The following is a 72,089-nucleotide window of genomic DNA, read 5'->3' on the forward strand; positions in this document are numbered from 1 at the left end:
CCGGGTTTACGCCATTCTCCTGCCTCAGCCTCCGGAGTAGCTGGGACCACAGGCGCCCGCCACCTCGCCCGGCTAGTTTTTTGTATTTTTTAGTAGAGACGGGGTTTCACCGTGTTAGCCAGGATGGTCTCGATCTCCTGACCTCGTGATCCGCCCGTCTCGGCCTCCCAAAGTGCTGGGATTACAGGCTTGAGCCACCGCGCCCAGCTATATATGGTTTTTAAAGTATTAAATAAAAGAAAAATGGTTTTCCTTTTTATAACACTCTCTCCTCAGAATTAACCAAAGTTAATAGTGGTTTGGTATATATACACATAAAAATACTTTGCGTACATCCCAGGTTATACACCTTTCCTTTGTCTCATTAACACAAGTGCACTCATACTAAGAGGTGACACTGTGCTAGCAGCCCTCGCTCACTCTGGGAGCAATCTCGGCTCACTGCAAGCTCCACCTCCCGGGTTCACGCCAGTCTCCTGCCTCAGCCTCCTGAGTAGCTGGGACTACAGGTGCCCGCCACCATGCCAGGCTAATTTTTTGTATTTTTAGTAGAGATGGGGTTTCACCGTGTTAGCCAGGATGGTCTCGATTTCCTGACCTCGTGATCTGCCCACCTCGGCCTCCCAAAGTGCTGGAATTACAGGTGGTTTGCAGTTTTGATAGGTATTGTTAAATTGGGTTCTTAAAGAGTTGCCAAGTTTCACTCCCACTAACGGTGAATAAAAGAGCACATCTTTTATTTACTGGTTCTTTTCTTAATCATTGCTTCCAGCTACAGTAAGAGAAGGGGCGTATTCCAAATACTGGCAAGAACCCATCTACTGCCTGTAGAATTCTCCACTTGTCAGTGCACCAAAGGACTTGCTGAATTCTGGTGATAACTCTCAAAGGCATCTCTCTAATTTCACTAGTCAGTTTATCATATAAATACATATTTAGCATATTTATCAAAGGATAACCACCATATGCTAGTTTCCCTAGAGCTTACTGATAATCTGGAATTTTTGCATCTGTCCTATATTTTATTTTGTCCTTGGCAAATATATAGTCCCAGTATCTGGATGCTGATAATAAATAATAATAGCTGCCTCATATTGGATGATTGCTGTAGGAACTCAGAACATATTATACACATTATCTCATTAATCATAAAGCATCCATTTAAGGATGGCATTTTCATCTGTATTTCAAAATAACATAAAGCTTGAGCCACAGACTGTTAAGAATTTCCCTTAAGGGTCTTCATGAATTAATCGGTTTTATATGTTCTGGTCTTCTGATTTGAGTTCAGCAAAGTTCATGACAGAGGCTCTCTGAGTTCTCTTCATTAAGGAAAGTCTCAATGCTTTTATAAAACCATAACAAGCCAAGTGGAGCAGAGGTCTCCAGAGGCAACAGGGAAGGTTGTGAACTACTTTTCTCAAAGGATTTTGCCTTCTTCCATTAAACAATTACAAAGGAACTAAAAATCAGGCCACAGGTAGGGAAGAAATCACATTGTAGATTAAAGTTTACATTAATCTTAAGATCCAGGAGATTTTCATGGTGGTGATTTAAATGAGACAACAAAACCTATAAAATTTCATGAGACACTCTCAAGCTTTGATTAGATTGGAATAGAAGGCGATGAACTGGAAGTTTTGCTAGGTTGGTTAGACAAGATGTAGGGGAAAACCTGTTATATAGGCCATGTGAGGCCTAATAACAACCTTGGCAGAACTGTCTGACAAGGACACCAAGTGAAACGTTCCATTCAGCACCACCACTGCGAAATCTAGGACTGGTTACATGGAATTCCTGGCCTGACACAGAGAGGGTTTCCTACAGAAGCCCCATGTGGGCCAAGAAAGACACTGACAGGACTCCGTAGCATTTCCTTCACGTTTATTAAATTGCCAGCTACAGGTATACTGTGGATTGTTCCATTGTTGCATTTCTATTCTTCTCTCATGAAAGTTAAGATTCTGAAGATACACAAAAAGGCGAAAATGCCTTTCACACAGGAATCCCACTCAGGGATCCTCTTCCTGTAGTTCTGTTTCAGTAAGGGCTGCCATTGCCTCTTCCTGTTAGAATTTGCAGCAGAATCCTATGGCCTGGGAGGAGGAAATGTACTATAGTGAATAGAAAAAAAAAAAATACAAAAGCCCATAAATAAAATCCCCTCTCTTGCTTTATAACTTCAGTCAAGAGTGACTTGTGAACTAGTAGCAGAGATCAAAAGACAGTATACAGACTTTTTTCCAGAAAGAATGCTGGGACAGAATTTTTTAGCATTTCAAACACTAAAATAGACCAAAGGAATTTAAAAAAAATAATGTGCAAACTACCGTGGGCTTCAGTTAGAAGAACTGATTTGTTTTCCATAGCAGCAAAATTAGATGTGACTATCTTCAATGCTATGAACAATGGAGCTTAGCTACATAGCTCATATTTGTGCTAATTTCAGGGCATTAAAAGGTTTTTCATTGTTTTTATTGTTTCAGGCTACTCAAAAATATGCACACTCAAGTAGCTGTACTGAAAAATTATGCCATGTTTGACAAAAAAGCTCTTATGATAACATACAATTGGTATCTCCTACACTTGAAAGATTTCCTACATGTGAAGCAGTTGCTTTAAACACACACATGCACATACTAAGCTGTCCTCACTAAGAAGAGGCAAGGTCAGACTCCAAGGGGTTCCTGTCTCCTGTAGGGTTTGTCATTAGAGAACAAAGGCAAATTGCCAAAGCCTATGTATATGAATTTTCTTTATCCTCCTTTGTTTTGGTTATGAGGCCCAACCTAGTGATTTTACAAGATGCCTGCTGTGTTCCTGAGAAAATAAAATGTGCAAAGCATGCTTCCCTTCAGCTTGTCCATACCCATGGGAGACATCTTGAGTGATTAATTGCGGGATTCTTAACCGCCCCTCTCTCCATTCCTTTGGTAGTTTGGTGTTAATCACAACAAAGTTGTCCTTTCAAGTGAAAATGCTGGCAGGTCCCTTTAGGTTTTACTGGGCCCCAGAGACATTTGGCCTAATCTGAATCTGAAGCTCAATTTCCAAAATTTAATTGATCTGATTTTTTTTTAAGTCACTCATACTGCCAAAACTATAGATGACCTTTTTAAAGATTCTTTTAGGCAATTTCAGTGGTTTGGGAGAACATTCAGTGCGGAAATCTTTGTATTCTCTAAAACTGGGAGGCCTTTTTATAAACTCACACAATGAAATACATTTAGCACTAGAAGGGATCTCCAAATCATCTATTATAGGCCTATTGTTTTATCAGATAAAATTTCCATGATACAATTTTTTTGTAAATATGTATATTTTGGATAAAGTAATATAAGCATATAGTTCAAATCTCAAAAGGTACAAAACACTGGACAATGAAAAATAAATGTCTCCCACTCCCAGTCACCCAGTTAGCATCTTTGGAGGGAACCACTGTCACCAGAGATAGTCTATGCATGCTATGATATCCTTTCAGCAAGAGCTTCAGACCTAGCAAGACCAAAGAGGTCATAAATGAGTTGTATTTGGAATTAACATAAAGTAATAGTAGACCTTTTAACTTCAGTCTCAACTCTCATTACGTACTAACTTGAGCAAGTTAACTAATCTCTCTTCCTCAATTTCCTCATCTGTATGATAGAACTAATGATACCCACCAGTCAGGACTGTCAGGATTATGTGAGGTAATGTACCAAAGTCCCAGCTACGTATCTTAATGTTGACTATGGGAAAATGTAATCTTTTTTTTTTAATCTATCTGCATTCTAAATGTAGAAGACCACAGTTTCATTAAGGTAGGAATGAGGATAACTATACAAAATATATAATAAGGAAAAACGTGGAATGATGTCTGTTTGCATAGCACTATCAGTTTATTTTTCCCAGCCTTGATGAAGTGGATTGGCTTCTTCCTTAATCACTTTCATTTCATTAATAGTTGTCTTTAATCTTCTCCAAGAGCACATCACACAACCTGAAAATCAGAGGCCTCCCTGAAATCCACTACTTTCAAAGATTGTATGCTGATCATATTACTGAGAGTGTTCAAGAGGAGGGAACTTATCAGTTAATAAATTTCGATGATGCAACTAATGTGTACTAGATATTCTGCTAGGTGGTACAGAACCAAGCAAAACACAGTGGAGAAGATGGTACTAACAACTGTTCTACTTAGGCAGCCAGGAAATTGAAGGGATTGCTTTGTCTCCTAAGACCTAGAAAATCATTAGTCTCACTCAAATTTAAGAGTTCAATTGTAAGAAAATCCAATCAAACAATTTAAACAACTAAGGGAATGTACTGGCCGATGTGACTGACGAACCAAACACTGGGCAGATTTTAAGAAAACCAGTAGTCCCATAATGTCAATCAAGACCTACTTTCTTTCCACTGCTGCACTGTCTTCTGTGATACAGTTTTCATCTTAGGCTGAATGGTAGTCAGAAGCAACCGGAGTTACACTCTTCCTAGTTCATATCTACAAAAGCAGAAAGTACCTTTGAAGCAACTCCCATGGATCAGACAGGAATTTTCTTTTCCAAAAACTGCAGCAATTGGCGGGCATTGGTGACTCGGGCCTTTTACCCTAGCACTTTGGGAGGCTGAAGTGGGCAGAACACTTGAGCTCTGGAGTTAGAGACCAGCCTGGGCAACATAGGGAGACCCCATATCTACAAAACATCAAAAAAATTAGCCAGGTGTGGTGGCCCCCTCCTGTGGTCCCAACTACTTGGGAGGCTGAGGTGGGAGGATCACTTGAGCCCAGGAGGTTGAGACTGCAGTAAGCCATGATCCCGCCATTGTCCGTCAGCCTGGGTGACAGAGCAAAACCCAGTCTCAAACAAAAAGCAAAACAAAACTCCAGCAACTGTCTCCTTTATTGTCCATTAATGGTTCACATGCCTACTCTGAATCAGTCACATGGACAGAATGATGTGATAATGCTGATTAGTGTAAGACAAACAGGTTCTCTGGAGGTGGGCAATCCAACCCAAGCCATGCTCAAAAACATACTGTTTGTTTAAAGTAGAAAAGGCTCTGGATTGTGAGAAGGGATTTTACAAATGTCAGTGTGAGCTCTTGCTACTGCTTCTCTCTGCATGTCTATTCTAGGTTGCTTTTGTAGGCTGGCTCCATGTGTAAGGATTTTACTTTGGGTTTCCTCATAATTTGATGTCCATGTAGCTGAAGCTTGCCATAGAGCTCTCACACTAAATACCCATGACCCTGCAACTCCAATTCTCATCACTTACCTATGACTTTTGTGTCTCAGTGAAATTTTTTCAAACAATATCATCTAGTTGGCCTGGCCTAACCTATGGATTGGCCCTCAGAGTAAGTCTCCCCACACTGGCCCAATCATCATAACCAGGGGAGTAAGGTCATATGATATAAACATAGATGACTAGGCCCATCTGTTCAGCAGAGGAACAGATCCTTTTAGAAGAGAATGTGGGCAGAGAGGCAATTATATACATCTCTCACCAGAAAAATCCCAGGGGTGGAAATGATGGGAAGAAATAGCACCAAATTTAAAGAAAAGAGAAAAGCTGCCACTGTAATTCAAAATTAGACAATGTAACTGATCATAGATTTTTGCTATAATCGCTATTTTGGCCTTATAATCTCTGAAATTTACTTTACAGAACACTGAAACACTTCTTTGAGGATAAACATTACAGAAGAAAACAATCTTTGATCTAGAAACCTAAAAAGATATTTATGCTCATTATATCCCAGGTGCTGAAAAGTGTCAAAGCACAGCTAAATATTATGCCATTTTTGCAGACTCGGAATGAGTTTAAACACTGAAAGAGCTACCAGAATACCCCAGCAGAACATCTCAAAACAAAGCTTTCTTTCACTCTTAAGAAAATTACCAGGCCGGCACGGTGGCTCACGCCTGTAATCCCAGCACTTTGGGAGGCCGAGGTGGGCGGATCTACCTGAGGTGAGGAGTTCAAGACCAGCCTGCCCAACATGGTGAAACTCCGTCTCTACTAAAACTAAAAAAATTAGCCGGGTGTGGTGGCGGGTGCCCAGCTACTCAGGAGACTGAAGCAGGGAGAATCGCTTGAACCCAGGAAGAGGTGGAGGTTGCAGTGAGCCGAGATTGCACCACTGCACTCCAGCCTGGGTGACAGAACGAGACTCCATCTCAAAAAAAAAACAAAAAAAAAAAGGAAAACTACCTATTTGCACTTCTCGATTTCCAGGAAGGTGTTAGAGATCTTCATCCCATCCCCAGCCCAAATCTAGATGTGTTCACTGCAAAGGGAGAAGTTTTTGCATTCTCAGCAGTAGCTGTGGCTCCAAGGAAAGCAGTGTTATATCAGTATTAGAGTACACAACCAAAGCTCTGCTGGAGCAAAAGAGGAACACAGAAAGCTAGGAATAACAAATGTTTTTCTTCACTCTCATATGATTCATTCAGGCTTTCTTTGACCTACATAGCCATCTGACTGGCTACTGTTTTCTTTTCTTTCTTTTCTTTTTTTAGAGATGGGGTCTTGCTGTGTTGCCCAGGCTGGACTGAAACTCCTGGGCTCCAGTGATGCTCTCTCATGAGCTTCCCGAGCAGCTGGGACCACAGGCATACACCACTGCCCTGAACTTGATTAGGAATATTTTAAAATGTAAAATAATAGTGAAAGGATTCCCTAGTTCCCACAAACCTGGGAATGGATCGAGCTGAGGACACCAAAACTTTCTCCTGAGACATGGAAGTTGCACTGAAAGTTTTCTTGATGGTTCTAATGCATTAAGAATTAAGACTCTTGGCCGGGCGCAGTGGCTCACGCCTGTAATCCCAGCGCTTTGGGAGGCCGAGGTGGGCGGATCACGAGGTCAGGAGATCGAGACCATCCTGGCTAACAAGGTGAAACCCCTTCTCTACTAAAAATACAAAAAAAAATTAGCTGGACATGGTGGCAGGCGCCTGTAGTCCCAGCTACTCGGGAGGCTGAAGCAGGAGAATGGCGTGAACCTGAGAGGCGGAGCTTGCAGTGAGCCAAGATTGCGCCACTGCACTCCAGCCTGGGCAACAGAAAGAGATTCCATCTCAAAAAAAGAAAAAACCAATTAAGACTCTTTGCCTAGATTACTCCCAAAATATTAAAAATAACCAAATAAAGTGGAACTAAGGAAAAATATAAGACACATAGAGAAAATACTTTTCAAAAAATGTTATTTGACCTATGGCTAATTCTGATTTTAAAAGCAGTTAAACAAACGAAACACATCCTAGCGACGCTTATGACTGAAGAAACCATTGATACTTAAAAGAAGGGAAGACTTTAGACATAAAGGCAGAGTGGAATTTTTAAAATCAACATTTCATGCAGCAGCTCCACATGGCCTTCCCATGTCTCAATAGCTTTGATTTGTGGAAATAATGGTTATGCAATTTCCGCACATTGTGCTCCAATCACAGCATGTAAGCAACAATAAAAAGAAAACAACTAAATGTATTTGAAGCTGGAGATTTTGATAAGGTTTTCTTTTCACTTCACAAAGTTTGTTAACTGGATATTTTTCTAAGGCAACTGAAATATTCCTGCTGAGTTTCAGAGAGTTATACCTAAAGGCAGCAAAGTGTCTGATTTTCTTAAATGTATCTATGGCAGCAACACTAGTTAATTTAGTCATGAAAAATTAACCAAAAAGAAACTATCAGACTATAAGAATTCCACAGTTGGCAGATTGTTGGTCTCTCTCTCTCTCTCTCTCTCTGTGTGTGTGTGTGTGTGTGTGTATATATATATATATATACGCCATCTGTTTACAGAAGATGAGAAATGTTGGAGAAAATTATTTCCCTTAGGGTATAATGTTATGGCCGTTCAGAGAGAGGTCTGTGGTATTTTCAAGGAGGATTTGGTACAAGAACAAGACAGCATCAGGTCTGCACAGTCATTGGCTGAGAAAAACAAATATGATTTCCTCTAGTCCATTTTAGTTTTACTCTTTGAACTTCCAAGTGTATTTATTGTTTTTATTTTTAATGTGGCACGGATTGTTTTAAGAATCAACTTGGTTCCCTTTTTTGAAGTCCTTTTTTTTTTTTTTTTTTTAGTTTGTTGAGACTGGTTTCTAAAGTGCTCCACCTCCAGTCATTAGATGGGGGGCTACAGCTTGGAGAACACACAGTTCTGAGTTCAACTGCGGACGGGATAATGAAGGGCAGCTGCAGAAGGAGGTAGAGCTGCAGATTTGGAGGTAGGTGGCAATACAGTATTTCAAAATAAAAACTACCAAGCTTCAGATCGGTGATAAATTGTCATGCACTAAGTGTACCTGGAGAAATAAAACTAATCTCTATCCATTTTAATTCTCTCAGAAGGACTTTCCCTCTTACACATAAAATCCTGGGAATTTCCCCCTCCTCATCCAGTCATCTCTAGGTGATTAATCATACATTGGTCACTCGTCACTAGATGGCATTGTGCAATGTTTCTTGACAGCAGTAACTAAATTGGTAAAGTTACAGCTTGGGCTATTTTTTTGGTATTTTCTTCTTTGGGATGGATCTAGAGAATCTAAATCTGATCCTGGATATGTCATCATCTTTATATGTTTTATGAGTTTGGCTTTGTAAAATTTGTGTCTTCTTTGAGAGTCTTTTTCTTAGTATAACTTCCTAGTATATGAACCCAATAATTATTAGTCTTAAATGAACAATAAATTCTTCCTCTAATTTTCCTCCAAGTCACATGTACAAAAGTTTACTTACATTTACAGAAATGAAATAAAGCTCAACATATCTAGGATCTCTACCTAGACATGAAGGTAGAAAAAAATATTTATGGAAATATGCTTTATCTAAGCATGGCCAGTTGAAATCTAGATGTGGATAAGCCATGAAGATAAAGTAATATAAAAAGATCAGTTAATGCTTTCATAAAACTGTGAAATTCACAAAGGAAATATAATAGCCATAAGTAAGTAAAACTGATATAAATATGACATGAATTAGTGGTCACAGTCTTGTACTCTTCCGGACATGACAAATAATTGTGAACATTTTTATTTGTTGTGTTCCCATAAACCTTATGGTACTGAAGAATAAATTCTAAACTTCTGTGCTATCAATAAAATAGGACACATTTTCCCAAGTTATAATTATGACTTACTGACCTAAGAATTTGTAAATAATAATGATGATAAAATGAATTATTTGGAGTGAAGCTAGCAAGATAAATTACAGATAGATAGATAGATAGATAGATAGATAGATAGATAGATAGATAGATAGATAGATATGGTAGATAAATGCATAGCAGATAATACAGCATTTGACATTCCGAAGTTATATAAAAACTATAATATTGCTCTGCTCTTTTCATTTACTTATTTTAAAATCTGAAAAATTGTTTCTCTGTTTTAATTTGTTTTTTAATTTTTATTTCATTCATTTATCCATTCAAAAACATTAACCAAACACCAGCTTTGGATCTGTTCAATACCAGAGATGCAAAGATAAGTAGGATACCAAATTTGCCCTCAAAAAGCTTTTAGTCTTTTATGTTTAGCATCCATAAAGTAAATATCAGAATCATTCATGAAAGAAGGAGCAAGGGGGAAGGAAAGAGGGAGAGATGTAATGCAAAGAGTCTTAGACAAGGAAACAAGATGCAGGCCGGGTGTGGTGGCTCACACCTGCAATCCCAGCACTTTAGGAGGCCAAGGCAGGAGGATTGCTTGAACCCAGGAGTTTGAAACCAGCGTGGGCAACATAGCGAGACCCTGTCTCAAAAAAAGAACAAAGAAAAAAAGATGCATGGTTTATGGTCACAGCTCTGCCAGTAACTCATGCTTTAACCCTGGACCTCCCTCATTGTATGTTCAAATGAAATACTTTTATAGAAAAGTGCTTTGTAAACTGTAAAATGTTTTTAAAATATTAGTTTTTAAAGCTTTTTCCTATAACAAACCCAGTTTTTTTGTTTGTTTGTTTGTTTGTTTTAATAGAACTTTGATCCTTCAGGCCAGTGCATCTCCCTTTTAGTTTTCTATTTCAAAATTCCAGCTGCATACATAAAGCCCATTAAATTTCCAACTCATCTTGTAAAACAAAAATTGGACAGAAGCACCACAGTCTTCTAAAGAGAAAAGGCAAAAGGCTAACCTAAATGTCCAGTGATCACATCAAACTCTAAAACGTTGAGATGCTCTGATTATCCCCTTTCCCCCTTCTACTCTGCTGATTCTTGCTCCTTCTCTTAGTTTCTGCAGGTGCAAAATGTAATTTCAAGTAAATCTGTTACAATAAAACATGAAAGATGAAAGACCTCCATTCTGGTCCTAGGCCATTACCTCTTCCACACTTTAATGGTAGGAAAAAAACAAAAAGGGTTTGAATAGATTGCTAGATTAGGAGATTCAGTACAATATCATCTATTCTTAGACTAGCTTAATAGTTCTGCAAAATGCCTATTTTTCATTAAAGCCAGTCATACCATAATCTACAATAGATAAGTCAGAAAATGTTTTGTTTTCCACAGATTGTATACAGAAATCATTATGTAAGGAATAAGAAACCCAAATGTATTTAAGACCACAAAGAAAGATACATAGGTGGGGGAGAGCATTAGGGAAAACAGCTAATGCATGCTCGCCTTAATACCTAGGTGCTGGGTTGGTAGGTACAGCAAACCACCATGGCACATGTTTACCTATGTAACAAACCTACACATCCTGCGTGGGTTCCTTGGAACTTAAAAAAAAATAAATTAAATTTAAATTTAAATTGAAAAATTATATATTTTAAAAAAAGAAAGATACAAAAAAAGGTGTCTTTAGTCAAGTACTTGACTGGATCTAGGTGTGTGTAGAGAAGTGTTTTATCTTAATTTCCTGGTCCATTATGTCTTTTCCTGGTCCATTATGTCTTTTACTTTGTTACTGCATTAAGCTGTTTGTAGTATGATGACAGCTTACTAATAAAAAAATGATTTCTAGTGGCCTTTCTAGCGGCCGGGCACGGTGGCTCACGCCTGTAATCCCAGCACTTTGGGAGGCCAAGGCGGGCGGATCACGAGGTCTGGAGATTGAGACCATCCTGGCTAACATGGTGAAATCCCATCTCTACTAAAAATACGAAAAATTAGCTGGGCGTGGTGGCGGGCGCCTGCAGTCCCAGCTACTCTGGAGGCTGAGGCAGGAGAATGGTGTGAACCTGGGAGGTGGAGCTTGCAGTGAGCCGAGATGGCGCCACTGCACTCCAGCCTGGGCGACAGAGCAAGACTCCGTTTCAAAGAAAAAACAAAAGTGATTTCTATATTTTTAGGTTTTCAAAAATTTTTAAATTCAATTAGTTTTTTTCACCCTGCCCATCCCTCAAAATTAACTTCTAATTAAGCATTTTGGCTGAAAATGTTCCCTCAATACATTAGAATAACCCGGTTATTCCTGGGCTCAAGCTCCTGGGCTCAAGCAATTCTCCCACCTCAGCCTCCTGAGTAGCTTGGACAACAGGCATGTGCCATCACATGTGTCTAATTTTTATTTTTATTTTTTTTTGTAGAATGGAGGTCTCACTATGTTGCCCAGGTTGGTCTCAAACTCCTGGGCTCAAGGGATCCTCCTGCCTTGGCCTCCCAAAAGTGCTGGGATTACAGGCCTGAGGCCTTGGGCCCAGCCTGAATGATTCGTTTCATCCTAGAGTATTTGTTTACCTTCAGACATGGGCTATGAGAAAATCTAGAGGGTTAGAAATAAATGTTTAAAGACCAAGATACTTATTTAATATATTATTTCTTTCCTGACTTTCCCTTCATTTTTCAGGTTTATGACATTTTTGTCTTTATTTAAAATATTAATTCAAGCCAACAAGTATTATAAAAATGACATATTAGTTTTTGTGCACAAAGAACAGAGGAAATGGAATTTTACTTTGCCAGTTTCAGAGACCATAGCACTTAAGCTTCTCATCATGAGTATATTTGGATGAAAAGATAGTCTTTGTCATGAAAGTATATGCACCCACATTTAGCCATGGACAAAACTTTCCTGGAAGGAAGCAGAGATTTTTTTTTTGTTATTATTTTGGGAAAGTGTACTGAGGCATATCTCTAAAAATAAAATAGCACTTCATCAGTACTGGTCATTTTTTAGCCACGTATGACAAATGATCACATATGCTCATAAAAATCTAAAAGGAACTGAATGTTGTTCTCTTCTGAAATGGCTAAGTATCTTTCCTTTAAACTGTATTTTAAAACAAAAACAAATTTTACCACTTTGATTGAAGAAAATGCAGGAAGCCATATGGTCCCACCCAAAGTTCCTGCATGCAAAATATCATGGGGAGGAAGGTTCAAGGTGTTTTTAAGAACATAACTTTTATGTTTCTGCCCTTTAACAATGGCACTTCCTGTTTTGTCCTCTAACTATAACGAGGCTATCAAGAAAGATTATGAACTTCTCCTTTTTGCACAGTGAATAGCATGTGTATACCATCTTACCACGTGTGTAGAATTCAAACTAAGTATTGCCATTACTCAATTCTCCTGAGGTCCAACAAGTTGATCTATGGTCTCCCAACAAGGGTTGGAATATTCAGTAATTTATAGTTACCTAGTCATGAATCTGGTATTGAAGTCAACAGAATGTGCAGTATTCCTTGTCTCAAATACACATGAAGCTACATGTTGCAACTAAATGGCCCCCGTGTTTTACTAGAAGTTATTAACAACCCTTAACAGATTAGGATTCAGTGATTGCCTCCTTCTAAGGCAATTCTTTTTTCTTCTTTTTCCTTTCAAAAAAGAGAAAAAGAAAGGAAGAAAATAGGAAAAGAGGATAAAAGGAAGGAAAGAAGGAAGAAAGAAAGGAAGTGTGGAAGAGGGAGGAAAAATGAAGGAAGGAAAGAAAAGTAGAGTAGAATGGGAAGATCATGACTTCAAGTGAAAAAGAAGCTACTTTCAATAATCAGAGTACCTGTTGCTTCCCAAAATTAGAAAAAAAATGTGTTTTTAGGGCCAGGTGCGGTGGCTCATGCCTGTGATCCCAGCGCTTTGGAAGGCCAAGGCAGGCGGATCACTTGAGGCCAGGAGTTTGAGACCAGCCTGGCCAATATGTTAAAACCCCGTCTCTACTAAAAATACAAAAATTAGCTGGGCATGGTGGCGGGCGCCTGTAATCCCAGCTACTCTGGAGGCTGAGGCAGGAGAATCGCTTGAACCCGGGAGACAGAAGTTGCAGTGAGCCGAGAATGCACCACTGCACTCCAGCCTGGATGACAGTGAGATTCAGTCTCAAAAATAAATAACTAAATAAATAAATAAAAATAAATTTCTTCAGGCATTTCTTATTATAATTAATGGTTTATGTTTGGTCTTTAAAAAAAAAAATGAAAAAAGGACATGTTTTAGATGTAGATTCCAGATTGTTACCCATACCAAATGATACTGAAACAATAACACATTTGCTAAAGCAAAAGATAAGAAAAACACAAAGAATGCTATTGGTATAGCTAATACAGTGGCAAAGTTGTTAAGACTGCTAATCCCTTTTGGAAATGTGTGCAACTTGATGAGCAGATGCACAAAAGATAATAGTGGGAGATCTGAGATAACCAACGATAGTTAGAAAAGTCCATTTTTAGCAGCATGCATTCCGGGGCAGAAATAAGTGTAAATGCAGATTTTCTGGCATAAAAACTAAAGTGATTAGGCTTTCTTGACTAATATTTCTATGAATTTATAAAACTGAAATCAGACCAGCCTGGGCAACATAGGGAGACCTCGTTTCTACAAAAAAATTAAAAAATTAGCCAGGCCTTGTGGCATGAGCTTGTAGTCCCAGCTACTCGGTAGGCTGAGGCAGGAGGATTGCTTGAGCCCAGGAGGTCAAGGCTATAGTAACCCATGATTGTGCCATTGCACTCTAGCCTGGGCAGCAGAACAAGACCCTGTCTCAAAACAACAACAAACAACGAAAAAAGAAAAAAACCTGAAATCACCATAAGCAATTGTCAAAAACAATTGTTTTCTCCTTTCATAAATAGTAAACACTTTGTAAAATAATTGTGCTCTAAAAATTATCACCAGTATGGCCGGGTGCGGTGGCTCACGCCTGTAATCCCAGCACTTTGGGAGGCTAAGGCCGCCCCCTACCCCCCTGCCGCCGCTTTCTTTTAACATTATAAGCATTATATAAACATTTTAAACCAAATTACTCTTTTTGACCCAGGGTCGTGATAAGAACCATCCCGTTACGAAGCGGTGGTGTATCTATGCTTGCTTTTACTTTTTCTGGCCCCTCACAATCTCTGGCTGTTGCTTCTCTGTCGTCTCTTGGTTGTTCCTTAACAGTCTATTTTTATCTCTGTAAAATACTCACTGAAAGTACCAACCTTATTGTTACATAGTTTAAAAGAAGCCCCAGCACTAAGCCAGGCTTTCAATAACATTCCAACTTCAACAGTTCCTCCTTGCCCTCGGATATAGCTCCTTCTCACCTGTCATGGACTTAGGAACCATTGAGCCTATAAACAAGCACATTGGTATAAGTCCATAGGCCAGGTGAAGACCTAGATGGTAAAGTACATGGGCGTTGTGACCCCACTATTGACCTCCAGGCTAATGAAGGACTGACTTAGTGAGCAGTTCCAAGACCACTGAGCTCATGGTTCCCTGTGGCTGTCTCCATTATACCTCCATCATAACCTGGGCTTCAGGAGGGGCCTCTGAATTCCCCCTTCCACATTTGGAACAGTATGAGGGATGCAGCAGAGTCCAAAAACTGAGTGACCAGCTTCAGGGTGCCAATGGGGGACGCTGACAAACCAATCACAAAGTTGGTGCCATTTGCTCTTGGGCAGGAGAGGTGAGGCCCAGGTAAGAGCGGCAGCTGGAAAGTGAAGGGCAGACCTGGCTCTCAGTAACAGTAGGGATCAGACTCAAAGGGGCCGTCACGGGACATGCCCAGGTACAGGGCCTGCTTCTCAGTCAGCTTGGTCAGTTTCTCATTCAGCTTGCTCCAGTGGGCTTCAAGCACTGCTTCATCCAGCTTCTTGGTCCCAAAGTGAACCCTAATGGGGTACTTGTCTGGGTGAGTCCACAGCTCAATCTGTGCCATCACCTGGTTGGTGAGGGAGTTATTCATCAAAGAGCTGGGGTGGCCCATAACACAACCCAGGTTGACCAGCCGGCCCTCAGCCAGCAGGATGATGCAGCACCCGTTCTTTAACCAGGAACAGTCCACCTGGGCTTGACGTTCATCTTCCCGACAGCGTTCTTGTTGAGCCACTTGACATCAATCTCCATGTCAAAGTGCCAGTGTTACCATGATGGCATCATCCTTCATCTGCTTAAAGTGCCAATCGAGGATGCTGTCATTACAGCCTGTGGTGGCGACAAAAATGTCCTCCTGACAGGCCTTGTCCATGGTTGTCACCTCATAGCCCTCCATGGCAGCCTGCAGTGCACTGATGGGGTCAATCTCAGTGACAATGATGCGGGCCCCAAAACCCCTGAGGGCCTGGGCACAGTCCTTACCCACATGGTCATAGCCCACTATCACTACTACTTTGCTGGCCGTCACCACGTCTGTGGCCTGCATGATGCTATCTGTGAGGGACGCTGGCTTGCTCTTGGTGACAGAGCTGTTCACACTGATGACAGGCACCTTCAAGATCCTATTGGCCATCATCTTGTGTAAGTTGTGGACCCCAGTCCGGGTCTCTTGGGAGATGCCTCGATGCCCAACAGGAGCTGTGGGAACTTGGCGTGGAGGAATGACATTGAGGGGCCCGTCCTTTTAGTTTGCTGCCTGCTGGATGCACTACTGCTACTCCTAGTCTGTTTCTCCCTTCCAGGCGTACACTGGAATGCCAGCCTTGGCAATGGCAGTGCCGCATGGTCCTGGGTGGAGAACAGGTTGCCGCTGGACCACTGCCCCTCAGCAGCCGGGGTGATGAGGGTCTCAATGAGGACGGCGGTCTCCACAGTCCGTGTGCAGACGGCCAGCGATGCGGGTGCCTTTCAGTGGTTTGGAGGTCGAGTACAACTCCTACCCGCACATCAGGTCCAGCATCTCATCCTCTGCAGTGTCCAGGGTCTTGTGTCCCCAGGCAGCCAGATCTGTATCAGTGACTTTGCAGGGCAGTTTGTCAGACATGCTGGAGGCGCTTCTGCATGGAGGGAGGGACACAGGCGAAGGGAGCCAGGCCTCTGACTAGGGACAGACATGGCACAGGCTGCGCCGGGCAGAGCAGTTTAGGTTTTTATATAATTTCTCATAAGTAAACAGTTCATAAATTGATACTTTTGATTCATTTACAATATCAGTCAGGTCAGAGAATTAGGGAGTAGATAAAAAATATGGATACACATATATATATATATTTTTTTGAGACAAGGTCTGGTTCTGTTGCCCAAGCAGGAGTTCAGTGGCACAATCTTGGCTCACTGCAGCCTCAACTCAAGCAATCCTCCTACCTCAGCCTCCCAAGTAGCTGGAACTACAGGCATGCCACCACACCGGGCTAGTTTTTGTATTTTTTGTAGAGGGTTTACCAGAAGTAGATACATAATTTTTAAAAACCCTTTATAAGCTAAATATATAATGTGACCATGATAATTCATTAAGTTCACAAGACACTCAATGCCTAGATCATTTTATCATTAGAAATTAAGGCCAGGTGTGATGGTTCACGACTGTAATCCCAGCACTTTGGGAGGCCACGTCTGAGAGGATCACTTGAGTTAAGGAGTTCAAGACCAGCCTGGGCAACAGAGTGAGACCTCTTCTCTATTAATTTTAAAGAACAAAAAAATTAAAATTAAAAAAATTAATGTTTAAATTAATTTTTAACTGGATCTCAGCAAGTCCAGTTTTAGATGATGAGAGTTATTCTGTATTTTAATTATAGTACCACTCATTAGTTAATAAATTCATTTTCAGGCCGGGCGCGGTGGCTCACGCCTGTAATCCCAGCACTTTGGGAGGCCGAGGCGGGCGGATCACAAGGTCAGGAGATCGAGACCACGGTGAAACCCCGTCTCTACTAAAAATACAAAAAATTCGCCGGGCGCGGTGGCGGGCGCCTGTAGTCCCAGCTACTCAGGAGGCTGAGGCAGGAGAATGGCGTGAACGGGGCGGGCTTGCGGTGAGCCGAGATCCCGCCCTGCACTCCAGCCTGGGTGACAGGCGAGACCTCACGTCTCAAAAAAATAAATAAATAAAAATAAAAATAAATTCATTTTCCTCTTTGTTAAATAGAGATAATAGCCCCTACTTCATGCAGTGTTTGGAAGATTAGAATGATATAACACATGTGAAATGCTTGAGTCACAATGTCTGGTGTCTTACTAGTGTACAGTAAGCCTGCTATAAAATTACTAGTTTTAGGCCAGGCACAGTGGCTGATGGTGCCTGTAATCTCAACTTTGGGAGGCCCGAGGCAGGTGGATCACCCAAGGTAAGGGTTCAAGGTAGCCTGTAGCCAACATGGGTGAAACCCCATCTCTACAAAAAATTAGCCAGGTATGGTGGCAATGCCTGTAGTCCCAGCTACTCGGAGGCTGAGGCAGGAGAATTGCCCGAACCGGGAGGCAGAGAGGTTGCAGTGAGCGAGATCGTGCCATCGCCTCCACCCTGGGCAACAGAGCAAGACTCCATCTCAAAAATAAATAAATGAAATGACCAGTTTGCAAATAATTTACTGATGATAGCAAGTAATGATGATGCCTGTTCTACAAGGGTTCCTAAGCTTCCTAGAGGTTTCTAGTTTTACCTAAACTAAAGGTAAGCCCCACCCTCCCCACCTCTCTTGCTCCCCTGGGGAATGCAATTTTCATCACAGAAATGACATGCTAGAATTCCAGCGTCCTGCCCAGAATTACAGGATGTCTACAGGGCCTTCAGATTCCCCAGCTTATTCCTCCAGTAACTCTTTCTTACTTACAATGTAGTTCTTTTTTTTTTTTTTTTTTTTTTTTTGGAGACCAGAGTCTGGCTCTGCAATAGCCCAGGCACAATGCAGTGGCTCAATACCGACTCACGAAACTCGCCTCGGGTTAACACCATTCTGCCTCCCAGCTCCCCTAATAACTGGGACTGCAAGCGCCCTCAACAGGCCCGACTTATTATTATTATTATTATTATTATTTTTTTTTGTATTTTTAGTAGGGGCAGTTTCACGGTTGGCCAGGATGGTCTCGATCTCCTGACCTTGTGATCGCGCCCGCCTCAAGCCTCCCAGGCTCACTGGATAGGCGTGACCCGCGCCCGGTATGCTTACAGTAGTTCTAACATTGTTCCTCAGTAATTCTTGCTTAAGGTGTGTGTGGAGCTTGAAGGGGTGACAGCCATCCTTGGCTTCAGTGCTGGCTCATGCCTGTAATCCCAGCACTTTGGGAGGCTGAGGCAGGCAGATCACTTGAGGTCAGAAGTTTGGGACCAGCCCACAGCCCAGTATAGTGAAACAACTGTCTCTACTAAAAGTACAAAAATTAGCCAGGGTGACAGGGGCCTGTAGTGCCAGCTACTTGGGAGGTTGAAGACAGGAGAATCGCTTGAGCTTGGGAGGCCGGAGGTTGCAAGTAGAAGCGCCACACTTTAGCCTGGGCAGAGTGAGAACCAGTAAAATTAAAAGAAAAGAAAGAAAAACCACCCTTAGTTATTTGAAATGCTTCTGAAGAGAGAGAACTCACAAAGTGGCCACTGTTTTTATTTGACATTTGCTCATTTTGCAGTGAAAACTACACCTTAAGTCCTTAGAATATCACTTCAAGGTGTAAGTTTTTTTTTTTTTTTTTTGAGACGGAGTCTCGCTGCTCATGAGCTGGAGTGCAGTGGGCGCATCTCGGCTCACTGCAAGCTCACGCCTCGGGTTCCGCCATTCTCCTGCCTCCCAGCCTCCTGAGTAGCTGGGATTACAGAAGCCCACCACCCGGCTAATTTTGTATTTTTAGTAGAGGCGAGGGGGTTTCACTGTGGTCTCGATCTCCTGACCTTGTGATCCGCCCGCCTCGGCCTCCCAAAGTGCTGGGATTACAGGCGTGAGCCACCGCGCCCGGCTGGTGTAAGTTTTAACGTCAGTTATATCTCAAGTGTAAAATTTGGCCCTACAGAGTTTGATAAAATTGTAAAATGCAATTTGGATGTTTAGGGACAAATTATCTGTGCTAAGAAACACAGAGAATTAACAAGCTATAAAAATTACAATAGCTAGAAATTTGCAGTAGATTAGGATTTGATGGGGATCCATGGTGATGTTAATTAGGAACAGCAAGCCCCTCCCACAAGCTCATCACAGGAATACCTTAGATTGAGGCAGGCTTAGACCATTTTGACCTTTGATCCTATCTCCTCCTACGAAGACAGAGGGAGATTTATTTAAGGGAAAGCAACACTGGTATTCTTCTTTGGACCTAGAGCACCTTGAAGAGCTGTTGCCAGGGTAAGTCTTCTTATGCTCCACCCACCCTGGGTTTAAGGCGTATCATTACTGGGTTTAAGGCCGGGGAAAGGATATTTAGTGCCTCTCTGACGTGACTGTGTATTTCTGTACTATTTAAGCACTTGAACTTGATGTTGTGGGGTTGCACCTAACCAAGATTCAAGGATGGTAGAGTGCTTCTGGTGTATTAATGAACTATTTTGTTGAAGATGCAAATTTCTACAGAATGGAAACTGATAATCCAAAGAAAAAGTTTGTCAACTTTGAATCTAAGATTCATGTACCTTGTCCACATTCTCTCATCCAACCTCCTTTCTCATTAGCAGAGAAATAAATCTAGGAATGACTAAATCTAGTAACAAAATAAGTGTTTGGCACATAGAAAACTAAATTACAGATATTAATATATACACAGGAGATCATTTATTTTAAGCTTAAATTATTAGATCTATGTTTTTAAAAGCAATTCAATGTGAGATGAAACAAAACTGAGGTGACTGATTTCTTTGCCATCTCTAAGCGATGTGGTGTTCCGTCTAATAGCTTATGAGTCAGTAGTGTGGTCCACATAATTTAATTGTGAGAAATCAAGTAAGACAAAGACTATAGATTTGATTTGTTCCTCTCAATGTTGCTTTCAATTATGAGGGTCTAGATTCTAGGATCATGCAGAATATTGGATATATGACACAATTCTCAGGCAACATTATTTGAGGCAATAAACAAAAGTGCAAAAAACTTGTGTCTGTTTTAACTTCCCTGATAAACTTTTTTTTTTTTTATTTTGAGACACAGTCGCTGTGTCATCCAGGCTGGAGTGCAGCGGCACAATCTTGGCTCACTGCAACCTCAGCGTTCCAGGTTCAAGCAATTCTTGTGCCTCAGCCTCCCAAGTAGCTGAGACTGTAGGCACACACCACCATGCCTGGCTAATTTTTGTATTTTTATTACAGATGGGGTTTCACCATGTTTATCAGACTGGTCTTGAACTCCTGGCCTCCCTCAAGTGATCCGTCCGCCTCAGCCTCCCAAAGTGCTGGGATTACAGGCAACTTTACATGAACTTTTGAATTCAGAGAAAAAGGAAACAATAACAACAACATTTTAGCTCCTTCTGTGTGAAATACATAATTTTGACACAGATAGTAGTGCATATGTCTATGCTGATGGTTCATAACATCACAGTAATTTGCACAGTGGATGATACACTAAAGTCCTTTGGTTAGCAGCTTATAAATAGTTTGAGGCTTGTGTGAGGCTTGTGTGTAATTCTGTAAAAAAAAAAAAAAAGCATTTTAATCAAGAAAGATTTTCAGGCTGATAAGAAAATGGAACTAGTAAAATATTAAATCAGTAAAATGCATAAAATCGTAATGAAAAAGATATACTGCTAGCATGACCTCATGTCTTTAAAGTGATCATTAAATCCCAAATACCTAAATTACGTGATGAAGGAATATAATCAGAAAAATTAAGGGTTAAACTGAACACTAAAAATTTTTCTAGGCCAGGAGCAGTGGCTCACACCTGTAGCCCCAGCATTTAGGGAGGCCAAGGAGGCTGGATTGCTTGAGCTCAGGAGTTCAAAACCAGCTTGGGTAACCTGGTGAAACCCAGGCTCTACAGAAAGAAAAAAAAAAAAATTAGCTGGATGTGGTGGTGTAGGCCTGTAGTCCTACTTGGGAACCTGAGGCAGAAGGATCACTTGAGCCCAGGAGGCCGAGGTTGCAGTGAGCCGTGATCATACCACTGCACTCCAGCCTGAACAGCAGAGCCAAAACCTGTCTCAAAAAAAAATTTTTTTCTACTCTAAACGAGTCCTTTAGAAGCACTGATTCAAACTGCAAAACCCTTTTATGAAATGGTGAAACAGAATAATATTACATGAATGTAAAAGGACATTAGGAAGGACAAGAGATGATGAAAATAAATGCAGATAAATTTCCATACAATGTAAAGTATGCACATTAAAACTTTTAAAAAGCATGTGCAGTTTTCACAGTGCTAGCCTTAAAAGTTGAAGAATCAAAGGTAATACAAAGAGAAGTTGTACAATACAGAGACAAAGCTGTGGTCATTAAATAGTACTTAATACCTTCTGGGAATCTTACATTGAACACTGAAAATGGGTAAAAAATGTTCACATCCTGGTTTATATTATATATCCTCCACTGGAATTGCTTTGTAGTCTTAAAAAAAAAGTTAATATGTTGCACCTTGAGATTAGCTGTGGCAAGGGTATAATTTTAAAAATAAAAGAAAATTACTTACAGGCCCAGACAGTTCTGTAGGCATTTTAGGTCAGTGCCAACTTTTAAGTGTACTGGGAGGTGTCCAGTCCCTGGGATAGAAGCACAGATTCCAGGCTATTGGAATGGCTGAAGTGTAAATTAACTCTGTTGGTGCAAACTCTCTTCCAGCTCAAAATATTCTCAGCTCGGTCAGGAGATCGAGACCATCCTGGCTAATAGGGTGAAACCCCGTCTCTACTAAAAATACAAAAAACTAGCCGGGCGAGGTGGTGGACGCCTGTAGTCCCAGCTACTCGGGAGGCTGAGGCAGGAGAATGGCGTAAACCCGGGAGGCGGAGCTTGCAGTGAGCTGAGATCCGGCCACTGCACTCCAGCCTGGGCGACAGAGCGAGACTCCGTCTCAAAAAAAAAAAAAAAAAAAAAAAAAAAAAAAAATATTCTCAGCTCCCCAAAGCAGCAGGCCTATCCCAAGTTTAGATTTCTGAAAACTTCTCTTTTGTAAAGTATGTTATTTATACTTCTTGTTGAATGCCTTGAAAATTAAAAAAAAACAAAAAACAAACAAACAAAAAAACAGAAAACTAACAAAAAAGTATGTTATTTATTTATTTTTAATTATTAAAACAAATTTTTTTTTTGAGAGAGTCTCCCTCTGTCTCCCAGGCTGGAATACAATGGCATAATCTCAGCTCACTGCAACCTCTGCCTCTAGGGTTCAAGAGATTCTCATGCCTCAGCCTCCCAAATAGCTGGGACCACGGGTGCACATCACCATGCCCTGCTAATTTTTTTGTATTTTTAGTAGAGACGGGGTTTCACTATGCTGACCAGGCTGGTCTTGAACTCCTGACCTCAAGTGATCCATCTGCCTCAGCCTCCCAAAGTGCTAGGATTACAGGAGTGAGCTACCATGCCCGGCCCTAAAGTATGTTATTTAGAAGGGCAAAACCTCTGGAAGAAGTAATATTCTGGAAACGAAGGTCAAGAGTAGCTTTAGAGAAATTCTGGTGATTATTTATCCATTCACTGAAACAAATCGATGAAAAGAGCACACTAAGTAAAACTGACACATCAGCAATGTAAAACTGGAAGAGTTTTGTTTTGTTTTCTGTTGTCATGGGTGATGGTGGTGGTGTTTACATTTTTTGTCTTTGATTCAATCTTCAGGTAGTTTGTCATACAATAATTTTAATAATTAAAAAATAAATTTCAGATAATCCTTTTTTTTCTTTTTTGAGACAATGTCTCACTCTGTCACCCAGGCTGGAGTGCAGTGGCGCGATCTCTGTTCACTGCAACCTCCACCTCCCCAGTTCAAGCAATTCTCCAGACTCAGCCTCTCCAAGTAGCTGGAATTACAGGCGTGCATATCCACCTTGGCCTCTCAAAGTGCTGGGATTACAGGCATGAACCACCACGCCCAACCCAGTTTCAGATTGTCTTTATTTGACATACTGTATATAGCCAAGTAGATATTTCTCAATCCTGTCTAAAACCTGTGCTGATCTAGTCTTAAACTCTCTTCTTAACCTCACACTGAGGCTTCGGCCATTAGATTATCCACTCAAGTCTCAGTTGCCTTTTTCCTTAGGATGCGATTCACATGCACCTCAGAGACCTGGAATGCCCACCTCTCAGCTTCCTTTCTCTTTGCTAATCCTCTTCAACTCTGTTTTCCATCCCCAACCTCCCATATTCCTCTTTTCTGATTACCACAAACTGTAGTACTTCTCGTTTCTCAATGTCCAACACTGAAATGTTCATAGTTTAGGAAACTGTATCCAGAAATAAAGCTGTATGTCGTAGAATTTCTCATAAGGGTACCTCAGGTAGGCAAAGCATTACTTTGCTATAAGTAAATAATCCATCATTTGCTGTGAAACTCTAAGATTGAGGTTTCAAGAACTGAAGAGAGGGCTAGGTGAGCCTCAGACACAGCACTCACTATGCGCAGGGCCTGAAGGGCAACAATGACCTGTAATGTCAGGCCGCTGTCAGCAGGTCCCTGACTGCAGCTGTAATACTTGCAGACCAAGAGGTATTTTGCGCCGTTTGAATCTCTAAATTTCAAAAACTACTATATGCCCCTATAAAATGGAATATTTGCAGGCTGCCCAGACCTTATAGTGTGTAGTACTTAATTCTAAAAGCCTTTCAACGGAGCCAACATTAGCATTTTATTATTTTTTTCTTATGAAAATAATAAATTAAGGCTAAACCCTGGCTTAGAGATGAACTATTTCTGGCTCACTATCCTTTGGCCAAATGCCTTAACCACTCAGCACACTTTTAGGTGTGCCAACTAAAGAGTTGGCACATCAAGGGATGGGAGAAGGGAGGAGGGCATGACTTTGCTTTTGTCTGGAAACCTGGTTTGTATACAAATAAAACCAAAGGAAACCAATAGTGTTTGTAAATAAGGGTATATTCTGGAATTGTGTAGGAGAAAGATGAAAGCCTCTTAGATGTCAAGGAACCCTTGAACAGAAACCCTGGCATCAAAGGCTGTGCATAAGGAGTAACGGTTCAGAGTAAAGGGAAGCTTGGCAACCTACCAAACCAGCACAGTTTCTCCTTATTCTTCCTATACTTTAGACATGCAAGTGGGATAGTGTCTCTTGTGCAACTGCTAAGAGGAAGTGACCTTTGGATCGAAGGAAGTAGAAAGATTAAATCAGAAAGAATCAAGGTTCAGAGTCTGCAAAGCCATAAGCCCTCTATTTGGGCCAGCAAGGTCAGTCTCTTTTATTTTTTGTTTTGAGACAGGGTCTCACTCTGTCACCAAGGCTGGAGTACGGTGGTGCAGTCACAGCTCATTGTAGCCTCAAAATCCTCGGCTCAAGTGATCCTCCCAGCTTAGCCTCCCAGCTCAGCCTCTCGCATAGCTGAGAACACAGGTGCGCTCCACCATGCCTGGCTAATTGTTTTATTTTTATATTTATTTATTGATTGATTGATTTTTTTGAGACAGAGTCTCGCTCTTGTTGCCCAGGCTGGCGTACAATGGTGTGATCTCCGCTTACCGCAACCTCCACCTCCCAGTTCAAGTGATTCTCCTGTCTCAGCCTCTCAAGTAGCTGGGATTACAGGCACACGCCACCATGCCCGGCTAATTTTGTATTTTTAGTGGAGATGGGGGTTTCTCCATGTTGGTCAGGCTGGTCTGGAACTCCCGACCTCAGGTGATCTGCCCGTGTCGGTCTCCCAGAATGCTGGGATTACAAGCGTGAGCCTTTATCCCAGCCTTTATTTTCATTTTTTTGTGGAGATGGGGTCTCACTGTGTTGCCCATGCTGGTCTCCAACTCCTAGGCTTGTGCCTCTGCTGGGATTATAGACATAAGCCACTATACTTGGATAGGCTTTATTCTAGCTCTGCTATGCTTTGCCTTGCTTCCTTTAGCCACTAAAGTCTTGTGGAAAAGCAATGTATATCGTCAGATTCCAAATTCTTCTCAAGTTAAGACAGCGACTTTCTTTTTTTTTTTTTTTTTTGAGACGGAGTCTCGCTCTGCTGCCCAGGCTGGAGTGCAGTGGCCGGATCTCTGCTCACTGCAAGCTCCGCCTCCCGGGTTCACGCCATTCTCCTGCCTCAGCCTTCCGAGTAGCTGGGACTACAGGCGCCCGCCACCGCGCCCGGCTAGTTTTTTGTATTTTTTAGTAGAGACGGGGTTTCACCATGTTAGCCAGGATGGTCTCGATCTCCTGACCTCGTGATCCGCCCGTCTCGGCCTCCCAAAGTGCTGGGATTACAGGCTTGAGCCACCGCGCCCGGCCTAAGACAGCGACTTTCTGGAGTTAATGGGTTGTGGCTTCATTTGTAAATCCTTGAAGGTAGGGTGCCCAATATTGTAAAACATAACTCTAGATTTAACTTACTCATCCATTGGGTTAAAATAAAAAGTATTTAATACCAAAACTTCAAAAGCCAAGTCAAAACTATCTTTTAAAGCAAAATGCGGACTCCAGTATTTTGGCAAAGTTTCTTTCCTTGATTGTAGTCATTTCAAGGAGAGAGAGGTTAACCTCTTCCCCTAATCTCACCTCTTCAAAGAAAAGAAGTTGAAGCAGAAAAATTAGCGCTGATCTCATGTTAGGATTCAAAGGGCAGGATGGGGCTGTGTAATGTAGTGATGGAAATAAGATAAAACCCTTGTTACTGTTTTCCAGAAGCTAATCTGAAGGTTGCCATGGTAACTCACCAGGCAAGACTGTTGTGAGCTTTAGGGAACAATTTTGGGATACATTCTTAAAAGAGAATATCAACTGCTTTCATCAAATGGGTGAGAAGTGGGGCACAGTGGCGCACATCTGTAGTACCACCTAATCTGAAGGCTGAGGCAGAAGGATAGATTGAGTCCAGGGGTTCGAGACCAGCCCAGGAAACATAGCGAGATCCTGTCTCTCTCTTACACACACACACACACACACACACACACACGAGTAACAGAAGAGTCTTTTGGAAGTGGATCAAAACTGATTTAAGATTTTGATTCGAATTTTTGAAAAAGTACGTGTCTTACGAGAAAAACAACAGAAAAAAGTCAACTGGTAAGTCTTGCCAAGTCTGTAGGGGAAGACTCACACCAAATTGCAGGGCTAAAAGAAAGAACCTAAAAGTCAAAAGCAATTGGAGCTATTTGGTAATTTAAATATGTACATTCTGTAAGAATCGAAGCTATCTGCTATTAGCTTCTTTGTTGTCCTCTTGGTATTACTTATAGAAGACTCCAATTCAGTGCATTTGATCCTACTGTTTTCCTACATTCGTTTTCATTCTGAAGTCATTGTTTCTATACATATTAATCGCTTTATACTTCTTTTTCCCTTTTACGGAAAAGCTAAATGTAAAAAGGGTGTCATTGCAGCAGTTTACCAGGAACAATTATTCCTGGTAGAAACTATTTAACTAAATACATAGGACCCTGCAACTAGATTTTTACCTTCCTTTTAATTTTATTTGAGTATGGTATTATCTAAGCTTGCCTCTTTGGCTTTTCATATTAAAGTACCACATCTCTCTGTAAGCATAAGAATCTGTACAAACAGGCTTTTTTTTTTTTTTTTTTTTTTTTTAGCTTTTCTAGAAAATTTGGGGGGAAATGTTGTGGAATAGAATGCAAAATTCACAACATTTGAGACAAAACATAGAACTTGAAGGAAATTTTATATTTGTGACAGGCCGGTTTCATGACAACTATACCCTCTTAGACTTCCCTATGATTCTCACGATTAGTACTTTATGGAAAATTATTAAAAGCCACAGTTCAAACAGTCTCCCGGGGATTCCTGAGGACCAATACAAACAGTGCAATACACTGCAATATGAAAACCCCAAATTACTATTTAATTATTTAGACTTAGTTTATGACATTTTGATTGGTTTTCTTTCTCTCTCTTTCTTTCTTTCTCTCTTTCTTTCTCTCTCTCTCTCTCTTTCTTTCTTTCTTTCTGTCTGTCTTTCTTTCTTCCTCTGTCTCTCTCTCTCTTTCTTCTTTTTTTATAGCAATTACAGGGTGGAGTATAGGTTAGTGTGATTCTAAGTCAAACATCAGCAAACTATTTCCCACATACCAAATCAGGTCCATCGCCTGTTTTTCTACAACTTGCAAGCTAACAATGTTTTGTATACTTTTCAGTGGTTGAAGAAAATCAAAAGATATTTTATGACATATAAAAATTATATGGAATTTGAGTTTTAGCTATAAGTACAGTTTTATTGGAACACAGCCTTATTCATTTGTCTACACATTGTCTAGGACTGCTTGTGTGACAAGGGCAGAGTTGCATAGGTGCCACAGAGACCATATGGCTGGCAAAGCCTAAATATTTATTACCTGGGGTGGGCGCGGTGGCTCATGCCTGTAATCCCAGCACTTTGGGAGGCCAAGGAGGGCAGATCACCTGAGGTCAGGAGTTCAAGATCACCCTGGCCAACATGGTGAAACCCCATCTCTACTAAACATACAAAAAATTAGCTGGGCATGGTGGCAGGTGCCTGTAATCCTAGCTACTCAGGAGGCTGAGGCAGGAGAATCGCTTGAACCTGAGAAGCAGAGTTTGCAGTGAGCCGAGATCGTGCCATCGTACTCTAGCCTGGACAACAAAGAGTTAAACTCCATCTTTTAAAAAAAAAAAAAAAAAATATATATATATATATATATAGCTTTTTCTCTAAAGGATCAGGCTGACCCTTTAGAGAAAAAGCTAGCCGACCTTTTATCTAAATCATTATTTCCACTATTGATTGTCAAGTTACAGCCTGAGTTGTCTAAAGATAAAACATTAATCAAATTACATTAATACTCCACTAAGGAAAGCTATTCTTATGCAAGTTCATTGTCCTGATATAGAAACTGAAAGGGTAGAGACCAGAGTTGGTAGGTTTGACAAGAAGGAAGATAAGATACTGAAAGAGAAAACAAGAGTAATCTCTTCCAAAAACAATGGAAAACTTTCCAGTGATATTTGCTGATAGGTGTCCTTTTTCATATCAGAAACCAAAATGCCTTATTTTCCACAATATGTAAACTCTAAAGACACTGTCACTTAATTAGCGATTTTCTTTCAGAAGAATTAATGATCAGTATGTGCAAGTTCAAGTTCTGACCTTATTTGTCAAACTGTCTGAGGTTGAATGTTCTGGGAAAATGACAAAAGGAAGGAAGCATTTAGATATGTGTCTCCTGAGACTTAATTCATCTTTGATTAACTGAAGAAGCCATAAGAATATCTTTCTGGGCAAATAATAACCAGCTTCCTTTAAACAGAGGAAAGGTACTCTTTTGAATTAAAAATCTAGTTGTAATTCTAATTTAGCCAAGTTTATTATCTCACTATTAAGAGCCTAAAGAGTGCAGTACTTTTTCTTGGGTCCTAGGAAATCTTTAAAACAAACAAACAAACAAAACAGAACAATTGAATTTACAATTGTACCACAGCTTTATCGGAGTGCTTTTCAATTATCTCGCTGATGCACATAGTGGGTGATGTTGATAGGGGGTAAATGCTTGCTTGGGTGTGCCTAAGATTATACACAATTCCAGGAATCCCTAGTTGTATTGAAATCCCTCATTTCACACTCAGAATTGTAGAATGCAAATGAATATAAGGAAAGCTATGAATCCACCCTTGTGTATGTATTAAATAAACTTCAAACATTTATGCCAATTTTACAACTTGTGAACAACAAATTACTTGACATGTCTCGTATTTTCTTCAAATTTGGTTTTGAGGTGTCTGTCTGGAGAATGACTATAAATTCTAGCCCTGCCCTGATGGGGCTTCACGGAAGGTGGTTGTGGATGCTTACAGTGTGCTTTTCACAGGATACTTCTTTATGATAGTGGACAGCCTAATGTCTAAGTTTCCAACCTCTGACCAGCTGTCCCTCTCACAGGAAACTTGTTTATATTGGCGGACAAACTTGTGGCTCTCATCTGACCTGTGTCCTGTTTAATCCTACAAGAAAGCCAATCTCTAGGAGAGCTCTGACCAGGAAAGAAGTTAGGTTCAGCTGTATCAGTCAGGTGAGACACAGAGGAGACCATTTAACAAAACACATGAAATAAAAGCAGTTTATTACTTACAGGTCCCAGAGATAAGAGGGCTGCATGCCTGGAAGGGGAAATGCAAAGTGGTGGCCCATCCAGGACACACATACTTGATGGCGAGCAAGAGAGAGGGAGAAAGAGAGCCATGTGGGCTAAAGCCTTTATTGGGGTCCAGGGTGTTACCTGAGCAGGTTTCCAGTGGGGCGTTCTAATCGGTGAGTCTAGAGCAAGCAGGCACGAGTTCAATGGAGGCACTTGTGGACTAAGATGGTCTCTGAGGCATATCTGTGAAGTCCATGCAGGGTGTGGGGTCAGTGGGGTGAGTCAAGTAGATTGTATTTTGCTCTACCATAGGGAGGTGGACAGCAAGAGGCTGATAAGACATCTGGATCAAGCACACTGAGGAACTAGGAAGAGACAGAGAACCGAAAACTGTCAAGGATGAGGAAGCCCTGCTTCTGGTATGAGAAAACCCAGCTTACACTCAAAATGGGTGTCAAGGCAACATGAAATTATAAGAATGTGCTATAACCTCACACAAACTAGTCACAACAACTCAGCTGAATGCAAATGATGACCTTAGAACACATTAAAGTTCAGCAATGTAGCTTAACCAAAATATTGGATGGCTTGGTTCTTTAGCCCCTTTGAAGCATTCTTTGGGCAATAACTTTGGTAACGGTGGAGTTAGTTGATGGCTTCAGCGTCAGCGTCACAGTCGTTTGGTGAGATGAGGCTCCTGGTAGTGAGTTTAACAGTCTCTTATGGCTCTGCATTTGGCTCCACCTCTTGCACACATAACCCGTTTGAAATCCGTTGCCCACAAGTGCTGTGGGCTGTTCAGTCCCACTGGATGCAGATACAGGTAAAGGATCGATCTTCATCTCTGTGCCATTCCCCACAAGCTGCCAATGCTTTCCAGAAATCTCACTTGCCTCACAAACTGCTGAGGGAAATATTTCATTGCATCAGAATTACTTACTTCTGTGCACACTCTGTAGCGTTTTCAAGAATGTGCTCATTTTCATTAGGCTTGAACGACGTTTTTCCAAGGTCGTACCGTCTCAGAATCTTTTGCCCTTAAATATTTAAGACAGCAGGTACTTCAGGAATGAGCATCTATCAGAATCATTTAGTATGAAAAATCATTCAATACATGGTGCCTTTGTTTAACAAGTTACAGAAATAGAAGGAAAAGTTATAGTACGATGGGTGTAGATTACAAAGATATCTGCTTTTAAAGAGAAAATGAAATGTCCTAAGTCAACACACTGGGCTTCTCAATTTCTTCTGTCTTTTACAATAGCTTCATCAGACATGAGTAGCGGAACTGACCAGCAGATCAATGGGAGCAGTACCAAACAGCAGTAAAGTAGTACAAGGCAAGTCAGGGTAATTGTTGCAAATCTGCAAAGAGTCTTCATTCCCCAGAGTTAAAAGTCTAATTGCCAAAGAGAGGAATGCAGCTGTCATTTTGAAATGGAAGAACTACCCCTCAACTATTAATATGGTGGCTGGAAGTGTGTTCTGCAGAAGCTAGGGAGTCTCTCTGAATATAGGGCTTGTTGCAAAAACTGAGATTTAATTACTGTCACATCTCTAGATACTAAATTCTTACAATATAGAACCCAATTTCTGGAAATGGCCTACACTATTTGGCAGCCACAAATCCAACAGTAAGGCTGCCCACAGAGCCCTGTCTATCTGGTTGGATTTTTTCTCTATTTCTGCCTCCTAATTAGGAGATTAAAGCTTTTTTCCCCTCTTGATTTATATATGTCTTTCTTTTTTACTTTTGAACAATATCATTTCTCTTGGTTTATTTTTCTGATTCTCTTAAGTGTTTTTACCAATCAATAAAGCCTTTCAATTTGTTCCTTTTTTTTTTGTTTGCTTCTTCCATTTTATTTTTTTGTGACTATGTTACTTCAATTTTAAACATGAATATGCTGCTGCTTTCAAACATCCTCTTTCGAAAGAAATGATAGGATTTTATAGATTTTCTTAGCAAGTGAGAAATCGATTTAGCAACATGTTGCAAACAAATTTTACCCTTAATTAGACTGAAGTTTTTGGTCATGTATATAGCTTCTATTTTTTTTCAAATTGTATTATTATGATCCATTTTCTGATTCATTAATTTCTACTCTTCTTCCTTTTTCATCCTTCTGTTTACCTTAAGTTTAATTTGTTCTAGTTGCTTAATGTGAAAGCTTAGTGCATTCATTTTAAACCTTTCTTCTCTTCTAAAATATGCATTTAGTGTTATAAATTTCTCACCAAACACTGCTTTGGCAGCATACCATAACTTTTTGTGTTTTTTTGTGTTTTTTTTTTTTTGAGATGTGGTCTTGCTGTGTCACCTACTCTGGAGTGCAGTGGTGTGATCACGGCTCACCGCAGCCATGATTTCCCAGGTGTAACTGATCCTCCTACCTCCATCTCCCAAGTAGCTGGGACTACAGGCTTCTGCCACCACGCCCAGCTCATTTTTATATTTTTTGTAGAGATGGAGTTTCACTATGTTGCCCAGGTTTGTCTTGAACTCCTGGGCTCAAGTGAGCCACCCACCTCATCCTCCAAAAGTGCTAGGATTACAGGTGTAAGCGACCACACCAGGCCCAATATGTTGTATTTGAAATTTGTACTCACATCGAAGTATTTTCTTCTTATTACCATGTGCTATTTAGAAGTACATTGCTTAATTCAAATATCTGAGGATTTTCCATGCATCTTGAAAATTATTGATACCTTGTTTCTGTGGAGAAGGAAAGAATTCTTATCCACTGCTAGGTTCATAGCTGAGACCCCTATAACAAAAGACATTAACAGCCAGGTGTGTTGGCAAGGCAGAGGATCCCTTGAGCCCAGGAGTTCGAAACCAGCCTGGGCTATATAGTGAGACCCTGTCCCTACAAAAAATAAAAAAATTAGCCAGGCATGGTGGTGCGTGCTGACAGTCCCAGCTACTCAGGAAGCCGAGGTGGGAGGATTGCTTGAGCCCAAGAGGTCGAGGCTGCAGTGAACCAAGATTGTACCACTGCACTCCAGCCTGGGTGACAGAGGGAGACCCCGTCACCAAAAAGTAAAATAAAATAAAAGACATTAACGAGAACAGCATACACATTTATTTAATATAAGTGTTGGGTGGCATGAGTACATTCATTACAGAAACAAGGAAACAGGGAAACCTATATATTTTCATGCTTAGGTTTGATGAAAAGTGAACAGTTGTAGGAAAATATGATTGGAGGACAAAAGGAGTATGAACTAATATTAATAAACTGAGAGAACTTAGCAAGAGAGGGCGCTTGTAATGAGAGTCTTATGACCTGCCTCAGAGGGGAAGAGCAACCAGAAGAGAAGGCTTCCTGCTTCTTCTGTTTTCTCAAATGTCAAGGTACCATATTTTGGGCTAACATGTCTTGAACCCTATAATTTCCTTCTGTTATGGCCAGGAACATCTTTTTAAAATTTTCAATTCCTACAACTTTATTGATGTATGTTTAAGTCCAAAATTTGATGTAACTTCTTGAATGTTCCATTTATACTGAAAAAAATGTGAGTTATTATTTTTGGATGGAGTGTTCTATGTATGTCATCTAGTTCAAGTTGTTTGATGGTATTGATACAGTTTGTTCATTGCTGTATCCCAAGTACCTAGAACTGTAGGTTCTTTGCAAATATCTGTTGTGTGAATAAATGAATGAATGATCTATATTATGGCGACGATTTTCATTTTCACCCTCGCCCAGAGTTCTAAAGATTAGGCTGGTTGAAGAATAACTGGAATCTAACTAGTGTATCTACACTAGCACCCAAGCAATTGCATATGAGTATTAAGCTGAAAGGCCATGTAGGTTGCATTTCTAGGTCTATCACCGCAGCGTTTACTGTATTTCTGATTATTTAAACTTCAAGAGATTGCTGCCTTTCAATACTGTTCTAAAAGAAAACATGCCAGAGAAAAATACCTCAAATCTATATATGGCAAGTCAGTACAAATTTGATTTCATGGTAAACAGCTGAGGATGGGTAGGGACTGAGACCAGAAAAAAAACAAAAAAAGCAAAAAGAGAGAGATGGCGGTGATTTTTTTTTTTTTCTTCACTTTAAGTTCTGGGATACATGTGCAGAACGTGCAAGTTTGTTAGATAGGTATACACGTGCCATGGTGCTTTGCTGCACCTATCAACCCGTCATCTAGGTTTTAAGCCCTGCATGCATCAGGGATTTGTCCTAATGCTCTCCCTCCCTTTACCCTCCACCCACTGACAGGCCCTGTTGTATAATGTTCCCCTCCCTGTGTCCATGTGTTCTCATTGTTCAATTCCCACTTATGAGTGAGAACATGTGGTGTTTGGTTTTCTGTTCCTGTGTTAGTTTGCTGAGAATGATCATTTCTAGCTTCATCCATGTCCCTGCAAAGGACAGGATCTCATTCTTTTTTATGGCTGCATGGCCCTGAAATTTTTATATCATAAGTACATCTTGAATGATTGTACATTTCTTATTGCACTCTCTCTTTACAAAACTTTTGTTTCTTTGCATAACTCTTTGCAAGAGAGCTATCAGCCATGTTTGTAGCCCAGGAATAAAAATGGTAGTACTTGCAAGAGAGATTATCAGTCTTTTTAGAATAGTCTCACCATCCCCCCACACAGTCATATTTCATGTTTATTTCTTTTTAAAATTCAGGCAAATAAAACTAATTTTATTCTGAGATTTTTACAACACCCTTGAAATTACTATATATTAGCTTGCTAGGAAAACCAGGATTTCTGGATTGAGATTGTGACTAATTTAGAAATTTAAAATGTATTAACTAGAGTTACAATTTTTGCAGTCTTCAAATGTGGTGGGAGGGTTATATTTTTTCTTTTTTTCTTTCCTTTTCTTTCTTTCCTTTTTTTTTTTTTTTTTTGAGACGGAATCTCGCTCTTATCGCCCAGGCTGGAGTGCAGTGGCGTGATCTCAGCTCACTGCAACCTCCACCTCCCAGGTTCAAACGATTCTCCTGCCTCAACCTCCTGAGTAGCCAGAATTACAGGCATGTGCCACCACATCCAGCTAATTTTTGTATTTTGGGTGGAGGTGGGTTTCACTATGTTGGTCAGGCTGGTCTCAAATTCCTGACCTCAGATGATCCACCCACCTCGGCTTCCCAAAGTGCTGGGATTACAGGTGTGAGCCACTGCACCTGGCCAGGGTTATATTTTTCTTAATTGGTGCATCAGAATTAATCCATGTCAAGTTTGCACACTATTGAGGTCCAGCTCTGCTGTCATTTCACTTCTCTAAGAGACTAATACCTTCTTCTTCTTTATCTTTCTTAACTTCCTCCAAGGAAACCTTGCTAGAAATCAAGTCTGGCCAGTTTTGCTAGTTCTTGCCTTAAGTATAAGTGCTATCTTTAAAATCATAGAATCCTGCATGCTAGTCTGAGATGTTTTTAATTAGGCCAAAACATGTCTTAGCCTGAGAATGTATCTGCATAATTCTAGGTTTTAATATATAAGACAGCTAGCCAAGAGAATATTATATGTGGATTTTTGTTGTTAAACCTATTGAAACTAACTTAACTTGATTCTCTATAAAAATCTTTCCTCTACCTCCTGAAATATTTTAATTAGATACTGCTCTGAGTATGCCAACAATCGCTTGACATTCTGTTGTTTTTAGCTCATGGTTACCTACATTTCTCTCCTATTTCTTCTCTTGTTACTCCCACCACTTACTACCACCCCAAAGAGCTTCTTTGTGCCTTGTTTTATGTAATCAGGAAGAATGACTCTGCTCTGGTATGAAGGAGAATCATTCCAAATCTAACAAGAACCGTTCAGTTTTCAGAACCTGAGAAGGAGACCATTAGTCACAGTTTTGAGGGCCATCACTGCCAGAGGCCTCTTGCAGTAGCCCTTGCTGAAAGAAGGAAGGGCTTGTGTGAGGACTCAGGCAAGGGGGCGCCCAGGTTGCCCTTCCCTTGGCCAGATGTGCCCACACCATGCCACTGAGCTAGAAAGCCAGCACAGACTCTCTGTCTTCCTTAAGATGCCAAGAGGAGGAAACACACACTTTTCCTGAAAAAAAAAAAAAGGTGGGGGTGGTGGGTTATAGGCCAAGTGCAGTGGCTCATGCCTGTAATCCCAGCACTCTGGGAGGCCGAGGCAGGCAGATCGCCAGAGGTCAGGAATTTGAGACCAGCCTGGCCAACATGGTAAAACCCTGTCTCTACTAAAAATACAAAAATTTGCTGAGTATGCTGGTGGGAGCCTGTAATCCCAGGTACTTGGGAGGCTGAGGCAGGAGAATTGCTTGAGCCTGAGAGGCGGAGGTTGCAGTGAGCCGAGATTGTGCCATTGCACTCCAGCCTGGGCAACAAGAGCGAGACTCTGTCTCAAAAAAAAAAAAATGGGTTGTAAATCATGGTGCAAGTCTATAGTACTATGGGTTCTCTATAACTCCTGTACTTAGGTATTATGTTGGGTTGTCCTGGGAGGACACTTCAGTGCCAGCCTTCCTTTTTTTTTTTTTTTTTTTTTTGTGATGGAGTCTAGCTCTGTCTCCCAGGCTGGAGTGCAATGGCGCGATCTCGGCTCACTGCAACATCCACCTCCCAAGTTCAAGTGATTCTCCTGCCTCTTAGCCTCCCGAGTAGCTGGGATTACCCACCACACCCAGCTAATTTTTGTATTTTGGGTAGAAACGGGGTTTCACCGTTTTGACCAGGCTAGTCTTGAACCCCTGACCTCGAGTGATCCACCAGCCTTAGCCTCCCAAAGTATTGGGATTACAGGTATGAGCCACTGCACCTGGTCTGCCAGCCTTCTTTTGAAAACCTTTAACTTAGCCAGGCATCGTGGCTTATGCCTGTAATCCCTGTGCTCAAGCACTTTGGGAGGTTGACCCCAGGAGTTCAAGACCAGCCTGAGCAACATAGTGAAACTTCATCTGTTAAAGAAATGTAAAACCTGTCACTGGTTTCTGAGTATGCTTTTATTTTGAGGATGTCCAGGGCCACTGGCCAGCTCTACCTGTGTGAAGTAGAAAAAGCCACCCTTCCCCATAGGCAGGGGAATACAGTCTCATGCCAGGGCACTTGGCTTGTCTGGCGTGCTTACGTAGTAACAGCCAGCGCAAGTGTGTGTGTGGCTGCCTGGTGGCTATATCGGTGAGTGTGGCTGCAGGGTCACTATAGTTTAGGAAATAGTTTGTCCTTGATGCCTCTTGATATTACTTCCAGACAATGATAGCCAGGGAGTGCAAGGAAGTTACAGAGAGATAAGGCTGGTGATTATCACAAATTCTTCAGAGAAAGGCAATAATGGGTGGAGAAAAACAAAGGCTGCTCTGATCTTTGGTGTGTCTCAGCTTAAATTTCCCTTCCTCACAGAGATCTTCTTTTGTCAACCCCCCTAGAGTGAAATGCTGGGTTTTTTTGTCTTCTTACAAGTGACACTTACTTGTATTTGTGTGGTTATCTTATTTATTAACTATCTTTTCAAATATTTCTGTGAGGTGTTTACCAATATATCCCCAACCCGTAGCTAACTACTTGACACGGAGTTGGCACTTACTAGACATTTGTCAAATGAAGAAATGTCTTTAGCAGCGTCTGGCCATGGCAAGGCAGGGAAGTATGAAGGGAATCTAAAATCACAAGAAGACAGAGGACGCATGACAGCCCTTGTTCAGAGGGATGCAGTCTATTTGATTTCTCGTGCCACAGGCTTTCTTCAATCCTGTCACCTTTTTGCAGATAGGAGTTGGCGGGCAGTTGATGTTTCATTGTTTGTTTTTAGCTACCATCCACTGAGAATGTCAGGCACTGTGCTAAGGACTTCATTTACATACATTAAGTCATCCAACCTGCACAACAAGTACTCTGTGAAGTATGTTTAATTATTATCCTATTTTACAAATAAAGAAACAGACTTGGAGGGTATGGCGTGGTGGGGTTTGTGTGTGTGGTTATGTAACTAACACAATAAATGGCAATGCTAAGACTCAAACCCAGATCTATCTAACCCCAAATGATGCACTCTTATCTCTTCAGGTCTTGTTTACTTTGTAAAATATGTGCTTTGGTTTCAGACCCTGAATTAATGCATTCTTAAACATTATATTGCCTTCACTTTGAACAAAGTGATATGAGGCAAGAGATTCATAATGCAAATGCCTATGACCAACTTGCTTACCCTGCATCTAATGGCCCATCTACATTTGGTCTTTCTGGATTGTGACCTAATCTAGTAAGTCTTGGCCTCCATATTAATTTCCTTATTTTGTTCCCTTCATTGGTGCTCACTCCCCATATTTCAGGCAAAGAGCCACTGCACAGTGACTACAGCCCCCAGACAGATGTAGGCTGTTTCTTACCCTAAGCCAGGAACACGGGGGTCTGGTTATGTAGTTCAACAGGGAACAATGCTTAGTCTTCCAAGTTGAGGAGTTTCTCTTTTTTTTTTTCACTTTAGAATTTAACTGGCCAGGCGTGGTGGCTCACACCTGTAATTCCAGCACTTTGAGAGGCTGAGACGAGTGGATTGCTTGAGGTCAGGAGTTCTAGACCAGCCTGGGCAACATGGCAAAACACTGTCTCTACAAACAATATAAAAATTAGCTGAGCATGGTGGCACCTGTAGTCCCAGCTACTGGGGAGGCTGAGGTAGGAGGATCACCTGAGCCTGGGGAGGTTAAGTCTGCAGTGGACCATGATTGTGCTACTGCACTCTAGCCTGGGTCACAGAGTGAGACCCTGTCTCAAAATATATATACTCTCTCTCTATATATATATACTCTATATATATACTATATATAATATACTCTCTATGTATACTATATATATACACACACACACGTATGTTTATATATTACACATATATATATTCTGCAATGAACATGGGAATGCAGATACTTCTTTTACATATTGATTTCATTTTCTTTGACTATGCACCCACCTAGTAGTGGGATTGCTGAATCATATGGTAATTCGAGTTTCAGTTTTTTGAGGAACCTCTATACTGTTTTCCATCGTGGCTGTATTCATTTACATTTCCACTATCAGCACAGCAGCGTTCCCTTTTCACCACACCCTTGCCAACACTTATAATCTTTCGTCTTTTTGATAATAGCAATTCTAAAACGTGTGAGGTGATATATTATTGTGGTTTTAATTTTCATTTCCCTGAGGTTTAATGATGCTGAGTATTTTTTTATGTATCTGTTGGCCATCTGCTTGTTTTCTTTTGATAAATTTGTATTTTGGTCCTTTTGCTGTTTTTTTGATTGGGTTAATTGTTTTCTTGCTACTGAGTTGTTTGAGTTAGGAGGTGGTATCTGATATCATTTCAATTAAGAATCCTTCCAGACCATACCCTCCTTGAAGGTGCCACATACAGTTGTATCAGGCTTCAGTGGTTTCTCTTTTGGGCATGACTTCTCTCTCATCCACCCTTTCATCCTAGTTTCCTTGCCAAAAGAAGAAAGAAATGGCAAGAAAAACACTTTTCTTTGTCTTCAAATGCAAAATGTACTTTTTGTCCTAGGGCCAATAAGGTCAACAAAGTAAGCATGAAATATTATACTCAGGGTAGGAGCATAATGCATGCTATGAGAAAGTGATACAAACCCTGCAAGATTTCAAAGGGATCTTTCACTGGGAGAAAAAGAAAAAAGTTGAGGTTGGGTGGGTGGGAATATGATTTAAAGAAGAGGAAAAGCCAGACTGTGTGTTGGGTGCGTTGCCAGTTTGCTATAGTCATGGTGTTGTAAAACAAATCAGTCCATAAGACCTTGTTTTATTTATTTAATCAAGTAATCACAGTGTCTCTGAAACTGTTAGATGCAAGCACAGAAATAGAAGTATTTATGAAGTCAGACTTGCAATTGCCAGGAAGTAGTAAAGAATGCCAATGTAATCTCTGCTACCTGTGTAAGTCCTAAGGGAAAGATGAGCTCATGAATGCATATATACAGATTATTACAAGGTTGAATTAAAATACATTAAATATAGAAGTGGGTATAATCCCCTGAGGATATTCAACATAAAAAGAACAGCTGAAGAACAACCTGAAGCTTTAAAAGTAGGGGAATCTAAGATCCTCACTGGCTGGAGAAAAGAGTTACTACACACCCTTCCAGGAAAACACTTTATATAAAGTTTGGTGTTTGAAAGCCTTAGCTGATCTAAGTGAATACAAATTTAAGAGAAGGGACTTGCTTTATCCTTCTATTTGTGGTCTCCACAGCCCCTGGACCTGAGAGGCTTCAATAATTGTTACCTGAGTTGGATTGAATTGAAATAAAGAAGCAAAGATCCTACATCATCTATTGAAATCTTTAAAGGGTAAGTTTCTTTTTTTTTTTTTTTTTTTAACCATTTGTTAAATGGTCTAGTATATACTATTGGTTAAACAGTTGGACATTTCTTTTAGTATTTGATTTTTGGGTAACAATGTCTTCATTCATCCTGGAGTCAGTGCAAAGAGTGACAGACATGCCCTCCATCCACACACCAGAAGTGTCATATTTAGGGAGTGTGCCATTCAGTAAATCTTTGGTGTGTTACTAAATTGACATCAACAGGGGACTCAATGGGGACCAAAAGTAAATTTCAAAGACCTTAAAACAGAATGAAGTGGCTACCAATTAAAAGAAAGAAATATGTAGATTCACACAAAGGAATAGAAAAAGAAAATGTGACTTAAAACTGAGAGAATGCTGAGACAATGACTAGCATTAAAAATGGAGAATCGGGAACAAGAAGGAAATGTATGTGCCCAGACAGACAGGTTTAAGAAGCATAATGTGGAGCAAAGGCTGTATGCAAAAGTAAGTCAAAATGATTGAAAAGAGATGGCCCCTCTCCAAATTTAGCCAACATAAGACATTCCTTTTGATAGAAAATGACCACTCTAAAAAATGTTGAAAGGAGAATCACAAAAGTAAACAATAAGAAAAAAATTTTAGAATAATGGAGGAAAAAAATTACAGTGCATAGGTATACATTATTAAAATTTCAGGAATGTCTATTTACTGCAATAACATATCATGAACAAAATAATGAAGACAAGGTCTTGAAAGAAAGAAATACTGGATGTTGTTTTTCTTTTTCTTATAATCTCTGGACCTAACCAAACATATATGGATGGAGGTTAACTGCTTATGAGTACATTTAGAATCACAACCAAACTCATCCTTAGATAATTCTGAAGCACAAATACAACCACCACAAACTTGAAAACCTGGATAATTCTACCGGAAAGTCAAATGACCCTTCATTATTGAAAGAAGCCATTTTCATTCTATGAAATAATTTAAAATTCTGAGTTACTTACCCTCAGGCAAACTCAGAATTTTAATAGTAAGAAGAAAATAACAAAGCACACCACCTTGGAAATCTGCATATCTTTAACTACAAAGAATCATTGACAATACAGAAACAAAAGGCCTAGGCACAGTTCTTTGAGTGACAAATTATGATTTAATTTAAAAGTAAACAGACTAATTTCAGACTATAATTTTCATGAAAAAATAAAGCACCAAGAATTTAAATCTTTTTCAGAACTTTTCTTCCACACAAAGAAAATAAAATCAGGGAGAAGCCCAGTAAAGAAAGTTTTTAGTCAGCTTTTGGATTTTTTTGGTGTAAAGAACTGGTTATGAGGGTATAAATTTACTAACAGCTGGATTTTAGTCTGCTCATTTAGGTTTCATCTTGTATAAGCAGAACATCTTGTATAAGCAGAACATCTTGTATTTGCAGGTTTTTGTTTTTTGTTTGTTTTTCAAGTGATTCTGTATTTAGGATCAGTTAGGCCATGAAAGGCTTTATTCTTGCTTTCCTGTTAATTGTGAAATAACAAACATTAACCAATTTGCCCTTAGGCTAAAGACAAGCAAATGTAATTCAGTACCCAGCTTTAAAAATTCTTTTGGTTATGTTATCATTTGACATTCTAACTATCCTTTTCACTGACTTTACTTTTTACTGTATCGTCTTAAATGTGTAAATTTTATTTTTTTGCATGTTTGAATCCATATTGACAATGATGTAGATGCTTATACATGCTTTGAGAAAATTTATGTATTGTGTGTATGTGTGCGTAATTTATTTTAAAAATCAACATCTATCTCATGTGCACCTATTTGGAAGTATGCATCTAATACATCGAGGCATACTCTGTGCTACACTAAAAGAAGAGTAATCAATCTTTGCCCTCAAGGAGGTTACCATCTATTTTAGCTGATTTAATATATCATGTATGTTCTGTCATAGGATAAAAGAACAATTTAGCTTTGTGTGTGTTGAGTAAGAATCTTGTCTGAGCAACAGTAAGATAAAATGGTTTTGGAGTTAGGTGAATCTGAGCTTGAAACCTAGCTGTGCACACTTAGTACCTTTGTTCCTTCATTTTTTATTTTATTTTTCGAGATAGGATCTCACTCTGTCACCCAGGTTGGAGTGCAGTCGTGCGATCTTGGCTCACTGCAGCCCCAATCTCCCGGGCTCAAGCGGTCCTCTCACCTCAGCCTCCTCAGTAGCTGCAATTACAGGTGTGTGCCACCACATCTGGCTAAGTTTTTGCGGTTTTTGTAGAGATGGGTTTTTGCCATGTTGCCCAGGCTGGTCTAGAACTCTTGGGCTCTAGTGATCTACTCGCCTCAGCCTCCCAAAGTGCTGGGCTTACAGGTGTGAGCAGTCATACATACCTGGCCAACTTTTGTTCTTTGAAGTCTGAGATTTCCACTTATAAAATGAAGATACTAACTTTTAGCTTATAGAGGTGTCATGAGGGCTAAGTGCAGTAATGTATACAAAACACCTAATACATAGGCCCTAAGTTTTAAATTCTCTTACCCCATACGTATTATTTAAATGAAATGTTCAGGTTTAGCATTGTCCATTATTGTCTCTATTCATTTTGGTCTAGGATTTCTAAATCGATTTCATAAAAGCAGCCAGGCCATAATTGGCAGCACTTTTGAGGGGTGAATGAGACAGTGAGCTAGTGTTAACATTTCAGACAGGAGGTAGGAACGCCAGAGCATGAAGCTCAAGGCCCAAGCTGGAGCCTTCTAAGCATTCATCACCAGCCACAGCCTCTACTGTCTGAAATAACCTCCCACGGCTGGGGAGTGCCCAGTGGGAGAATAGGAGAAATGCCTTCATCGTGTGCCTAAAAAGCCTGGAAAGAAGAAAAGCAGCTATGAAGGCAGGGATCTGTTTTGCAATAGCTTTTTGAAAAAGAAGAGCACATAAATTATATCAAAAGAGTTTCACTAGAAATAAACACTATGGCTTCTTATCCTTCTACTCCCGATCTACCAGATTAAGCTGTTGGTTTTTCCCAGAAAGAACACAAAAGAAAGTCTAACCAAATGTACGTCGTTCATACCTGAATGGCACTTCTGCCCACAGTCTTCTCTCTCGTTGAGCAATATAGAAAGTGAGCTTGAGGCCAAACTGTAATTCTCTACTTGAAACCCAGATCATCGATTTCCTCTTTGTCTTCTTGGTCACTCTGCAGCCATCTCCCTCCAAAGAAAATCAGAGTACCCCCTACAACTGCTGAGGACACATCAAGCAATTCTAAAATGTAACTGAAGTCCCCCAAACCTCCTAGTTTTGGGGGTGTTTTGTCATTCTTTAGTTTCCCTCCTATGCCTAATGAGAGAGGGAACTTTAAAAGAAAAACAAGTTGCCCATTCTTTCGACCCCTGGGGAAGGGGTTGTTTTCTGTATTTTTTAAAGTGGTAATTCTCTTTCTTAAGAATTCCACTTTTATTGAACCGGTTGACATTTTGGTGGTGGCTTTCTGCCTTGGACTTTTTTCCCTCTACTGTGAATTTTCTTTCAATTTCATTATTGAAATTTTAAATTGTGGAACAATCTAGATATAGGGAAGTATGCAAATCATATTATACCTCAGTGAATGTTTATGCATTGATATACCTGTATACTTCACTCAACTCAAGATCTAGCACATTTTTAGCCCACAGAAGGCTCCTGGGGCCCTTTCCCAACCAATAACTCCTCCCTGGTAAGCTCTGCTATTACCTTCATGTGAGTGGAACCATAAACTACGTACTTTCATGTGTCAGTAATTTGTTCCTTTGTAGCATAGTATTCCATTGCATGAATGTACCACAACATATCCTTCCCTTTTGATGGATCTTATTGCTGAATATTGCTGTTATAGGTGAAGATGCCTTGAACATCTCCACTGTGGATTCTTAATTTTTTTCATGCCACTCTCTGTAGAAATTGTGAGAAATAAAATTCTGCAAAGGGTTTACATGTTCCCAGCTAATCTTGCGCCACGTTGGTTTGGTTACTTTGGCACCAGAATTTAAAGGAAGATGAAAATTCTCTGTGCATGCCCCTATAGTCCCAGCTACTCGGGAGGCTGAGGCAGGAGAATCGCTTGAACCTGGGAGGCGGAGGTTGCAGTGAGCAGAGATCACGCCACTGCACTCCAGCCTGGGCAGAGCAAGACTCTGTCTCAAAACAGACAAACAAACTCCTCCGTAGTCCCAAATTTTAGAAAAGAGAGAGAAAGAGAGGGAGGGAGGGAGAAAAAGTGGGAGGGAGGAAGGATGGGAAAATGTATAGGCATGTTAGTACAAAACTTTAAATTCATAAATTCCCATTTTATGGAGATATCTGATCATCTTAATCTGCAATGACTAAATAAGTAATGCTTACATGATTATAGACTTCTTTTCCTCACTTTTGGAAATACTTCATGCCCTCTGGAAATTCTTTTAAAAAGCTTTGTTGTATCCCTTTAAAAAGTGATAAAATCATAGTGTCTAGTGCAAATTTTAGGGCAAAGTTCAGTAGGTAATTTGGTTGACTTTGAGTATTTTTCTCAAAGCCTTTTTTTTTGTTGTTTAACTTGATGAAGACTTTAAACTGTTGAATGAATCTCAGGGAGGCTGAGAAACACAGTAAAATGTATCTTTAAGTATTCACTGTGGTTTGTGTGCTATGACAAGTCATCTCCATTGCTGACTCTTATCTTTTGATTCCTTATTTCATTTCCTTAAATGTCTCTGCTTTTGTTGTTACTTTATTTTGCTTCCTCAAATGCAGAGTAATTAGACATTCAAGTTTTTTGTTGAGCCCTAGAATCTATTACATTAATAAATTAACCAGTTACCTAGACATTGTCCCTTTTTTTTCTTTTCTTTTTTTCTTTTTCTAATTTTTTGTAGAGATGCGGTCTCAGGCCAGGCGCCATGGCTCATGCTTGTAATTCTAGCACTTTGTGAGGCCGAGGCGGGAGGATTGCCTGAGCTCAGGAGTTTGAGACCAGCCTGGGCAACATGTGAAACCCCCTTTCTACTAAAATATAAAAAATTAGCTGGAAGTGGTAGTGCACACTGGTAGTCCCAGCTACCTGGGAGGCTGAGGCATGAGAATTGCTTGAACTCAGGCTGTGGAGGTTGCAGTGAGCCGAGATCATGCCACTGCACTCCAGCCTGGGTGACAGAGCAAGACTCTGTCTCAAAAGAAAAAAAAAAAAAGAGATGAGGTCTCACTGTGTTTCCCTGGCTGGTCTTGAACTCCTGGGCTCAAGCAATCTTCCTGCCTCGGCCTCCCAAAGTGCTGGGATTACAGGCCTGAGGCACTGCACCCAACCGACACTGTCCCTTTTAAATTTTTGTATATAGATCATCTAGGGAACTAGTTAAAATAATCTGTGCATAGCAAGGTATTTGCTCAGTAGTTTATTTTTTTATTACAAGATATTAATTTCTTTCATGAAGATTAAGGATAGTCTTTTAAACTGTGTGTTCATTTTGGAATGTTAGCTTATTTTTAATTGTGTTCTTGTTTGTTTACTTATAATAAAAATGCATATTCTTTATCACATCATTGTTCAATGTTTGATATCATAGTACAGTCATTTCCAATAAAGTTTATGCCAAATGAAGTTTGAGAAGCCTCATGATAAATCAAATTATATCAAGCCACAGAACCTGTTAAAAGTAGCCACTTGGTAGTGCAAAATAAATTGAAAATGTATGAAAATAGTGACAAATGGCTGTGCAAACATGGCACGCCAAGTTCTGGGCATTAGCCCTTCAACCAAAAAAAAAAAGGTTAATCTAAGGAAATAATACAAATGACTTTTCAATTTCTAGTTTTTAACATTCATATTAGAAGATTAAAATATGGTTCGAGTTTGTCTATGACTTTCCCTGTAGCATTTAGAGCTGGAAGAATGAAGCTTCTATGATGAGTATTTTGCCCCATCACCCAAATACTGGAAGCAGTTTTGTTTCAAGATAGAATGGAAACTCTATAGGCCAAAGTTGAGAGGGAAAAGATAAATATTTACGTTGATGAGTGGTGACCATAGAAATACTTCTATATAATAAGCATATGGCCAGGCGCAATGGCTTATGCCTGTAATCCCAGCACTTCGGGCGGCTGAGGCGGGTGGATCACAAGGCCAAGAGTTCGAGATCATCCTGGCCAACATGGTGAAATCTCGTCTCTAAAAATGCAAAAATTAGCTGGGCGTGGTGGCGCACGCTTGTAATCCCAGCTACTAGAGAGACTGAGGCAGGAGAATCGCTTGAACCTGGGAGGCAGAGGTTGCCGTGAGCCGAGATCATGCCACTGCACTCCAGCCTGACGACAGAGCGAGAGACGCCATCTCGAAAATAAAAATAAGCATATAAGGGCTTGGAATTTGTTACGTTGCTGGGAAAGACATTTTTGGCTATTTTGAGTTTTCTTGACACACATTAGCAGCTCCATCTGGGAAGTCACATTTCTCTGTCTCAACTAAATTCCAAGGCCAACTTTCAGGCTTTCCTTAAAATGTGCTTTGTATTATACTGCCAGGAAACAGTCCTTTTTTGGCTCTATAGCCCTCCCTCAGAAAGGTTGAAGTGATAAATTGTAAATTGAGATTCTATTGGTGGCGGGAACCCTAGCTAGAGCTGGTTTTGAATTCCTGCAATAGTGTTTAACCTGTTCAAGGTTCTCATTCAACATTTACAATTGGCTCAGTGTGAGGAGAGGGAAAAACCTGTTGATACAGCTCCTTTAAGTACTATGGGTTTCAAAACAACTCTCCAGATAGCAAGCATTCCTGTGGTGGGAGGCAGTGGCTGAGAGGAAAACCTTCCCCATTCATTCAAAGAAGGGAAAGAGACTGAACTTACCTCCCAACAGGTGAAGTTAAGCACGTCCTGTAAGTGGATTGATTTGTTGTATAAATCAAAGTTCTGTTCATAGGGACCATCAACAATGTTCTCTGACCTGGTACCCTTCTCTTCACCCACCCCACTCCTCTATCCTCCTAGTTAACTGCTGGGAAAATATTTCTTTCTCAGAGATGCCTTTCTTCCTCCTTGATGATAGTAATTGTTTTTCTCTTTTTAGCTCAAAAGGAGAATTTTTTTTCCTTTGTCATGTCTGTGTGCCTTGCCTATCTAATATAGTACATTGTTCCTCATTTCCTTTGTTACTATGCTTGTGCATGGCTCAAAAACAAATGTGAACTTTTTGTCAAAACAAAGTGAGTGCATGCTTTATAAAATTACAAAGGGATGGTACAGCTGTTCTCTGATTATATTCTTAGAGTGTTTAAAATTTTGAAAGTGCTTAGGAGTTTCTTTTTAAAAATCTATCAAACTTCTTACAGAAACCTATTTGGTGAAGTGTTTTATTTTTGCTCTTATGAATTGTGTACAAAAATACCTAGTGTGTTTTAGTAGTAATAATGCATAGTTTAATAAAGTGTAAGTTCAACAGATTAAAGCTTTTAGACTATCTTTTTCATTTGTAGTTAATCAATTATATTTAACCACAGAAGTGATTTTATATAGTATTTCAGCAGAGGTAGATAAAAACATTACCCAGTGCAACAAATTAACCTAAAAAATAATAATAGATCATATAAGGAATATAGAAGCAAGAGAAAATTGTTGCTAATATTTATTATTCTTTAAAAGCCACATCCTACTATTTTCCTTTTTAAATGTGGTAACTGTTGTCAAACTTATTAGCAATGTGGAGAAAGGAATCTTCTGTGGTATATTTTCACTGTCCCTACTTTTGTTCTGTCTCCAATCTCAGTGGTCCTTTGGGTCCTTCGTATTCAAAGACGAAGTTACGGAGCTGTTGACAGTCTCCAGTCTCTAGTTGGATGGATGAGCTGCTCTGAGTCATCCACACTTTTATCTTGTGAGATCATTCATTCTATGAGCAATTACATCAATTTTCCAGAAGGCTGGCTGGCTAGGAATAAAGATAAAGGCCATGACTACAGAAGGAATTAAGTTAAAGGGCTTGAAATAGCATCTGATACATAGTAAGAGCTTGAGAAGTATTTGCTGCTTAAAAGGCTTCACCTGTTTTCCTTTGCAGCAGTTATGTATCTAACCAGATCATGACGGAGCAAGTTTTCATTTTTGTTTGTATTGTAATTATAATCCTGGCTTTAAAAATATTGAGTGAATTTTTGGTGCCAAAATTAAGCATGTAAGCTCTACTTTTGCATTCCAAGCCCTCCAAACTTTTATAGATTCATTTCCAATATTCAATTTCCTTTACATTTTGCTTAAGGAACTTGTAGAGAAGAATTGCTCATCTGGTAGTGCTCCACAACCCCTACCCATTTTGACCAGTGTCACATACTAAACTTTGACATAAAATATTTCTGGCAGAGATGTTTTGGCTTTTGGTATTAATGTTAATATCAAAAACCCCCTTCAAAAACTTCCACTCTAAAAGAACTTAAGCTTTAGACAAACTCCACTAATTCACCGTTTTCTCCCCCCACAAACTGGGAAGCCTCAGTTATCTTTTGATGGCTTGAAACTGATTTCAATTATTTGTGTTATTGCCAGCAATATAAATGAAAAAAAACAGGCATGGTGGTTCAAGACTGTTATCCCGGCACTTTGGGAGGCTGAGGTGGCAGGATCACCTGAGTCCAGGAGTTTGAGACCAACCTAGGCAACATAGCAAGACCCTGCTACAAAAAAATAAAATACTAGCCAGACATGGTGGTGCGTGCCTTATGGTCCTCACTACTGGGGAGGCTGAGGTGAGAGGATCACCTGTGCCTAGGAGGTCAAAGCTACAGTGAGCCGTGATCCTGTCAGTATACTCAGCCCAGGGAACAGTGAGACCTTGCCTCAATAAACAACAAAAAAAGGGAAAAATAGATGGGGTCTGATTTCCCTCACAGAAGTACTAGAAAGATAATGGATAGTGAATGTTTGTTCCCTCAGAGGAGGATAAAGTTCTCTAGAGCAGAACTTCATAAACTGTAGTGCAGGTGAGAATCACTGCAGATAATGCCACAATGCAGTTTCTGATTGGGTAGGTTCAGAGTCAGGCTTGGGAATCTGCATTTTTAACAAATCTCCAGGTGATGAGGATGTTGCTGGTCCACACTGAAATCACCTGGGGCAGTTTTTGTTTGTTTTATAGAGACAGGGTCTGGCTGTTGCTGCTCAGGCTGGTTTCTAACTCCTGTCTTCAGACAATCCTCCCACCTCAACCTCCCAAAGTGCTGGGAGTACAGGTGTGAGCCACTATAACCGGCCATCTGGCCAGTTTTTAAAAAACATACAGATGCTTAGGTTCCACTCTTACCCCATCCCACCTCCCTGGATTCTGATTTAGTTGGCTTGGGTTATGGCCTGAGTATAGGGACTTTTTAAATCTCCCAGGTGATGGTAATGTGCCGTCAAGTTTAAGAACCTCTAGATTCATTTATCTCAGTTTCCACTTGGCAGTCCATTTACTTACAGACATTACTTCCCTGGCCTCTAGAGACATGTGATTTTCTGAATTAAATACTTTGCCCTTTCTTGAGGAAATCACACTAGTCTTTCAAAACCCTTTTCCAAATACCACTGCATTCTTCAGATATATAATACGTTTAAAAAATTATTCTAACATTACAAAATTCTACTTTGCTCTAAATCCTGTACAACTTTGCTTATAATTCCTATGGCAGTGACCACATTCTGCTTTCTAATTATGTGTATTTATCTTAACCTCTTTGATTGATAAACTACCTAAAGGCAGAGATTGTCTCACCTCTCTTTATCTTTCCTAGCAGTTTCCCCTACTCCCGACACAGTGCCCTGAGCCTGCATTTGTTCATTCAACAAACATTTGCATAGCGTCCCCATGCAAAACAGGTTGAGCTCTGGTGAGGTGTGCAAAAACAGACGCCTTCCCTCCCAGTCTTTAGGAGCTTCACATTCAGATGAGGGAGACCGATATTCACAAATGACTCACAAAAGCAAATGTAAGCTCTCAACAGAGGCATGGGGGAATGAATCTGAACTTTTCCACACTGGGAAAAAAATCATTTTGAGGAAATCATTGGGATCTGAAGAATTTGAAACTAGGAGAAGGTGAAGAATGAGGATGAAGATCATTCAGAAAGATTAATCTGTCTATACAAATTCCCCATGTTGGGAAGGAGTGTGCACTAAACTGGAGGAAAGGCATTGTGGCTGAATTTAATCAAGAGGATTCAGGTTAAAAGATGTTTTAGAATGCCAAGGAAAGTTAAGAAATTTAGTAAATATTAATGACAGAATAATGAAACCCACAAAAGTAAAGAGTGGTATAGTAAATTTAATTATTTACTTATATAATAATTGAAGCAGGAGGCTACAGAATTGATATAGACATAGCATTTGGAATTAACAGTAAAACCGGCTGACTCAATTGCATTGATTGCTTACAGTTGGAATGTATCAGTGGCCCTAAAAAATTATACATTATTCTCAGACAATATTATGATGCCTGGAAAAATCACACTGAAGTATTTTCTTTTTATCTCTTGTTTTAAGTTTTTAATTAGTAATGCATTCACAAGATGCTTTAAAGAAATTTTAAAGTTTTCAGTAAAAAATCGCTTTCCCACCCCTACCACCCATTCAGCCAGATTCCCATTGAGGTGCCAACTATTACTAGTTTCTTGTGTATCCTTTCAGTCTCCTTAAACATGTTCAAGCAAATGCATATGAGCACTGTATTCTCACCTCTGAACCATGCTTTACCCCCTTTACAATTTATTCTGTATTTCTTTTCATTTTATTAGAGAACTTCCACATTTTTTCTAATAAAAATTGCTGAATATTATTTTACTATATGGATGTATTAACTAGTATATGTTCCTTATAGTTACTGTGCTTCCAATATTTTGCTATTGCAAGCAATGCCACAATAATTTTCCAGAAGAGAAATTGCTGAATTATGAGTATATGCATTTGTAATTTTGAGAGATATTCCTAAATTACCTTCCATAAGTATTGTATCATATTAAGATACCACTAGAAATATGCACCTCTTTTTTCCTACAGGTTCCCCAATAGTGTATGATCAATCTTTTGGGAGGGGGTTTCAGATTTTATTTTATTTTATTTTTTGAGACAGAGTCTCGCTCTGTCACCCAGGCTGGAGTGCAGTGGCACAGTCTCAGCTCACTGCAAACTCCACTGCCTGGGTTCAAGTGATTCTCCTGCCTCAGCCTCCCGAGTAACTGGGATTACAGGCACATGCCACCAGCCTGGCTAATTTTTCTATTTTCAGTAGAGACAGGTTTTCACCATGTTGGCCAGGCTGGCCTTGAACTCCTGGCCTCATGTAATCTGCCTGTGTTGGCCTCCCAAAGTGTTAGGATTACAGGCGTGAGCCACCATGCCCAGCTGGATCTAGTAAATTTTAAACTGATATTTTAATATTTTAACTTGGATTTATTTTTTATTTTATTTTATTTTATTTTTGAGACAGAGTCTCACTCTGTCACCAGGCTGGAGTGCAATGATGCAATCTCGGCTCACTGCAACCTCCGCCTCCCCGATTCCAGTGATTCTTCTGCCTCAGCCTCCCGAGTAGCTGGGACTGCAGGCGTGCCCCACCACACCTGGCTAATTTTTGTATTTTTAGTAGAGACAGGGTTTCACCATGTTGGCCAGGATGGTCTCGATCTCTTGACCTCATGATCTGCCCACCTTGGCCTCCCAAAGTACTGGGGTTACAGGCGTGAGCAACTGTGCCCGGCCTGGATTTATCTTGTTATGAGTGAAGTTGAACATCTTTTGTTAAAGAGCCATTGATGTTTTCTTTCTGTAAACTACCTGTTTGGTTGTTGTGTTGTTAGTTGTTTGCTTATTAGTTTTGTCTTATTTGAAGTTTTGCTTTTGATAGTTAAACTTACCAATATTTTACATTATGATTTCAGGATTTTGAGACATAGTTACAAAGTCCTTTTTTACTCCAAGACTATAAATGAATTCTTCGATAGTACATTATAGGACATTTACAGCTCCACCTTTTTCCTTTTTTTTTTTTTTTGAGACGGAGTCTCACTCTGTCTCCCAGGCTGGAGTGCAGTGGCGGGATCTCAGCTCACTGCAAGCTCCGCCTCCCGGGTTCACGCCATTCTCCTGCCTCAGCCTGCCGAGTAGCTGGGACTACAGGCACCCGCCACCACACCCAGCTAATTTTTTGTATTTTTTAGTAGAGACAGGGTTTCACCGTGTTAGCCAGCATGGTCTCGATCTCCTGACCTCGTGATCCTCCCGCCTCGGCCTCCCAAAGTGCTGGGATTACAGGCGTGAGCCACTGTGCCTGGCTCACCTTTTTACTTTCAAGTATCTGATCTTTCATATATATTTGGTATATGATATAAGGCATGGATCAAAAAAAATGTTTTTGCATGCCCATTTGCTGTCCAAATATCTTTTTTAAAATTATTTTTTAAAGTTAACTGAGCCAGGCATAGTGGCTCATGCCTGTAATCCCAGCACTTTGGGAGGTGGAGGTGGGCAGATCATGAAGTCAGGAGTTCGAGGCCAGCCTGGCCAATATGGTGAAAGCCCATCTCTACTAAAAATACAAAAAATTAGCCAGGTGTGGTGGCTTGTACTTGTAGTCCCAGCTACTCGGGAGGCTGATGCAGAAGAATCGCTTGAACCTGGGAGGCAGAGGTTGCAGTGAGCCGGGATTATGCCACTGCACTCCAGCCTGGGTGACAGAGAGATACCGTCTCAAAGAAAAAAAAAAGTTAACTGAGATGGCCGAGCATGGTGGCTCATGCCTGTAATTCGAGCACTCTGGGAGGCTGAGTTGGGAAAATCACTTGAGCTCAGGAGTTCAAGACCAGCCTCGGCAACATAGTGAGACCTTGTCTCTATTTTATTTTATTTTATTATTTTAATTTTACTTTATTTATTTTATTTGAGGCAGAGTCTTGCTGTCTCCCAGGCTGGAGTGCAGTGGTGCAATCTCGGCTCACTGCAAGCTCTGCCTCCCGGGTTTACGCCTTTCTCCTGCCTCAGCCTCCCAAGTAGCTGGGACTATAGGCGCCTGCCACCACGCCCGGCTAATTTTTTGTATTTTCAGTAGAGAAGGGGTTTCACCTTGTTAGCCAGGATGGTCTCGATCTCCTGACCTCATGATCCACCCACCTCGACCTCCCAAAGTGCTGGGATTACAGGCGTGAGCCACCTCACCCGGCCTTGTCTCTATTTTAAAAAGAAAAAGAAGGGCTGCGTGCAGTGGCTTACGCCAGTAATCCCAGTACTTTGGGAGGCTGAGGCGGGCGGATCACCTGAGGTCAGGAGTTTGAGAACAGCCTGGCCAACATGGTGAAACCGTATCTCTACTAAAAATACAAAAATTAGCAGGGCATGGTGGCACATGCCTGTAATCCCAGCTACTCAGGAGGCTGAGGCAAGAGAATTGCTTGAGCCTGGGAGGGAGAGGTTGCAGTGAGCTGAGATCATGCCATTGCACTTCAGCCTGGGCATCAGAATAAGACTCCGTCTCACTAAAAAAGATAAAAAAAACAAAAAGAAAAAAGAAAAGAGAAAAAGTTAACTGAGAGTATTGAGAAAGAAAAGCAAGATTCAAATCTATGAGATCAGTTCTAGAAAAGTAAGTCATAGAGTACCAAAGCAAATGAAGTGTTGGGGAAATTTAAATATTCAATCTGTATAGCTAGATGGATAGCAAATATTTTACAAAGGTGTTGTCATTACCTCCGCTTCATGGTAGGAATGGCCAATTTGTCATGGCACTTTTCCTTACAATATATTGTTTTATGCAGCAACTTTCAATTAATAAAAATAAGCACATTTGCCATCCTGGTGTAGAATTTGGTTTGGAAAGAATGATAGCAAGAGATATGTCTGAAATGGCAGGTGATGTCAGGGTCCTGAATGCATATTAAGCAATAGAGACAATGTGAATTTTTTTTAAGGTAAAAAATGGCATGATAATATATGTGTTAAGAGAAAGGAAAGAGCTCAGGTGCGGTGGCTCACACCTGTAATCACAGGACTTTGAGAGTCTGAGATGGGAGGATCGCTTGAGGTCAGGAGTTTGAGACCAGCCTGGTCAACATGGTGAAACTCCATCTCTTCTAAAAATACAAAAATTAGCCGGGCATGATGGCGGGTGCCTGTAATCCCAGCTACTCGGGAGGCTGAGGCAGAATCGCTTGAAACCGGGAGGTGGAGGTTGCAGTGAGCCGAGATTGCACCATTGCACTCCAGCCTGGGCAAGACAGCAAGACTGTCTCAAAAAAAAAAAAAAAAAAAAAAAAAAAAAAAAAAAAAAAAAAAAATAAAAAAAAAAAAAAAAAAAAAAAAAAAAAAAAAGAAAAAGAGAGAAAGGAAAGAATAATGTATTGAATGAGAGAAAGCAAAGGCTTCTAATATGAGTAGACCAATCCAGGGTTGCTGAAGACCTAAACTTAGGTAGTAGAGTGAAATAAAGGGGAAAGGCCATCTTCAAGAGCAAACTCAACAGGACATGTCAGAATTAAACTCAGCAGGACTTGGAAACCAATTAGCTATAGGTAGTAAAAGATAATATAATAAAATTGATCGACCTCTCTAGCTTGTGCAGGTGGTGCTGCTGAGAATCCAGACTGAGGAGTTAGCAGAAGAAACAAGTTTGGGAATGGAAAGATGCTGATAAAGAGAATGAGTGTGGTTTTCAATTTCAGATATCAATACTATATTTGGAATGCCTTCATTTGCCTAACACAGGGCTGAGGTGTGATGTGCCTAGCTATGATGTGTTTAGAAATAAAGAGAAAATGTAATGCTGATGCACACAAGGAATGTACTCAAGGAAGGAAATTGCAAATGCAGAAGCTATAGAATGACAAACTAGATCTACGAATTCCCAATATAAAAGAGAACTGCCTCAGCAATGGTGAGAAAGGATGAACTTATAAATGGAGCATGTAATGAAAAAAAAAAAAACAGGAAAAACAAAAAAACTAAACTAAAGCTGACACAAGTCTGAGTAAGATGGAATAGGAAGTATGAGGTGGTCTTAGAATAATAATTTAGCATTTGCCTCCACCTGCCAGTCCCAGCATACTATGTCCAAGTGTGGCCTCCAGGACTTTATTTATTTGTTTATTTAGAGACAGAGTCTCCAGGACTTTACTATTTATTTATTTATCTCGACACAGAGTCTTGCTCCATCACCCAGACTGGAGTGCAGTGGCACAATCTTGACTCATTGAAACCTCTGCCTCCCGGGCTCAAGCGATTATCTTACCTCAGCCTCCCAAGTAGCTGGGATTACAGGCACCCACCACCATGCCCAGCTAATTTTGTATTTTTGGTAGAGACAGGATTTCACCATGTTGGCCAGGCTGGTCTCAAACTCCGGACCTCAAGTGAGCCGCCTGCCTCGGCCTCCCAAAGTGCTGGGATTACAGGCATGAGCCACCGTGCCCAGCCTGCCTCCAGGATTTTAGACATTAAAATACTGGAGAACATTCAAAGAGCAACCAAGATCATTAAAGGGTTAGAAAAATATAGCTGAAGTATAAAAGTATATTTGAGTTAGCCTGGAGAAAAGAAGAACCAATGGTGACTCCATTCACAATAAATACATGAAGGCACTGTAGAAATACTTCCCCAGAGTTCAGAGAAAGAGAAGGGATTACATTATAAACTGATATGCATGAAATATAGGGCAAAACTTCCTGAGGTGAAAGTTAAATATTAGAGTTACATTTGGTAGTTCAAGTTGTCTAGACTTTGTGAAATCTTCTGCTTGTGAATCTTTAAAGTCTGGAGAACTACACAGGAAATCCTCTATTTAGCAAGCACTCTGTAGTTAAGGATTGAAGTTCCTGATCCCCGGGAAAAGCCTACCACAAATACTACCATAAAATCCCCACTCTAAGTCATCTACACTGTCAGCGCCCCTTCAAGAGCCATTCATTCATTGAATAACTATTTATAAACAATATACGGGAGTTGTTATTTTAGATGCCAAAGATATGGAGTGAACAAAACAGAAGAAAGGAATGTATCCAATCAAAGTTCATTGAATGTTGCTCCATTTCAGATACTGAGCAACTAGCAGCTCAGCTCTTGTAAAACCCACATTCTTGAAAACCTGTCTCTTGCCATAGTTCCCACTTCTTGGATCGCTCATCCATTTCCTCTCATATCTCTGCCTGACTCTGATATCTCAGAGATCAATGCAGGGGACAGAGAATCCTTGCTCCAAAAATAAGTAGAGGGTTCAAGAGTCTGGATCTAATATTTTTCAAATAGAACATAAATTTTCTATAGTTTTAATTTATCTCAAATTTATCTAAGATATGATTTATTCATTGGGTTTACTCATTTCCTTTCGACTGTCTGCTGTCTGACAGTAGTGGATGAGACAGCAGGATGATCAATGATGGTGCTTTTTGGAATCATAGTGAATTATATTAATTGTTGAGACAGGCAAAATTTGAATATACATTATTTAGGTTGTTTATGTAGTACATGTAGATATACTGTGTATTTCTAGATGTTTAATAACAAAATATTTGGAAAGAAGGCTAACACAAAAGTACATGTTGAAAAATCAGCTGAATGTCCTTAAGTGCATATTTAGAATTGGAAATGTAATGCCATACTGATTGTGAGTTCTTTGATTTCTTTGAAGGAAGTGTTTGATGGAGTTTGCTTTCTTGGTACTGAATTCAGCATAGGGATAAGGACTGTTTTTATCTTTGTAGACATCAACTGTGGTGACTTAGAAGCTACCCGTAGGATAGGTTGTCGTTTTCCTGCAAATACTTTGAAGCATCCCTGTATCATTTGATCTGATTCTCAGAAAGAAGAGCTGGCAGTGGCAGAAGATAGAATTAGGGAGGAAAGGTCCAGAGCCAGCACTGTTGGAACAGATCATTTCACGGGAAGAATTTTTACCAATTCAGAGATGTGCAAACTAATCAGAATAAATTAGTAGTAATTATAGCATGAAGTAAGCATTCTGAAATTAATTCTTTGTGTTTCTATAGAGAAGTTACCTATGATCATAATAAATACAGTGATCAACATACCACACATAGGAAATATGTTAGGTGCTTCATAAAAATTTTCCCTGTTAACTCTTCATAAACACCTTGTAAAGTAAGGCATATTTTGCAGATTAAAAAAAACAAAAACAAACTGAGGCCCAGATGGTAAACGGTTGTGCTGGGATTTAGACTGAAATCTGTCTGATTCTAAGTCTGTATCTTTTTCATTATATCACATCATGTCTTGCTATTGTGCCTATCGTTGTACTTTTTTAAGAAAACAAGTGATTTAGGGCTGGGTGCCGTGGCTTATGCCTATAATCCCAGCATTTTGGGAAGCCGAGGTGGGTGGATTGCTTGAGCCCAGGAGTTTGAGACCAGCCTGGCCAACATGGGGAAACCGTGTCTCTACAAAAAATACAAAAAATAGTTGGGCATGGTGGTGAGTGCCTGTAGTCCCAGCTATTTGGGAGGCTGAGATGAGGGGATGGCTTGAGCCCCGGAGGTCAAGGCTGCGGTGAGCCATGATCATGCCACTGCACTCTAGCCTGGGCAACAGGAGTGAGATCCTGTCTCTAAAAAATAAAATAAAGAAAAGAGAGAGAAGATGAAGAAAGAAAATGAGTGATTTAGAATTTACCCTTTTAAGTTCAAAGATTTCAACATTCCCGGAAGTGTTTTTGGGTTAAGAAGGCCTTCTGAAGTGAATATTTTCTGTTTGAGGCCAAAGATTAACAGCAGTTAGATGACAATACCAACACTGTTGCTAGTCAGCCATACCCTCCAGGCATAAGTAAAGGTAATTTTTTAAGGTCAGGGAGTTTAAAGAGAGCTCAAATGTTTGAAGGAGAAATAGTGGTGAATGTGATAGTGACTTGTGAATTAAAACCAAGTTTGAGGGCCGGGCACTGTAGCTCACGCCTGTAATCCCAGCACTTTGGGAGGCTGAGGCAGGCGGATCACCAGGTCAGGAGTTAAAGACCAGCCTGGCCAAGATGGTGAAACCCTGTCTCTACTAAAATTACAAAAAAATTAGCCAGGCATGCTGGCGGGCACCTGTAATCCCAGCTACTCAGGAGGCTGAGACGGACGGTTGCTTGAACCTCAGAGGCAGAGGTTGCAGTGAGCCCAGATGGTGCCACTGCACTCCAGCCTGGGCAATACAGTGAGACTCTGTCTCAAAAAAAAAAAAAAAAAAGAACCAAGTTTGAACATCATTCATTTCTGGGCTTGAAGAATAGACAGAAAGAAGGACAACAGCTAGAGATGCCACAGAGATAATGTCACAAAGCAATGATTACCCAGGCTAAGTCAGCCAAGCCTAGAGAGTATGATTGAAAGGGGTATGAGGAAAGTGAGTGTGAAAGCTTGTATGTAAATGAATCATGTCCCTTCAAAGTAGAATTTTAGATCCGTTTAATAAAAAGATCCATTGTATTCAAGGTTATCCTGCCAAATTACCCAAGGGCATGTATTTTCATGACATTATTGGTCTTATGTGTTTTGTTTTCTCAATAATAGGAGTTTCCTTCCTAAGTGTAAGTAGTCATACTTAAATATTAATATTTGTGTTTTAAGATCCATTTAGAATTGCATTAGTGACCCTGTACATTTTTATAAGAACATAGAATTTCCTTGTTCCCTACTACCCATCCTTACCCAGTGTTATATAATTTTTTGTAAATAAATTGTTAATGATACATTCTTATACTAGAAGAGCACACTTTTCGGGTTCAGTATGTTTCTTTTTTTTTTTTTTTTTGAGACGGAGTCTTGCTCTGTTGCCCAGACTGGAGTGCGGTGACACTATCTCGGCTCATTGCAACCTCTGCCTCCTAGGTTCAAATGATTCTCCTGCCTCAGCCTCCTGGGTAGCTTGGACTGCAGGAGCCCACCACCATGCCCTGCTAATTTTTTGTATTTTTAGTAGAGACGGGGTTTCACCATGTTAGCCAGGATGGTCTTGATCTCCTGACCTCGTCCGGCCTTGGCTTCCCAAAGTGCTGGGATTATAGGCGTAAGCCACTGTGCCCAGCCAGGGTTCAGTATGTTTCTTAAATAAGAGGTCACAGTAAACTAAATACTTACTATGAAACAAATAACTGGTACTGCACATTTACAATCTTAAGGAGATTTTTACCTTGAGTTCATAGCTAAAGTTTGAAGCAATCCATTAATTGGATGCTTCAGCACTAAAACAGAAATTTGTCTGAGAAAAGAAAACACTTTTTGTTTTGTAAACTTGCTTATTTTTGAATTTTAAATAGGGCAAAATGAATTTACCATATTATACGCTTTTATGTGTATTATTCTTTTTTCTCAGCAACTTGCTTTTTAACCCTTTGAAAATGAAAGCCTGAAAATACTGTGAATATGCTTGTAACATCACAAAAATATTCCATCTAAGTAAGGAGGTTTTTGGTCATTTGGTAAAAAAATAACAATACAATCAACTAAACAAAAAACTACACACACACACCATCTTAGATATATAGATTGGAAAAAATTAGATTAATGATTCAAAAGTTAAAGACTTGGTCATTTCCTAAAAATTTGTACTCAGGAATAAAATAAGAGAAAGATCATTTACCAGTCAAAATCTTGTGATCCCGTCAGCTGTATTTGTATATAAAGAAGGCCTCTCCGGGTGCGGTGGTTCACACCTATAATTCCAACACTTTGGGAGGCCGAGGCAGGCGGATCACCTGAGGTCAGGAGTTTGAGACTAGCCTGACCAACATGGAGAAATCCCAGCTCTACTAAAAATACAAAAACTTAACTGGGTGTGTTGGCGGCCACCTGTAATTGCAGCTACTCGAGAGGCTGAGGCAGGAGAATCACTTGAACCTGGGAGATGGAGGTTGCCGTGAACTGAGATCGTACCATTGCACTCTAGCCTGGGCAACAAGAGCAAAACTCCATCTCAAATAAGAAAAAAAAAAAAAGCCTAAAAATAAAACAAAAAGAATCACTAAAAAATAAAAAATGACGTAAAAAAAAAAAGAAGAAAAAAATTAATAAAAGAAGGCCTGTTGTTTCCAGGTATTAAAGATACAAGATATGGTGATTGTCCACTCAGAAGCAGGGAGCGGGAACATTGTATTCAAAAGTTAGTAAACTTCAAGCAGGGCGCGGTGGTTCACTTCTGTAATCCCAGCACTTTGGGAAGCGGAGGCGGGCGGATTACCTGAGGTCAGGAGTTCGAGACCAGCCTGGCCAGCATAGCGAAACCCCATCTCTACCAAAAGTACAAATATTAGCAGGGTGTCGTGGATGGCGGGCACCTGTAATCCCAGCTACTCAGGAGCCTGAGGCACGAGAATCACTTGAACCCAGAAGGCAGAGGTTGCAGTGAGCTGAGATTGCACCACTGCACTCCAGCCTGGGCAAAAAGAGCGAGACTCCGTCTCAAAAAAACAAACGAAAAAAATTTAGTAAACTTCAAAAAGGGGCCGGGCGCTGTGACTTACGCCTGTCATCCCAGCACTTTGAAAGACCAAGGCGGGTGGATCGATCATCTGACGTCAGGAATTCAAGACCAGCCTGGACAACATGGTGAAAGCCCATCTCTACTAAAAATACAAAAATTACCCAGGCGTGGTGATGGGGTGCCTGTAATCCCAGCTACTTGGGAAGCCGAGGCACGAATATCGCTTGAACTCGGGAGGTGGAGGTTGCAGTGAGCTGAAAATGTACCATTGCACTCCAGTCTGTGCGACAGAGGGATACTCTGTCTCAAAACAAAAAACAAAAAACAAAAAACAAAAAAAACATTTAAAACTCTGTTGACAACTTTTTGTTTTTTTGAGATGGAGTTTTGCTCTTGTTGCCCAGACTGGAGTGCAATGGCACGATCTTGGCTCACCACCCGAGTAGCCTCCCGAGTAGCTGGAATTACAGACATGCACCACCATGCCCGGCTAATTTTTTGTATTTTTAGTAGAGACAGGGTTTCTCCATGTTGGTCAGGCTGATCTCGAACTCCCGACCTCAGGTGATCCGCCCGCCTCGGCCTCCCAAAGTGCTGAAAATTACAGGCGTAAGCCACCGTGCCCAGCCTGACAACTTATTTTAATTAGCCAGTTATATAAGGAGTCCATTTTCACCATTATATGTCCCCACTCTCAGTCCATTTATTAAATACCTAATTGTGTACAAGGAATTGCTACGGAAGATGAGCCAGGAAAATGCCTGTTTAAGATAAGATCTTTGTTCATTCTGGATTGCTCAGTGACACCAGCAAGGCAGTGATACCAAAAATGGAGGAAAGCTCAGTGATGATAAACCTAACCACTTTTTTTTTTTTTTTTTTTTGAGAACAGAGTCTTGCTCTGTTACCCGGGCAGGAGAGCAGTGGCACAATCTCCAGGGATCAAGCATTTCTCCCATGTTAGCCTCCTGAATAGCTGGGACTCCAGTTGCTTGTGCCATACCTGGCTAATTTTTGTATTTCCTGTAGAGACAGAGTTTCATCACATTGCCCATGCTGGTTTCGAGCTCCTGGGCTTAAATGATCTGCCCTCCTCGGCCTCCCAAAGTGCTGGGATTATAGCAGTGAGCCACTGTACCTGGCCGGCCAAATTTTTATCAGCAAAGAGAAGCTATTAATTTAAGTATACATGTACATTTTCCAGTTTAAAACTGGGTACTGATTTTATTTGAAAAATAGATGAGGAATCACAATCTCTTCAAAGCTGCAGGCCTCCTCTAAATGAGGCCTTCCCTTGCACTCTTAGTCTTGAGGAGATTAAAAGTATCTGAGATCTTCTTCTGTTTTATGCACTTTATTATTCCCCTACAGATAGCAGTCTTATGACTAGAAACCCTAAAATGTGTCAGATTCCCCTTGTGATAAGGTCTTGCTCAGATTCAGATAGTCAGACCCTGACAGCAATGAATTCAATTCTGTCTCGGTGGTCTGACGGTATACTAGGGCTCCTTTCCATTTCCTCTCTTTTTCTCTTGATGGCTCTGTTCCTGTAGACTTGAGATGACAGTAACAAAATTTTAATTAGACATATAATGGAGAAAATAATACAGGTACTTTTTTTCAGGGTTGTAAGATACGCATTACTAATCTATATATTATCTTAAAAAAAAAAACAAGACTTACGTAATTATGTGGAAATGAAAGTAGACGAGCTTCCTTTTAAAAACCAAACCACCTATCTAGATTTGAGGGAAGACCTCAGCAGGCATTTCTATTGCAGAAGATAGGCTATAGTTAGAGTCAGCTGGAAAGTATTTGTGCAAGGTACAGATGAGGGTAAAAAGAATGTCAGGTAAAATATCATCAATGGGTAGTAATTTTCCTGAGCAAATTTCCCCAAAAGACATGATTTTTCTATATAGAGTTACTCATCTGTATCCCAGGCTCACAAACTGGCTGGCAAGTTTTATTGCCAGGAAAATTGATAAATAGTTGTAGCCTGGAGATACAGTTTCTCTCCTTGCACATAAATGTCTTCCCATATCCCTTGGCTGTTTTTATCTCAAAGCATTAATCTGTATTTCTGGGGGAAAATATATTCATGATGATGCATTAGTAAATTCTCAACAGCTCAAAGATTTGCCTTAAAATTGTATTTTAAAATATTACTTTTCTGAATTAAATGAAGAGTTCACTATTACCTAGATCTGGAGTTTTGAAGCAGAGATATGCAAGTTCTAATTTGCTATAATGACTCTAGAGAGTTTAGTCCTGAGCCATTTTTCAAAACATTTTGAAACAGTAGTTCTAGAAATCTTCACTGAAACAAAACAAAATGACACCCCCATCCCCAGCCCAATGACTCACATCTACCTCAGTGATTAAAGCAAAATAGCTATAACTTCAATAATTATCCATTCTTCCATTTTAAAATGTAATAAGCTATGAAGATGCCCATTTAAATTGTGCCAAATTTATGCCATTCCACATACAAGAGGGCTGGTGATGTGATTCGAGTCACACCAGCTTCCCACCATTAGCAACACTCCCTAAAGGCAATTATCTTATCCAAATTAACATAACCCAGAAGACCTGAGTAGCTGAAAAATGAGGATGAGCGACTTCTCTTTCACTCTCCATGGAGCAACTGTGTGAGGATGAGCAACTTCTAAGGATCTGCCAGTTCTAATATGCCATATATGTTTCTTAATTTTTTTTTTTATTAACCCACAGTCAGACATTTTCTTGTATAATACAAAGTGAGACTAGGAAGGAATTGGAAACAAGTCAGGTAAATCTGAGGGAAGGAAGATATGCATAGTATACTGAATGGCCAGGAGCTGCACTGAGAATCTCTAAATACTGAGGGGCAGCCAAAAAGCACTGAAATGGAGGAAAAATTCCAAAGACGGGACAGGATGGCTATCTCATGCTTCCAGGAGTGTCTACTGTGTGAACAATTTATTAAGTCCTTTGGGGAACAGATCTCTCTTTAAAGAGACATTAAAATGCTTTTTAGAAATATGGACCTCTGGTATAAGGAACAATTTACAAAGATAACCGCTTTGCATTAGATCAGCAAAATCAATGTCTTTTCTACCGTCTTTACTAATGCTACAATCAAAACATGTAAGTAACTACTTTAATGTTATAATTAAAGCATACATTGAAACAGTAAACATTTATGAACTATTCATCATCTATAAGAAAACTGTGAGAAAGATTTAATATTCCCTCTACCCTGGGAGCTTATGAGATAACACTTGTAGGGTTGATGAATTGTCTGTACTTTGAACATATAAAATTCCCCAAAAACATTCATATATCACAGTTGCTCCATGGAGAGTGAAACAGTAAACTAAAATGCTTGAATCTTTTGCTTCTTAATTTACTTTTTCCTTAGGAAAATTTAAGATAAATGAACTTTTAACATCTGGCTAACATCTTAAATTTTTACATATATTAATGATTGTTAAATTGCTTTATCACCTTAGCAGGCTCATCTTACGTCAACCAACATCCACATCCACTTTAATTCATTACTGAGTACGTATTTAGCATATGTTATATGCCTGGCACTGTGCTAGGCACTGGGATACAGATGGAAACAAAACCCTCTGTCCTCATAAAGCGTACATTCTAGTGGAAAGACGAATATAAAACAAATAATCACAAGTAATTGCAAATGTGATAAGCACTTTGAAGAAAAAGGATGAGGATGAATGGGAAGGTGCTCAGAAAATTTCTTTCAATAAAAATTAAAATTAAGCAGGGACCTGAAAATATGAGAAGTTAGCCTGGAAGAGATAGGGTGGACCAGTTCCTCTCATTTTCCAGGCAGAGATCTTGAATCTTCTTTACATTCTAACCCATTATTCTTAGGCAATGCTATCCAGTCCTATAGTTTCAAATGTAATCTAAAATGCTGACAATTCCAAAATGTGTTATCTGACTCAGACTTCTCTTCAGAGCTTGATCTGCATAGTCCATTACTTACTTGGCATCTCCACTGATGTCTCTTGTGTATTAGTATCTCAAACTTGAAATATCTCAATTATTAAGCCTTCATTCCTGATCGCCACTTCCAAATCTGCCCCTCCTCCAATTTTCTCCTTTTTGGTAAAAGATACCTCCATCCACATAGTTGTTCATGTCAGAAACTCAAGAGTTATCCTTGCCGGGCACGGTGGCTTACTCCTGTAATCCCAGCACTTTGGGAGGCCGAGGTGAGCGCATCACAAGGTCAGGAGATCAAGACCATCATGGTTAACATGGAGAAACCCCGTCTCTACTAAAAATACAACAACAACAACAACAAAAAAAGTAGCCAGGCGTGGTGGCGGGTGCCTGTAGTCCCAGCTACTCAGGAGGCTGAGGCAGGAGAATCGCTTGAACCTGAGAGGTAGAGGTTACAGTGAGCTATCACACCACTGCACTGTAGCCTGGATGACACAGTGAGATTCCTCTCAAAAAAAAAGTGTTATCCTTGACCTTCAACCCACCCCCCCCACACATCTTAAACAGTTTATAGCCAAGTCCTGTCAATTCTACCTCCAAAATATATCTCAAGTCTGTCTCCTCTCCTTGACACTGCTTCTACGCCAGCATATTTTGCTTGGATTACTGCAGTAGCACCAATGAACACAAACTCAATATTGTCTGAATACAACCACAGCTCTGGAGCCACAGCCACATTCTGGAGGAGATTCTTTTATCTCAGTATATGTCATGGCAATTGCTTTGCTCTTACATTGTACAAATGATTCAGCAAAATTTCTTTTCTGACGCTTAATAAGGCTATCAATAACTTTCTTTTAAGACAATCTCGCTCTTGTCATCCAGGCTAAAGTAAAGTGGTGATTGTAGCTCACTGCAGCCTTGAATTCCTGGGATCAAGCAATCCTGCTTCAATCTCTCTAGTAGCTGGGACCACAGGTGCGTGCCACCATGCCTGGCTAATCTTTTTGATTTTTTTATAGAGATGGGGGAATCTCACCATGTTGCCTAAGTTGGTCTCAAAGTCCTAGGTTCAAATGACCTGCCCACTTTGGCCTCCCAAAGTGCTGGGATTACAGGCATGAGCCACTGTGCCCTGCCAAGGCTAACTTAAAATTAATTTTTCCCTGTGGTACTGTATACAGAAACCCATTTTGTGTGTGTGTGTGTGTGTGTGTGTGTGTACGGCTTGGTTTTTTTTTTTTTTTAAATAAACTGAGACAAACTCCTGGGTTTCTGACTGACTGCATTCAAGTTGGGGTTCCCACAACCCCCTTGTAGGGTTCGATTAATTTACTGGATTGTCTCACATAACTCAGTGAAGCATGTTTGTTGGTTTATTATAAAGGATACAGATGAAGAGATGTGTAGGTGAAGAATGGGGGAATGGACGCAGGGCTTCCATGCCCTCCCTGGGCACACTACCCTCCAAGCACCTCCAAGTATTCCGCTATTCGGAAGCTCTCTGAATCCTGTCCTCTTGGTTTTTTAGGGAAGTTTCAGGACATCAGCATTCCTTTGCCCATAGGGCGGGAACCTTTCAGAGAAGGGTCTTAAGACCATTGATCAGAAAGTCAGGGAAACATTGGAGTAGAAGGAGGGCAAGAGAAGGTCAGAGGCCTGCCAGAGAGGCCTAACACACCCAACAGTGTAACAAAAGACTGCAACAAGGGCAATGGTAGTTATGAACCGGGAACCATGGATAAAAACCATTATGTATCATAACACCAAAGCCACCTAACCAAAAGGAGGAATTTGAGGGAGAAATTATTTTCACACTACTACTGGAAGAATTGAACTGGTTATTTCGCTTGACACCTGTGTTTAAAATGTCAAGTCAAATATCCTATTAAAAAATTCAATCTCTAATTAAAACACCAAACATATTTTGGCCCCAAGCTGTACAGTTATTTAAAAAATACATCAGCATTTGGCCTGGTGCGGTGGCCCATGCCTGTAATCCCAGCACTTTGGGAGGCCGAGGCAGGCGGATCACTTGAGATCAGGAGTTTGAGACCAGCCTGGCCAACATGGTGAAATCCTGTCTTCACTAAAAATACAGTAATTAGCCAGGCGTGGTGGCAGGCACCTGTAATCCCAGCTACTCAGGAGGCTGAGCAGAAGAATCGATCGAACCTGGGAGGTGGAGGTTGCAATGAGCTGAGATCACGCCACTGCACTCCAGCCTGGGCGACAGAGTGAGACTCTGTTTTAAATATATATATATTCAGCTTTATGACATAGAGCTAGAGAGTTACAAATATAAAAATAAAAATAGAATATATACAGTTAGTTTTTATAACACCCTCAAAATACAGTATTACTTCAAAGTTTAAATAATTTGTACTTAAAAAAAAAAAGAGGCTGGGTGCGGTGGCTCAAGCCTGTAATCCCAGCACTTTGGGAGGCCAAGATGGGTGGATCACGAGGTCAGGAGATCAAGACCATCCTGGCTAACCCGGTGTAACCCCATCTCTACTAAAAAATACAAAAAAAAAAACTAGCCGGGCGAGGTGGCGGGCGCCTGAAGTCCCAGCTACTGGAGAGGCTGAGGCAGGAGAATGGCGTAAACCCAGGAGGTGGAGCTTGCAGTGAGTTGAGATCCGGCCACTGCACTCCAGCCTGGGCGACAGAGCAAGACTCCGTCTCAAAAAAAAAAAAAAAAAAGAAAGATCAAATTATTAAATGAAATTGTAACATAATTCATTTAACCATAATGTAGAGTTATTGATAACCTACCATTTTTTTCTGTTAGTGCTTCAAAATAGTTAAAAAAACAAAACAAAACATGCTATTGAATGAAAATATATTAATCCTTGCTGGGTCTTTAGTTTCCAAAAAATATCCTTAAAAGCAATCTCAATTTGTGATCAAGAATATTGACCAGTATATAACATCTGTGTTCATTTGCACCAGACATGTGGGAAAAGTATTGGTATTTACACAAGATCAGTTTTATTCCATTCTAAGGTAGAAAGCAATGCAAACTTTTATGGATATGCTGATCATTATCAAGGACAAAGCAACTAGATTATATTTATGACACAGGGTGAAAAATTTCAGTAAATGCACAACTACTACTATATGTACTGTCACTTATTATCTTTATAGCACAATTGCTATAGCTGCTTTGTCTTACCATGACTGTAACTCTGGGTAACATAATATTTATTGCTGAGGCTCTCTGTTCAAGGATTTTATTTTATTTTATTTTATTTTATTTTATTTATTTATTTATTGAGACAGGATCTTGCTCTGTCATCCAGGCTGGAGTGCAGTGGCATGATGATGGCTCACTGCTGCCTCAACTTCCTGGGCTCAAGCAATCTCCCACCTCAGCCTCCTGAGTAGCTGGGACTATAGGTGTGTGCTACAATGCCTGGCCAATTAAAAAAAAAATTTTGTAAAGATGGGATCTCACTAAGTTGCCCAGGCTGGTCTCAAACTCTTGGACTCAAGTGATCCTCCCACCTTGGCCTCCCAAAGTTCTGGGATTATAAGCATGAGCCACCACACCCACCATCATGCCCAGCCTGTTTTGTTATTCTTATCAAAGCTCTTTCTGTGAAGTTAAATTTGAGTGATAATGTCAAATACAAAGGTCACGAGCTCTCATTCTACTTCCCTTTTTTTGAGATGGAGTCTCCTTCTATTGCCCAGGCTGGAGTGCAGTGGTGCCATCTTGGTTCACTGCAACCTCTGCCTCCCAGGTTCAAGCGATTCTCCTGCCTCAGCCTCCTGAGTAGCTGGGACTACAGGCGCATGACACCACGCCTGGCTAATTTTTGTATTTTTAGTAGAGACCGGGTTTCACTATGTTGACCAGGCTGGTCTCAAACTCCTCAAACTCCTGACCTCAGGTGATCCACCAGCCTTGGCCTCCCAAAGTGCTGGGATTACAGGCATAAGCCACCATGCCTTGCTCTACTTCTTTTTAAGCAATTGTAGTACCTGATCTACTGATGTGAATTAAGATTCATGGTTTCATCCATTTCTCTTAGAGTCTAGACCCATTTCTACCCATGAATTTGGTCTTTTCATCTGGTGATGAAAAGACAGCACTTATTTATTTTGAAACCTCTAAAATAATCAATTCTGATGTGGCAATTTCTACTCATTTCAGAACTCCTTTAAATTAAAATATGCAATTCAATGATATTTAATGTTTGAGTTTAAAACATCCTTGTCATTCAGTTTTAGAATTATTATACATTGGAGGAGCTGAAAGTTGATTAATAGAGATTGTTATTTTCCTAAAACCATCCTTTATACTGTGGACTAGATTCTCCTTGTAGAGATAGGAACTTGGATCCTGCAAGGCACAATTTGCTGTGAACCATTTCTGCTTTTCTGTGTGCTTGTCACACAGAGGGGAAATGGGTAAGAGAACTAAAACAATAATTTTTTCTATCACAAGACCAGTTTTTTCTCTTGTATTTCTCTGATGTAATCATTTTGTCTTCTGAATCTCACAGTGAAATGGGAAAATTTCTCTGACCCCTTCATGGGCAGGAACTAGAGTGTGGGCACTAGAACTAGTCAGCCATTTCAGTGGTAGCAGCAAACTCCACTCACTCAAACCTGTTGCATTGCGCTCAAGCCCCCGCAGCACGGAGCACGCAGGTGAGCGGGTGCAGGAGGTGAGGCTAGTGTTTTCAGCACCAGCTGGAGCAAAACTCCATGTGGGACCGAGGCAGCGTCTAAGAGGGAATACCTGTGACCCCTAAGGCCCCAGAAGAGTGGTACAGTGAGGCTCTTTTAGCTTTTGCCATCTGCGGACAGACTCAGTGGGCCCTCTGCCTTTTTGCGTGAGATAGTTGCTCTCTGCCAGTGAGGGCAGAGGGTCAAGTGTGACAGCAGGCATGCTGTATGCTGAGCTCTTGTCTGGCGTCCAGGAAAAATCAGGTCACAGGAACGAATTGAAGGATAGTAAATGTGGGGGATTTTATTGCCAATGGAAGTGCCTCTCAGCGGGAAGAGGAGCTGGAAAGGGGATAAAGCAGGAAAGTGTTCTTCCCCTGAATTCCGGCCATCTTTGGCTGGACTCTACTCTGAAGTCCCGCTGTTGAGGTGTCCGTCTGAAGTCAAACTGCTTCGCTCCAACATTCAGCTGCTTATTCTCCTCTTGATGTTTAGCTGCTTCTGCAGTCTTTATAGACACAGGGTGGGGTGGGGTGAGGCTATGGGTAGGAAAACAGAGGTATCAGTTCTCACTTTGGGTCAGGGTCTCAGGCTTTTTGACTTGAGGATGGGGTTTCGCCAGGGACCCTGCCCTTTTCTGCCTAGAATTTCTCCGCCTCCTGTCCCTATCAACAGTGTGGTATAAAAAGGTTAAAGAAGAAATTCAGATTCAAAATCTTCAAACTCACATGCAGGTTTCAAAAGATAGAGCAATTTTATTTTGAAAAGAACTCTGCTGTAACCTGAAAATTTACAAACACAAATATGTTTTACTTATAAAGACCACATCCCCAACTTTGGTGGTAGAACACTGGTTGTGTTAACACAGAATAATGAATACTTTTCTATTGATCTACATAATCTGATTTCATTTCCTGACACTGGATATATGCCAAGGGTTTTACTCCTGAACACCTGGTTACTTTCTGATCCTGATTACTATATAACAGAGGAATAATGCTTTATAGTCCTTGAATTTTTAGTGTTATATTCTCACCCCCTTAAGAGTTCTCATTATGTTTTTATTAAAATTTAATTTTTTCTCTTTTATTTGATTTGCCTTCATATAAGCCACCTGTTTTAGTTGTTCAACTTGATGTGCCTCCTTCCAGCTACCGTGCCTTGTTAAATGACTTGTAATAATTTTATTTTGCTTGCTTATTTCAGGGCGTTTAGAATGTATCAAACTCTGGTGATCAGGATTTTGGGTCTTTTAAATATTGATGTATTAACAGAAATGTAAGAATATGTATGAGTAAAGATGCTTTCAACTGTAAGGAACAAAACATTCTTCTAAAATCACTTGATAAGGAACATTTTTATCTCACATAATAAGAATTCTAGTGATAGGACAGTTTCAGTGTTGAATAATTCAGTGGTTCAACATTGACATCAGGCCAGGTGCGTGGCTCATGTCTGTAATCCCAGCACTTTGGGAGGCTGAGGTGGGTGGATCACTTGAGGTCAGGAGTTCAAGACCAGCCAGACCAACATGGTGCAATGCTGTCTCTACTAAAAATACAAAAATTGGCCAGGCATGATGGTGGGTGCCTGTAATCCTAGCCACTTGGGAGGCTAAGGCAGAAGGATTGCTTGAACCTGAGAGGTAGAAGTTGCAGTGAGCCGAGACTGCACCACTGCTACTCCAGCCTGGGCAACAGAGCAGAAGACTCTGTCTTCAAAAAACAAAAACAAAAAACAAAACAAAAGAACACTGACATCAATTTACCCAGATGTTTTTCATTTTTCCGCTTTCCCAAATTCAGTGTGTTGCAGCGTGTTGTTTGTTCTCTTGGGCAGGTTATTTCTAGGCTTCCCATATAGATGCCAAAGGCAGAAAAGAGAAATTTGTTTTCACTTCCACGTATCTTGTTAAAAGAAGAACCTTTCCTGGAGGCCCCTCTGAGTTATGGCCAGACTTGTGTCATATATCTATTCCAGAACTAACTGGTAAGTAAAATGGAATATCAATTGGCTTAACTCAGTAGTGGTCCATGGAACCTGGGAGCCCTGAGATCATTTCAGGGAGTTTGCAAGGTTAAAATCATTTCCCCTAACAATGCTAAGATATTATTTGCCTTTTTCACTGCATTGATGGTGCAGAAGCAGCAATAATGGATAGCACTGCCAGTAGTTTAGCACAAATAAAAGAAGTGGCACATACTAGAAGTAGTCTTCTTCACAGGCACCATACAAAGTTTCATGTTTTCATTGTTTGCTTGCTTTCCTGGCACATGCTGAAGTGCTTTGGTTATCTCAAGTCACAGTATCCCTTAAGTAATTGAATTGTGAGCTGAAATGATTGCTTTTTTTGTGGAATCTCCCCTACCTTTTTTTTTTTTTTAACTTGAAAGGCTGGCAAAGAAAATATGGTTATTTAGACTTGGAAATTTTGCAGACATTTTCTTGAAAATGAAAAAAGTGAGCTTGTCATTTCAAGGAAAACAAAAGGCAGTATTTGTTGCAAATGATAAAAGGATTTGTCTGAGATTGGTGTTGATATTAACAAAAGTGATTTTTTTACATGGTATGATGAAATGTATTTGAAAGATCTGCATAACTCAGTGAACCAGTATGATAAATGCATGATACAAAATCACGGGTAGGTTAAAAGATCCATTCAAAATGCGTACTAGGCCAAAAGATCTAAGGGGAACAGAGTACAAAATTTCTCTCATAGGTTTTCTGATTTCACTTTGTAATTAACCTTCAACAAACTACCACTTTTTTGAGTTCTAATGTAGTATTAAAAAAGAATATTCAAACTTATCTGAGATAGCTATTAAAATATTTCTTTCTCTTTCAACAACATATTTGTATGATACTCAATATACATTTCAGTGAAGACAACAGACTAATACAGAAGCAGATATGAGAATCTATGTCTTCTATTAGGCCAGGCTTCTTGACATTTTTTTTTCTTACTTTGAAAACTATAGTTATTTTTCTGTAAAATATTGTTGTATCATATGTAATAGGTTTATTTTTATATGAAATAGTATTTTTAAATATTTTTATTTTTAGTTTCTAAAATGGTAATTATTGATGTGACTCACATAAACAAACACACTTTGTAGTCCTCAATAGTTTTAAATAATCCCAGCACTTTGGGAGGCCAAGGTGGGAGGATCGTTTGAGCCCAGGAGTTCAAGACCAGCCTAGGCAACATGGCGAAACCCCATCTCCATAAAAAATTTAAAAATGTATTTTCGAAGAGTATAAAAGGGCCCCGAAACCAGAAATTTGAGAACCATTTGGTTTAGACTAATCAAAGATTTACCATTTGGGGCTTGGTTTTGTCCTCCCCTATACACATAATTTCCTCTAGTCTCAGTAAAAGCAGGATATTATTAACAAAGAAAAAGAGGGAGGAGTTTACTGTGAAGCGATAGAGTCAGCAATGGTCTACCACGAGTTGGAGGTGGGAGTAGGG

General features: G+C 40.3%; 1 long non-coding RNA gene and 1 pseudogene across 1 annotated transcript; one reads left to right on the forward strand and one right to left on the reverse strand.

Annotated features, from left to right (window-relative positions):
* The first annotated feature begins 8,084 nt into the window (after positions 1 to 8,084).
* Positions 8,085 to 40,164, forward strand: LOC103876411. The gene is made up of 2 exons (XR_002516216.2): positions 8,085 to 8,223; positions 39,469 to 40,164. It is a non-coding gene; the product is annotated as an uncharacterized LOC103876411 (long non-coding RNA).
* LOC103876410 lies at positions 14,887 to 16,128 on the reverse strand (annotated as a pseudogene).
* Positions 40,165 to 72,089: the final 31,925 nt, after the last annotated feature.

Source organism: Papio anubis, chromosome 10 (genome assembly GCF_008728515.1).
Source record: "Papio anubis isolate 15944 chromosome 10, Panubis1.0, whole genome shotgun sequence".
Classification (NCBI taxonomy): Eukaryota; Metazoa; Chordata; class Mammalia; order Primates; family Cercopithecidae; genus Papio; species Papio anubis.